Source organism: Mus musculus, chromosome 10, assembly GCF_000001635.26.
Source record: "Mus musculus strain C57BL/6J chromosome 10, GRCm38.p6 C57BL/6J".
Classification (NCBI taxonomy): Eukaryota; Metazoa; Chordata; class Mammalia; order Rodentia; family Muridae; genus Mus; species Mus musculus.
The window spans coordinates 129638985-129711073 of record NC_000076.6 but is presented as its reverse complement, the minus strand read 5'-3'; the positions used below and the strand labels follow the sequence as shown (position 1 = coordinate 129711073).

Here is a 72089-nt window from a genome sequence, read left to right as displayed (position 1 = left end):
ATGACCTTTTTCTAGTTTGCTTATTTCTAAAAATTCTACAAGTTAAACATACAATCTAAAGATCTAAGACTAGGATTCCTGTAGGAGAGAAGTTTTAGGCAGTTGTTTCTAGGCCTGAGTCATATGTTACAGAACAATAATTTTCCTGTTATCCTTTCCTCCTGATATTTAATAATCTAATTTACTTTAAGCTGAATAAAACAGATTCTATGCATATCCCATATTATTGTTATTTATTCATCTGTTGATGAACATTTATTCAGACTCAATTTCTTTGCTTCCTTTTTTATTAGATGTTTTCTTTATTACACTGCAAATTTTATCCCCTTTCCTCATTTCCTCTCTGAAACCTTCCTTACCCCATTCCCCCTCCCCCTGCTCACTAACCCACCCACTCCCACTTCTGTATCCTGATATTCCCCTACACTGGGACATCGAGTCTTCACAGGACCAAGGGCCTCTCCTCCTATTGATGTCCCACAAGGTCATCCTCTGCTACATATGTGGCTGGAGACATGGGTCCCTCCATGTGTACCCATTGGTTGGAGGTTTAGTCTCTGGGAGCTCTGGGGATACTGGTTAGTTCATATTGATGTTCCTCCTATAGGGCTGCAAACCCCTTCAGATCCTTGGGTACTTTCTCTAGCTCCTTTATTGGGGACCCTGTGCCCAGTCCAAAGGATGACTGTGAGGATCCACTTCAGTATTTGCCAGGCACTGGCAGAACCTCTCAGGAGACAGTTATATCAGGCTCCTGTCAGCAAGCTCTTGTTGGCATCTGCCATAGTGTCTGGATTTGGTGGTTGTTTATGGGATGGATCCCCAAGTGGGGCAGTCTATGGATGGTCATTCATTTAGTCTCTGCTCCAAACACACATACCTATGGTAACTTGATCTTTCACAAAGGAGCTAAAACCATTCAGTGGGGAAAAAAAACAGCATTTTCAACAAATAGTGCTGGTTCAACTTTTTAACTGGCAGTTAGCATGTAGAAGAATGCAAATCAATCCATTCTTTTTTTAAATATTTTTATTACATATTTTCCTCAATTACATTTCCAATGCTATCCCAAAAGCCCCCCCCCCACTTCCCTATCCACCCATTCCCATTTTTTGGCCCTGGCATTCCCCTGTACTGGGGCATATAAAGTTTGCGGGTCCAATGGGCCTCTCTTTCCAGTGATGCCCGACTAGGCCGTCTTTTGATACATATGCAGCTAGAGTCAAGAGCTCCGGGGTACTGGCTAGTTCATAACGTTGCACCTACAGGGTTGCGGATCTCTTTAGTTCCTTGGATACTTTCTCTAGCTCCTCCATTGGGGGTCCTGTGATCCATCCAATAGCTGATTGTGAGCATCCACTTCTGTGTTTGCTAGGCCCTGGCCTAGTCTCACAAGAGACAGCTATATCAGGGTCCTTGCAGCAAACGCTTGCTAGTGTATGCAATGGTGTCATCGTTTGGAGGCTAATTATGGGATGGATCCCTGGATATGCCAGTCTCTAGATGGTCTATCCTTTTGTCTCAGCTCCAGACTTTGTCTCTGTAACTCCTTCCATGGGTGGTTGTTTCCAATTCTAAGAAGGGGCAAAGTGTCCACACTTTGGTCTTTGTTCTTCTTCCGTTTCATGTGTTTTGCAAATTGTATCTTTTATCTCTCTATACTAAGTTTCTGGGCTAATATCCACTTACAGAGGAATGGATACAAAAAATCAATCCATTCTTATCTCCTTGTACAAAACTCAAGTCCAAATGAATAAAGATCCTCCACATAAAACCAGATACACTGAAACTAATAGAAAAGAAAGTGGGGAAGAGCTTCAAGCACATGGGCACAGGGGAAAATTTCCTGAACAGAACACAAATAGCCTATGTTCCCAATTACTTAGCTATTGAGCACAAAAGGCCAATGAACATGGTAGAGCAAGTGTCTTTGTACTATGATATGTAGTACTTTGCCTACATTCCCATAAATCTTATACTTGAGTACTATGGTACTTCTATTTCTAGCTTTTCTAGAAAACTCTATGGTAATTTTCACAGTGACTGCACTTGTTTTACCCACATACCAACTGTGAATTTACATTTATTTTTAAAATCCATGTCAGCATTGGTTATCATTTGATTTCTTGATAATGGCCATTTTTACTGAGGTAAGATGAAATGTCAAAGTAGTATTAATTTGTATTTTCATCAAATGAGTAGAATACTTTTTTATTTTTTAAGTTTTATTTAATCTTTTCTTTACACTCCAGATTTTATACCCCTCCTGCTCCACCCTCTGACTACACCCACATCCCATATTTCCTCCTTCCCCTTCCATTTCCACAAGTATGTTACCCCCCACCCCCACCCTACCAGACCTCCCCACTACCTGGGGCCTCCAATCTCTTGAGGGTTAGGTGCATCTTCTTTGAGAACCCAGGCCCAACAGTCCTATATATATATTTGGATATTTTCTTTATTTACATTTCAAAGGTTATCCCCCTTACCTGGTTTCCCTCCAAAAATACACTCCCCCTATCCCTTCCTCCCACCCTCTTCTCACCAACCCACCCACTTCTGCTTCCTGGTGCTGGCATTCCCCCACACTAGGGCATAGAGCCTTCACAGGACCAAGGGCCTCTCCTCCCATTGATGTCCAACTAGGCCATCCTCTGCTACATATGCAGCTGGAGTCATGGGTCCCTCCGTGTGTACTCTTTGGTTGCTGGTTTAGTCCCTGGGAGTTCTTGGGGTACTGGTGAATTCATATTGTTCTTCCTATGGGGCTGCAAACCCCTTTAGCTCCTTGGATACCTTTTCTAGCTACTTCATTGGCGACCCTGTGCTCTGTCCAGTGGATGGATGTATATGTATTGGGGGCCTCATATCAGGTGGTGTATGCTGCCTGGTTGGTGATCCAGTGTCTGAGAGATCTCAGGGGTCCAGGTTAATTGAGACTGCTGATCCTCCTACAGAGTCATCATCCTCTTCAGCTTCCTCCAAGTTTTCCTTAATTCAACCACAGGGGTCAGCAGCTTTTGTCCATTGGTTGGGTATAAATATCTGCAGCTAACTCTTTCAGCTCTTGTTGGGTCTTTCAGAGAACAGTCATGATAGGGCCCTTTTCGTGAGCATTCCATAGCCTCAGTAGTAGTGACAGGCCTTGAGGCCTCCCCTTGAGCTGATTCTACTTTGGGCCTGTCACTGGACCTTCTTTTCCACAGACTCATCTCTATTTTTGTCCCTGCAGTTCTTTCAGATGGGAACAATTATAGGTCAAAGGTTTTAACCATGGGATAGCAACCACATCCCTCACTTGCTACCCTGTCTTTCTGCTGGAGGTGGGCTCTACAGGTTCCTTCTTTGCCCTATAGGACATTTCATCTAATGTCCCTTCCTTTAAGTCCTGAGAGTCTCTCACCTCCCAGGTCTCTACTACATTCTGGAGGGTCCCCCACCACCTACCTCCCCAGGTTGCCTGTTTCCATTTTTTCTTTTGGCTGTCAGGGCTTCAGTACTTTTCCCCCACAAAACATCAGACCCAAAAGCACATGCATGGTACATACTCACTAATAAGTGGATATTAGCAAAAATAAATTAATAATAATAATTACTACTACTACTACTACTACTACTACTAATAATAATAATAATAATAATAATACAGAATACCCAGGATACAGTCCACAGAACTCAAAAAGGTTAATAGTTAATAAGCCAAAGGGCCCAAGTGAGAATACCTCAATCCCACTTGGGAGGGAGAAGAAAGCAATCACAGGAAGGAAAAGGGAGGGAGGATCCTGGGTGGGAAAGGGGGCAGGGAGGGGAAGAGAGGAACATGATAAGTTGAACATTCTTTTAAATGTGTATTTTTTACTTTTTTATTAGATATTTTCTTCATTTACATTTTAAATGCTATCCCCAAAGCCCCGTATACCCTCCCCCCATCCTGCTCCCCAACCCACCCACTCCTGCTTACTGGCCCTGGCATTCCCCTGTACTGGAGTATATGATATTCGCAATACCAAGGGCCTCTCCTCCCATTGCTGGTCTACTAGGCCATCCTCTGCTACATATGCAACTAGAGACACAGCTCTGGAGGGTACTGGTTAGTTCATATTGTTGTTCCTCCTATAGTGTTGCAGACCCCTTTAGCTCCTGGGGTACTTTCTCTAGCTCCTTCTTTGGGGATCCCGTGTTCCATCCAATAGATGACTGTAAGCATCCACTTTTGTATTTGCCAGGCATTGGTATAGACTCACACTAGAGAGCTATGTCAGGGTCCTGTCAACAAAATCTTTCTGGCATATGCAATAGTGTCTGGGTTTGGTGGTTGTATATGGGATGGATCCCCAGTTGGGTGGTCTCTGGATGGTCTTTCCTTCCATCTTAGATCCAGCAATTCCTCTCCTGGGCATATGCCCAGAAGATGTTCCAACTTATAATAAGGACACATGCTCCACTATGTTCATAGCAGCCTTATTTATAATAGCCAAAAGCTGGAAAGAACCCAAATGTCCCTCAACAAAGGAATGGATACAGAAAATGTGGTACATGACTGATGGCCACATAACTGTGGAATGAAGAGCTATGGCCTTGTATCAGGAGCCTGATATCTAGGAGCATGGCAGAACACCTACCATTCCTTGCAGAGTTATCTGAAGGATCTCCAGGGGTTTAAACCTAGCTCAACCAGAAATCAGGCTGCCGTTAACAGTCCCACAGGTGTCTGTGTGTCTTTACAAGTTCAGGTGTTATCTTTACTGAATGGTCCATAGTCCAAATAGAGAGTACTCACTGAACAACTCTGTGGGCTTCATTTAAACTATGTAAAACACAGAGAAGCTAGGCAGAATCACTTGTCTAATCTGTACTGAGTGTCTGGTAAGGTGAGGAGGGGTGGAGTGTGTGATATAGGGGATGTGAAGTGCATGTGCACCCATGAATGGAAGTCACTGGAAAACTCCTGGGGAAAGTACTTACCTTGGCTTCTGGAAGTCAAACTCAAGTGCAAGGATTTCTGGAAATGGGCATGTAACAGACAATAACATATACCCATAGAGATACCTTTAGAAATGAATTGGAGGAAGTTAGTTCTTGAAGAGTGCAAGCTTTCATGGGAAAGTAGAGTATAAGGTGGAACGGAGTTACAGGGTTCTTCAGAAGCATCATGTATATGAAATAACTGCTGACATAGGAAAACAATCATATAAGTATATAAACTAAAGTTTCATTTTTAACATACGGTTGCAGTTTAGAATACATTTTTAAACTTTGTTTTTTAAAAAGCCCAAAGTCTTTCGTAATATATCCCAGAAGACTTCTTTCACCTGCTGGTTTCTTAGTGTATAAATGAAAGGATTCAGGAGAGGGGCGATTGAAGTATACAGCAGAGCTACACCTTTAGACACAGACACTCTCTCCCTTGCAGATGGTTTAATATACATGAAGATACAACTTCCATATGTTATGGAGACAACAATCATGTGGGAAGTGCAGGTGGAGAAGGCTTTGGTTCTTTGCTGTGCAGAAGGGAAACTCATAATAGTCTTAATGATGAAAGAATAAGAGAGACTCACTAGTACCAGTGTGACTACAAGTGTCACCACTGCTAAGACAAAGGACATCATTTCTATGACATGAGTGTCTGTGCAGGAGATCTGTAAAATAGGAGAAGTTTCACACATAAAATGATCAATTATCCTGGAATCACAGAAATCCAGCTTCAGACCCATGGCCAATGGGGGAAAGATGATCAAGAATCCAGTCACCCAGGAGCTGAGGACGAGTTGGTGGCACACTTTGCTGTTCATGATGATAGGGTAGTGCAGTGGTCTGCAGATGGCAACATAGCGGTCATAGGACATGGCAGCCAGGAGATAAAATTCTGTGACTCCCAGCAAAAGATAGAAAAACAATTGAGTTGCACAATTATTATAAGAAACAGTTTTGTCTCCAGTCACAATGGCTGTCAAGAATTTGGGAATACACACTGTTGTGAACATGATTTCCAGATAGGAGAAATTACGGAGAAAGAAATACATTGGGGTTTTGAGGCGAGGGTCCAGCAGGGTGAGAAGCACAATGATTAAGTTCCCCACCAAGCTCATCATGTAATTGAGAAAGAGAAACAGAAAAACCACAATTTGCAACTGTGGGTCATCTGTCAATCCCAAAAGAATGAAGTCAAGTTCCATTGACTGATTTTTCATTCTCATGCATGAGCCTTAGCAAACAAATATAGGAAACTAAAAACAAATGAATATTTTAGGTGTGTTAGAATTTATATACCTACACTAAGGCAGAAGGGGGTATATGTCATAAAATCCATTTTCAAGTGTTCTCTAGCCTGAAATTTCAGGTGACACATGATTATATGCTATAGGTTAATTATAAACTTGCCCTAGTCTGTTTTTTTTTCTCAACATTCTTCATATAATTCCATTCTTCATATAACTCCCTCCTAAAAAAAACAGATAGTATTTTTCTTTAATTTGCAAAAGTGCTAATTAATACATTCACTTCCAAATGGCCTCTATAACCATGCAGGGCATAAGCTTCTGATCCCTTCACCCCTGCTTGAGCCTCTGAAGCAGCCTGGATTACAGACCTGTGTCACTGGTTCTTGCTTCCTTATGGACTTAATTTTTTTTCAAAATTGTAGCTTAATTACAATATTTCCTTTCCCCCTTTCCTCTCTCTAAATTTACCATGTACCCTGCACCCCTGCTCTCTTTCAAATTCATAGACTCTTTTTTTCATAGATACATTTATATACACTTATTCCTGAATACATGAGTGCCACCGGCTCAGTCTGTATGATGCTGTGTACGGTTTCAGGGCTGAGAGTTTGGTTTTGAATAACCAGTTGATGTTCTCTTTCCCTTTAAATGAGCTTACTAGAGCTCCTTCTTTCCTGTTCATTCCCTTTTATTTATCTTATTAATATTCTTTTCCTTTCCATATGCTATTTTATAAACCAATTTGGGGGAAAATCAATTCTGTACAAACATAACAAAATTTTACAAAAAAATCAGCATTAGTGAATAATTTTAAGATTGACTTCTTATGTTCAGGTTTTAGTTACTAAGTACTTGTAAGCTTTCATCAAATGAACATATTTATTATTTTCCTGTTACCCACAATGCTCATATTTGAAAAGATGGCTAGGCATTAGTCATTTATGTAGGATGTAGGTTTAGAAGACTTAAAATTATGGTATCACCCAATCACAAGTTGCTTATTATAGCATTTTTCATACCAGCTTATAAAACAGTCAAAGAAAAACAATTATAGATATAATAGTATAAAATAAAATGTACTAGTTAGTTTGTTAAACATAATCTCAAAACACCTACTACCTTGAACATTTTATAAAATATAGAAATTTAGTAATTCAAACACAATTGCCTTAATTGGACTTACTGTGCATTTGCTTTAGTTCCACATTGTAAAATTAATTTAAAATTAACATGGACATTTCACATTTTAAAGTTTCACATTATAAAATTAATGTAAAATTAGCATGGACTTACTTTTTGCACACATTAACCATTCTGCTTTGTTAAAGATAATTTCAATTTGCATGATCACTTTTATTCATTAGAAATACTGATTTCTAATGTTTTTGTCAGAAAAGGCACAATAAATAATATACTTCCATAAAGAATTTCCACATTCCTTCAAACTCACATTTACTACAGAATATTGACATTATGGTGATAATTTTAACTGTGCCATATGACAGGCTGAGTTTTGTAAAATTAGCTCTTTGTGTTGAGATCACTGTCACTACAATGCTCCAATTAGATGTCATTCTTAAAGATGAAGTAAAAAAATCAGGAGTAACAAAATATGAACTCATTGCTGAAATATACACAACTCTTAGATCAAAGAGATGCCTCATAGCCACCCATGCACTTATAAATGCTCTAGTTCCACTGCTTCCTACTTCCTATTAACTCAGGGGATCTACTGAATTTACAGCAAACTTCTCTAGGGATACCTGCAACAAAGTACTCATTAATGGTAATAAAAGATACCAAGGTCTATAGAACTTTAGGAAAAGCATCCCTGAGGAGTGTCATAAATGACTCAGAAAAGTCAAGAAAATGCTTCTCAGAAGCATCAACAGCTCACTGTAGTTGCTATGCATTTCCAAAATTAGCTCCCTGTTGGGTTTTATGTTTTATAAACTATGCTTTTATACACTATCTTTTAATTCTGTTGAGTTTTTTGTTTGTTTTATTTTTTACATTGGTGCATTCTTTTTTATTTTTTTTGTTTTTGTTATTGTGTCTTTGGTATCACATCTTTCAAATCATCATTAAGAACAATGTCATTAAGACTAGAAAGGTGTCTGTATGGTTAATAGTACTGGCTTTCTTCCACAGGACCTGGATTTGGATCCTAACACCCATATGACATCACAACAGCATGCAACTCCAGTCCCTGGAAATGCAACACCTTCTGGTCTCCACAAGCGCATCACATAAGTGGTAAACAGACACTCATGCAGACAAAATGCCCATACACAGAAAATGAAAGGATGTTTTTAAAATGAAAAAGAGCAATGTGAAGTTGAACCTCCAAGATTTTAAAATTATCAAGTATTATATTATTTATATAATTCTCTTTAAGTTGATTTTTGTTTGTGATATAAATCAAGTATATGTTATCTTATTTCTTTGTGGATATACACATTTTCTGCTCTAAGGTTAACAGAAGTAATAATATATGGGCAAAACCATAAATATTCAATAAAAAGTTTAACAGATGCATTACATTCATTTAACAAACCAATAGCAGTTACTTTCCCCTGGTGCCTGTGACTTCATCTGCCATTAGATTTTATCTGAGCTCTCAATACCAGTTTTACAGCATGCCCTCTGCCATCCTCATTGAGTGATTACTAAATCCAATAAAAGGTTGGTTGTACCCATAATAATACATGCCACTATTGCTATAGCTGTTATACCTTGATTGGCACTTCTACAATATAGCATACAGGGTCAATAGCTGAGTAGAAATGTGGGCTATCATTTTTCCTAACTTGCATAATTCCTTCCATCATTATGAAAGATGTCCAAAGGAAATGAATGTTTCTGAGCCAGTCCAGCTTGATTTCTCCATTAATTTCTCCAATTAAAGTTTAGTTATAACATGCAACTAACAGCAATGACACTAGTCTTTATCATATCAGGGACACTCAAAGGACCTTGTTGCCAACAACTCACAGGGGACAACCTACTACTTCTAGTACTGGGATGCTCTTTTAACTAGGATGTGGCTTCCTGGAGTGTCATTCTCCACCCTTATAGGATACTTTTGTTCATTCCTTAAATAATGTTTTAACACTTACAGATATAGGCTAACATAGCATCTCCTAAAACACCCTACTGTTTATCATATGTGTCTTACACAGCTGTCCTAGTGTGCATAATCTGTGCCTTACACAGATGTTCTACTGTGTATCATCTATGTCATACATGGTTGTCCTACTGTGTATCATCTGTACCTGACATGGCTGTTCTAGTGGGCATAATCTGTGCCTAACTCAGCTTACTACTGTGCATCATCTGTGCCATACACAGTTGTCCTACTGTGTATCATCTTGGCCTGACACAGCTGCCCTAGTATGCATCATCTGTATCATACGTAGGAGTCCTACTGTGTATCATCTGTGCCTGGCATGGCTGTTCTATGACAAATAGTGGGGCTGTGAAGGTAGATAGAATAAGCACTCTGAAAGTCCATGATCATCTGCTTCAAGCTAATATCAGTTTATTTGTGGATCAGAAGCTGAAGAAAGAGCCACACCACATGGTGTGGGCAGGCAGAGGACATCCAGAGGCCCACCAGCTGTGGGAGCCACTACAATGTACAAATGTGTAGGGGTCAGATGGGAGGGAAAAAAAAGAACAGTTTAAGCATTATGAAAATAGGTGGAACTGAAGAGAAATAGCCTGTGGTGAGTAGCCAGTCCTGACACCTGAGGACATGGTGAGGTCCCAGCCTGTGCTGCCTCTAAGGGTTGATGGCCATGAAGCAACAGGGGTCTGTGTCAATGTCCATGGCTCAGAGTATCACTAAAGACCACGTGGAAAACCCTGGTTGGGATAGCTGTCTAGGAACATGTAGATGTTCAAAGGCTAAGCAGAGCTGGGCCTGCCCCTCATTGGCTTCACACACTGTGGACAGCTGGTCCTTCCTGTCACCAGCTGTAGCACTCAGGAGAACAGGCTTTGTACCTCACCTACACAGCATAATATAGCTGACCCTTATAGGAAATTATGGGAGAACTGGATAGAGGGCATGTACATGGGAGAGGTGGCCCTGACACTTATCTGCCATAGGTGATATGGAGATTGGGTGGTGCTATTCCTTCCTTAGCCATCATTACCTGCAATAGTCAGGAGATCTGTCCCCAGGGTTATGAGAACACATGTTAGTCAGTCTCTCATCAGCTGCAGCACTTGAGAGAGTGGGTCCCACACCTCACCTGGGCAATTCAGTAGAGCTAGCCCTGGTGGCAAAGGCATGCATGAGCCACCCCAAGGATACGGGAGTGGGAGAGATGGCTCAGTTCTTCAGTAGCTAATACATTAACTCAGGATAATATTCTCAAGATCTATCCACTTCTCTGCAAAAATTCTACCAGATAACTGCTACAGCACATTATATTATATAATGATCCACGGAGTACTGGATGTGTTTGCTCCATATTGTCCATTGTCTTGTTCAATTGTAGTTGCCATGACACTAACTATGGTCTTCTGGACACTCTTTGGTTTGCTAGTCTTCCTTCCTACTCCAACAACTGGCACTTTGGTGTCTCTTCTCAACAACAATCTAACGATGTATGGTCAACAACTGCACATGCTTAGTTTGCCTGAAACTGTGCTTCTAAGAACCTCAGCCATCCCAGAGGCATCTCTCACTATGTTTCATTCATGGATGAACTAATCTGGAGATCTCAGATGGTGCACGAGAGAATGGAATGTGCTTTGGCTGAAGCTTTGCTTTCCTTGCTCCTTTCATTCTGAGGTTCATAGTAAAGCTTCTAGTTGAATGGATTAGGAATGACCACATAGGTCTTCTTTGATATTTATGTCTACAAAGACATAGTATCTAATATAATTTCCATTGTCTACAACACTATTTTTGACATTTTTGTTTTGTTTTATTGTTTCTTTCTTTCTTTTCTCTTTCTTTCTTTCTTTCTTTCTTTCTTTCTTTCTTTCTTTCTTTCTTTCTGTCTGTCTGTCTGTCTGTCTGTCTGTCTGTCTTTCTTTCTTTCTTTCTTTCATTTTGTTAGCTTTGCTCTCTCCCCCTCCCCCCTCTCGCTCTCCCCCTCCCCTCCCTCTCTCCCCCTCCCCCTCCCCCTTTCCCTCTCTCTCTCCTCTCTGTCTCTCTGTCTCTCTCTCTGTCTCTGTCTCTCTCTCTGTCTCTCTCTCTGTCTCTGTCTCTCTCTCTGTCTCTCTCTCTGTCTCTCTCTCTCTGTCTCTCTCTCTCTGTCTGTCTCTCTCTCTCTCTCTCTCTCTCTCTGTATGTGTATGTGTGTTTGTGTAAAGGTGCCTCCAAAGCACACATGTGGAGATCAGAGGACAACTCTTGGATGTCAATTTTTTTCTTGCTTCCTGTGAGATTCAGGGACTGAACTCAAGTCAACAGGCCTTCACACAATTAGCAATAGTTACTGAACAATGTTGCTGGCCCCACCACTATTTTACAATCAAAACAGTGTGACACCTTAGCCTTATTCTCTTCCAATCTCCTACTAGGATGGTCCTTTTATGGGGGAGAGGCAAAAGATTAACCATTGTAATTGTGTTTAAAGGAGCAAGAGAATTGGCTGTTAAAGACTGTTAGAAAAATACATGAAAGAAGAAACAAGGATATTCATCATGTAAATAAGATCAATGTAGTTATATTGCCAAAAGCAGTCTATTGATCAACAAAATCCCCCTCATAATCCCAATGAAATTCTTTGCAGAACTGAAAAAATAATCAAATAAATGGAATACGCAGAAATGAAACATAAAGGACACCAAAATAGGATAGAAGAAGCATTCTGGGGTATCTTGCCCTCATCAATTGTTCTATAAAGTATGTGTATGATTATTCTTTACATATATACATATGTTTTATATATATTATAATATATGTGCAATTGCATTTAGGATTATACTAAACATAGTTCATGCATCCAAGATTCTAGTAGTAGACATTTGCATGGTGTCCCATCTTTTGCTGAAAGAAGGATACGTAATTTGTGTACACTTATGGTCTTAAACATGTGCATATAATTAACAAAAACATCATATACACACAGAATTTCCAGTCTAGGACAATACACACTGTAAATGCTGATGTCCTTCTACTCATACAAATTATCTTTTTCTGTACCTGCTGCACTATTCTGGTTAAAATATACAGGTCTCCAAACCTGGATTGATTTTAAAAAGAATGATTTACTAGTCACGGGTAGTCTGCAATTCCCTTGCTGTAACTGAAACTGAGAGGACTTCTTGGCTTAAAGGCTACCCTCACATCTACTTTGCCACAGATTGTTCATATTTGAAAAGAAAAGTAAACTAGAACATAAGTGGAAGGACCATGGAACATGGGACATGCAGCTGAAGGAAGACTCTCTAGGGAAATGGTAGGGTAGCATGGGACCAGAGAATAATGGGGGAATGAAATGAGAATTGGACAGGTGCACATGAGAATCAAGAATAAACATACAGCCGGGTGTGGTGGCGCACGCCTTTAATCCCAGCACTTGGGAGGCAGAGGCAGGTGGATTTCTGAGTTCGAGGCCAGCGTAATAAGAGAAAAATTTAAAAGTTTCTTATTAATGTCCAGAAATAATACTTAATATTAAATAAGATAAAAGCAATTGCTGAACAAATAATAAATAATAAAATATATGAATATCTCTTTTGGAAAATATATTGCCTTTGAGGGGCTTTTGATATTCAAACCATGATTCTAAAGATATACTGCTTCTGAGTTTCTATGCCCAGGTAGTCATGTCACTTTTTAAAAACTTTTTATAAGTTCCTTGTGAATATAACATCATGCACCCCAATCACACTCATCGCCCCCTCCCCTTGCACCCACTATCAACCCCGCCAACCTTCTCCCAAACCAAAGAAAACAAAATCTCATGGAAGCTGTAGTGTGTCACTCTGTGTCTCATGGTATCCCTTTTGTCTATAAATTTTTGCTTGCAAATATTCATTGCAGTGACTAGTTGGTCTGGTATGAGGTCTCTGGCTTTTGCTATTCTACCAGAACTGAAATCTTACTGGGACTAATCTTAGACACTCTGTCGTGTGCCTTGTGTCATGGAGATCCTGCAGTTTTAGAACTATAAGATTGGCATCTCCATGCACTTCAGCAGTACACAGGTAGAGTAGATGTTGGGTTGGGCCAACTCAAAACCCTGATTCTGGGCCTGAGAGGTATCTGAGCTGGTCAGCTCATGGACTCTTCCACCCTCAAACCCTCAGGACTTTGCCATCAGTGCCAGCGCTACCATGCTGCCCAAACAAGGGGCAGTGCCCACTTTCCCAAGCATTACAGACAGTGAGGGACATGGCCCGTTCTCCCATTTTTATGCTCCTGGGACCAGCTCTCCTGCCTGCTATAAATGGCAAAGGATGGGGCAGAGGAATGCCACTATCCAGCATACAAAAGGCAGGACCGGCTCTCACACACTCACACTCTCTGGCCAGCTTACACAAAATGCAGCCATCAGGATCAGTTCTATTGTGTTGCCTAGATAAGTTCAGGGAATGCTCTCCTACTCTCATGACTCATTTAAGCCAACTCTTCGCCAGACTTTGGTGGTGATGACAAAAAGGGAGGGGAGGGGAATCTCTCACTCACTGATGCCACCACATAGCAGACAAGAGGCAGGGCCAGCTCTCTCATTCTCATGCACACAGGCTGGCTCACCCACAACCCCCACATCAAGGACCAAATGCACTGTGCTTCCCAGGTGAGGTGCAGGGGACCTTTCCCCAAGTGTTGCAGCAGGTGAGGGGCAGGGTTAGCTCTCCCACTCAGATAACCCATAGGTGGCAATGGGCAAGAGAGGCAGGAGGTATCTCTCCCTCATCTACATCACTGCCCAGATGAGTGGTAGGACCAGCTCTCCCACACTCATATCTTCAGGGGTTGGCTCATCTGCAACTCCTGCAGTGTGCTCCCAGGGGCTCTCCTGAGTACCGCAGCTGGCTAGGGGCAGGACCAGCTCTCCCATGCTGCCCAGGTGAGGGTTGTGGCCAGTTACACATAGCCCACAGACATCAACATGTCCCTAGATGGCAGCCCAGGTCAGGGACATCTGCCTGGCATTTGGTGGTAACAGATCCCTATTGCTTCAGGGCCAGGGACCCAGATGTGGCAGCACAGGCCAGGACCCCACCATGGTCCCAGGTGGCATAACTGGATACTCACATCAAGGTGCTCATCACTACCCTCAAGTCTCCAGTTCTGCCCACCTTCATAGTGCCCATACCCTTATGTTCCTCTTCCATTTCTCCATCACTTACTTGCTCCTCTTAGTAGTGTCTGGGGCCTCTGAGTGTCTGTGGCCATCTCAGGAGTGCTATGCACTACTCATATATTATGGAACTCAGGAGGGGTCATCTTGGGTGTTATCTGAACCCCACCACCCCTGGTTCTCATAGTCGCCAACTGGTGGTCCATATCAAGCTAGCTCCCTGTCCAGGCCCCCATGTTGCCAGTCTGATGGTCATCTCAGGTTCACTCCTCACCATGAAAGGGTCCTCTGTTTCAGACTCACAGCCACTGTGGTTCACAGTCTCAAATCTGGATCTTCTAGCCTCTAGCTTGCTCCTGGACCTGGGAGCTGCCCAGGTCTGCCTGGCACCAAACTGGTGGTCATCTCAGGCCAGCTCCCTGTTCAAGCCCCTGGTAATGGATTGGTAGTTGTCTCGGGCTTTCTTTTTTCAGGGAATGCTAGGCTATTAATCATTCAGATGTTCGTAGATCATAACACTGAGTGTAAAAGTAGAATTTCTCCTTTCTGCCATCTACAAGTGACACAGCAACTATACCTGCAACACTTCTAGGGCCAAGCAGAAAATGTCAAATTTTTTAAATGTATAATATACTAAACTCTTACTCTGTCCTCTGCCGTATCTACACTAATACACACACACACACACACACACACACACACACACACACACACACATACAAACACTTACATATATGTAGTGAAAGAGATGATAGAGATAGAATTGGATATAGTTAATAAAATTTGGTATGTAAGTACATATATATTTTTGAGTAAAAACATAGACAAACTATCACAAAGTCTACATTACAGAGCATTAAATTGGCTAATTTAAAATGTAAACAAAATAGGAGTCCAGTGGGAATTATAAAAACCATTCTATATGTCCCTTTATACTACTATAGCTATTATATGCTCACTTCTATAAATATGTGTTAGTTTAAACTTTAAGTTTTTAATTAAAATATTACATTTGATATTTCATTTTTAAATTAGACCACCAGGAATTCACTTCATTATGGTATTTTCATACATAATTTTCATTATTATCTTCCCTCCTACTTCTCTCCCAACTAACCCCAACCTGTACCCTTCCCTCCCAACTAGGCATCTTCCTTTTCTGTCTTTAAAGTCACTTTTCTAAATTCTAGTTATATGTCCTAAACTCACAATCATGGCCTCATATGAATATATATACCCTACACATCTGCACATATATAAAAATTAAGATAGAATGTACCTGAGAGCATTCAATTTTTGCTTATTTTCTGAGCATGTTACTTTAGTCAATATAATAATTTCAGCTCCTCGTTTGGTTGATTCTTTGAATAGCTCTTGTTTCCACTTGGTTGATTGTGCCCTTGAGTTTGATTATTTCCTGACGTCTATTCCTCTTGGGTGAATTTTCTTCCTTTTTTCTAGAGCTTTTAGGTGTGTTGTCAAGCTGCTAGCGTGTGCTCTCTCTAGTTTCTTTCTGGAGGTACTCAGAGCTATGAGTTTCCCTCTTAGAAATGCTTTCATTGTGTCCCATAGGTTTGGGTATGTTGTGGCTTCATTTTCATTAAACTCTAAGAAGTCTTTATAACTTTGTTATTTGAGATTCTCTTACTTTGTAATAAAGGTTTATTTGAAACTTCAAAAAATAATAATTTCAGCTCAATTCATTTTTTTCTACAAATTTTACTATTTAATTTTTTATTTAGTTAAGTAAAATTCCATTTTGTAAATGTATCATGTGTTGTTCAACAACTATACTGGTTCCATTTTCTGGTTAAGAAAAAGTAACAAGAATACTCAAGCACCTCTATGGTAGTATTTCGAGTCCTTTGGGTATATGCCCATGAATGGGTCATGTGCTAATTTTAATTTTGAGAAAGCTCCATATTGATTTCCATAATGGGTGCAACATGTTATACTCTGAAAGAAGCAAATAATGTTTGCTGATATTTAAAGATATTAAAATATTTTCATTTAATTGTTCATCTTTTCTGTGCCCTTGAGATATACAGATAAATAAAATTAAGATACTACTCTCATCAAAGCATGCTTTGCAGAATAGTTCCCTCAGTTTTAACCAATCCCTAGATAATTATGTCCCGAGTGTAGAGTCCATGTGTTTATTAGGAAAATTAAGTTTGACTGAAGGGAGAGTGGTTTTATTGCATCAGCTCATTGGCTTACAATGTTTTTATCGTCCTATATTGCTGTGACTTCCAGACAGGTATGTCATGACTGCATCACATCTCCTGAATTAACCTCTGCTTTCTTCTTCTCTTCAAGCTAGTCTCTCAGGGATTTATAGTGATCACAGAAGGTAAAGTTATCTTATCCTTATGTAATATTCATTCTTTACCTTCTGCATAAAACTTTAAAATGTATAGTCATACACATTTCCCTAGAAGTTAAATTATTGTAATTCAAGACATAACATTTTATAGTGCAGTTCCTAGTCATATTTCTGTTCACATGGAAGGATAAAGAATATTATAGAGAGAGGCAGGCATATCTCTATGAATTCAAGACTAGTCTGGTCTACATAGTGAGTTCCAGGCCAGCTAGAGTTACATAGTAAGACTATCCCAATATACATTATATACATGCATTTGGATAGATAGATTAGATAGATAGATAGATAGATAGATAGATAGATAGATAGATAGATAGATAGATAGATAGATGATAGAGATGATAGAGCAATTTATTTTACTTCTATGTGAGACTACCAGAAATCTTCCTTAAAGTTAAGCATGTGCTTAATCTATGTGAAAAGATTTTATGTAAATGTAAAACTGAAAGCCAAAAATTATTCTGAAGAATATCATAAAATAGATTTCAGATTTTGGGAAATTTTAAGGTTACATTTCTAATGTAGTTATACAATATAAGAAAAGAATGTTCTGTGATTTTAATAAATTCATGCTGTTATTTAAAATCCTATTAATTAAAAATAATTGAGAATGCCTTCAATTACCATTTTAACATTTATTCTTAGTAGAAGCACATGGAATATAGTTCAATAATTTTTCAAATAATAACAAGTAGGCCTTTGACTTACCTGTTTAATAATAAAATACTGACAAATATGTATACTGCAAAAAGTACAGCACTGATTATCGAAAACATTATGTAGAAGAGGGGAAATGTCCATTATAATTTTTAATAATTACCTCTTGCCAAGAAGAGCATGCCCAGTTATAGACAGACAGCTATATCACATAATAATGGAGAACTTGTGCCACAGCCATTATGTTGTTTACTGGGTATTAGTATTAAACAGGACAACTAGGAGTCATGTCGCTTATACCTTAAACATTCAATAAAGTAAATCTAACAATTTTTAAAATTTAATCAGAATAGATAGTCTTTAAGGCGATAAGCAATGCTATATTTGCACACCAAAGAATAAAACTTCCTTATGAGTTCCTTTTAGTTCTCAAAAAAAAACTAATGGTAAAAACACTAAGCAAATATCAAAAAGTTCATTTTTCATGAAACTATTTCATATGATAATCATCTAAATCTATCGTTTATTATATTATGTTTCTGTCTTCTAGATATCTGACTAATATTACTCTTATTTGTTCTTTTTTTAAAGATTTATTATTACATGTAGGTACACTGTAGCTGCCTTTAGACGCACCAGAAGAGGGCATCAGATCTCATTACGGATGGTTGTGAGCCACCATGAGGTTGCTGAGATTTGAACTCAGGACCTTCAGAAGAGCAGTCAGTGCTCTTACCCACTGAGCCATCTCACCAGCCCTATTACTCTTAATCATAACCAACATAATGATAATCCTACATATCTCTGTTTGCAAGACACAGATACTTGGAGTTATACATAAAAATGATTTTTATAAGAATTAAAAATTTTAAAATATTATGCATTGTACATTTGTTCATTGAATTCTATCAATAAATCCTTTAAGTTTCAAATGGCATCAGAATCGACTTTAAGTACTGGATATTTCAGTTCTAAAAACAGTCTCAGAAACTTGAAATTAATACATGTTCTTTCCAGGCAGCTATTTCCTGGCAGCATTCAAATTACAAGTAAAGTTAATAATTACTACGGAGCAATATGTCTTTCAATGTTGTATTACACATATGTTGTGTTACACATTTTATATGTTTCATATAAAAACATACTAAAGGAATTTTATGCTGACCCATAAGTATATATCCCTTTTCAATATAGTATGGTATATGGTCTCTATTTCAATAATAATGAACACAAGTATTGGCTTTGACCTGCATGCTTTGATGATATATTAATGACATCTATATGTATTTATAAAGGAAGACAATGCTGATTAACAAAAATGTTAGATGAAACCTGGAAAAATGCACATGCAGCAAGTCTTACAAGGAAGGGAAGTCATTGCAATGTTTTGTTGGAGATAGTAATATCAGCATATAAAAATTTCAATTCCATCCCATTAAATAAGCTCTTTGGTCTCTTTTTCATCAATATATTTTATTAGAAGAGAAATTAAGTATGAAAAACTACACTATAATTACAGAGTTTGTGCTCTTGGGAATATCAGGCAACAGAGAGCTTCAGGTAGTAATTTTCGTCTTTTTATTAATAACTTACATAGTAAGCATCACTGGAAACCTAACCATTATCCTCCTCACATTGTTGGACTCTCACTTAAAGACTCCTATGTATTATTTCCTTCGTAATTTCTCCTTCTTAGAAATTATGTTCACTAGTGTTTCCATTCCCAGATTCCTGGCATCAATAATTACCCAAGTCAAGACCATTTCCTATAATAATTGTTTTGCTCAGTTATTTTTCTTCATCTTCATGGGGGTGACAGAGTTTTTTCTTCTAACCGCTATGTCTTACGATCGTTATGTTGCCATCTGCAAGCCACTGCACTACACCCTCATCATGAATCAGAAAGTCTGCACCCTTCTTGTCCTCACCTCATGGCTGGCAGGATTCCTGACCATCTTCCCACCACTTATGCTGGTCCTAAAGTTAGATTTCTGTGCTTCCAATGTCATTGATCACTTCTGCTGTGACTATTTTCCCCTCTTACAACTGTCTTGCTCAGATACTTGGCTCCTAGAAGTGATTGGTTTCTATGTTGCTCTGGTTACTCTACTGTTCACATTGGCATTGGTGATTTTATCTTACATGTACATTTTCAGGACTATTTTAAGAATTCCATCAGCCAATCAGAGGAAAAAGGCTTTCTCCACCTGTTCCTCGCACATGATTGTCATCTCCATGTCTTATGGAAGCTGTATATTTATCTATGTGAAGCCTTCAGCAAATGAAAGAGCATCATTGACCAAAACAGTAGCTATTCTCAGCACTTCAGTTGCTCCCATGTTGAACCCTTTTATTTATACTTTGAGGAACCAGCAAGTAAAACAAGCTTTCAAAGACTTGATTCATAAGGTAGTTTTTTAGAGAAACAAATGAAAAAGAAAATGTGTTTATACGAACACATGCCATTGTAAATATTCAATAAAAATTAATGAAAATTTAAATCCTTATATTCTTTACTGATCTTATAGAGTCTATCTCAATGCTCTCTCACCAAATCACTCTTGTGCTTGTTCTTTGTAGCCCAGGTATGGCTGAGTCACTATTTCTTGCACCTCATTTTCCAAAGTAGTTTGAATCACAGACCTGACCACACCTTTCAGCCTGGTCAAAAAACCTGACAAATTGTTAGCCCTGAAAACATATATACAAGTAACATGCTATAGACTAAATAGGTTATATTTAGGAATACACACACACACACACACACACAAACACACACACACACACGCACGCACACACAGGCATGCACACACCACATACACTAACAATTAATAAAAAAAAGAGGCCATGAATTTGAAGGAGAGTGGAGAGGGTATACAGGATATTTTGGAGGCAAGAAAGAAGAGAGAGAAATGTGATTATGTTATAATACCAAATTTAAAAAAACTAAAAATTTAAAATATGAATAAAATTCTAAGTGGAAAACTAGTTACTATAGAATTTAAATTGCTTTGTTTTTTATTCTTGACAATAGTATTTTATATTCTTATTCTATAGAGATATTACTGCCATAATAAACATAAATATTCTCTTCTGTGTCACAAATGAAATAGTTTTTACATGGACTATATTAAATATGTGCAATAAACATTATTTTTCAAGCTGTGTACATTGCCCAACTAATTCTTTACTGATTGGATATAAAAATATTTTCTACTAACGAGCAATTTGAGTTTCATAATATTTTTATTTCCTAGATTTGCTGAAATCCTAGATTTTGTTTCTGTATCTTCCATGTTTATGTGTGTATGCCTGTGTTATTATTTTTATTGCCCATCATGTGCCATTGTACATACATGGAGGTCAGATTACAACTTCAGGAGTCAGATTTTGTCTTCAACAACTGTGGCAGTGTCTATCTTGTTTCTTTTCTGTGTTTCCTACTCTTCTCTTTGCCTTCAATATAGCAGTAGACATGCTGGAACCATTGCTTTGAACCACCAGATCCAGCATTTGATGTGTATCCCAGGGATAGAAGTGAGATTACCAGTGTGGCATCATTAATGCTTTTACACATTAGGCCAGCTACCTGATTCATTATTCTCCATTTTGATTTTTATTAGTTTTGTATACATATTTCATAATCATGTATATGTCATAATCTGATTACATGCTATGATACTCTCTTTTATATCTGTCCTATCCTTATCGATATCTATCATCTCTACCAGTCTGTTTTCAAGATTTAAAAAGTTTAGTTTTGATTGGTGACCCATTTAGTCTAACTATAATCATGTATGTAACCATTGTATTAAAACTATTACTAGTCAAATGACTAATCAAATGGTACCCACCATTACTATAAGTTTAGCTGGAAATCTGTTTAAAATATGCTAATTTTTAAAAAAGTATATATTATGTTATAACTCTGAAGTATGTATGGCAAGACTGCATAGTGGTTAGGAGCATTGGTTACTTTTGCAGGCAGCCTGAGTTCAATTTCTAGCACCCAAGGTAGCCAACACCCTTTTCTGACTTCTGTGGACACATGGTACACATACATACATTAGGCAGAAAATTCATGAGCATAAAATTAAAAAAAAATGTTAAGAAATATTTAAAGAATAAATATAATATACCAAATAATACTATTCTATAAAACATTTACAAAATGTCATTTTGAAATATATATATATGACCTAACTTCTGTCACATTTAATGTTTATAACTACATGAAAATCACCATTACCTCCTTTTTATATGTAATCAATGCTCAGGAAAGATGAGAAACTTGATTATAATCACTGACCAACTGTAGATAATATGATAACTCGATTTTAAAAGCAAGTGAAAGATGTCATGGAGTTGGATGAGTGAGGATATGGATAGGGTTTGAGAAGAGTTTGGAAAATGGGAACCATAATTAGAGTATATTGCATAAAATTTTATTTTAATTAAAACATGAAAAAGTAAAACAAACAAATTTTAAAAAGCAAGAAAGTTTGAGAAATAATCCTCCCCAGGGAAGAGCATACCAATTGTTATCCAATACTGAATAGTCATCTATGAAAACATATATACAAGTAATATTATACAGACTTAATAGATGCTTGTATTTATGTACATACATGTTCCTATACATATATGTCTATAACAATAATTAATGAAAGAAGAGGCCATAAAGTTTGAAAGAGAGTTAAGCAGGGGTATATGGTTGGGTTTGTAGGGAGGAAAGCAAAAAGATCAAGTCATGCAATTATTATCTCAAAAACTAAAATAAATAATTTTAAAATTAAATAAAAAGCAAGCAAAATACACAATCAAAATCCCTAGTCATGCTCTACTTTAATGTTTTGGACAGCATTTGCTAAAGTCTTGCACAATATTATTGGACCTTAATATCAGTCCAACATGACAGTATATTTATGGCCCCTTCAAGGAAGATGGTCCTAATATATTTGACACATAAATTATAACATTAACTCATTGTCACTTAGCAGTTCAGTGAACAGATAAAAGGAGAATAAAGTGTAAGGAATTTTAATGTAGTCAAAACTTTAAAGGTGGGGAGATTTTAAGCTGCATGAAAAATCAGCATGACTTTCTTCTTCCTCAGTGAGCTTACTCTGTTTCACTGGACAATGTCCCCCAAGCTTCTTCTTTTTTTTTTTTTTTTAGTTGTGATACTAATGCTATCATGATTGATATTCCCCTGTGTTTTGTGTACATTCCTCTGCTGGCAATTTTTACTCGTTGAATTGCTCCCTTGGGCCAATTGCAGAGTAAATGGATAAAACTTTATCCCTTGCAACATAAAATATATTAACAAACCATGATTATTTTAAATCCTTTTTTGAAACTAATTCTATGTCCACCTTCATTCTTTCTTATCTCTCAGAAATTAAAGGAATAAACTCACTTTGGGTAAAATGAGAGAACATAGATGAAAACATTTGCAATGAATCCTAATCTCATTTCCTGGGGGAAGAAGTTTTTAAAGAAATAGCAATGGACGATGCATCCACTCTTCTAGCTGTTCTGAGAATCTGTAGATAATCACAGGTAAGCTGATCATAAAGAGGGAAGTGGAAGTCGCTAAAAGTTAAACATCAATTCAGAGCTCAACGTTGCCAAATTTAAGATTTTGAAATGTGGCATGACCGCTTATGCCAATTTATACATTTTCTGTTGGTTGAAAGCAAATATTCATTATCTCATCAGTTCTCATTCTGTTTTTAACAGGCTATTTAGTGCTCTTTTGAAGAAATATTCTTTAATTGTAGGTAATCTGTTGATATCTGACATTCGACATTTGTATAAATTAATGAAAATTGCCAAATCGGATTTTCCATTTGAGAATCAGAATAAAAGTTTTACAAATGTGTTAGAATAGTTAAATGAAATAAAATATACAAGCCTTTGATTCCTGAACTAAATAATGCCCTTAATAAATTATTACTACTATGAATATACTGTTAAATTTGAGAATTCATTTATTTTAAATGAAGTATACATAAGGGAATTTATAGTTTGTTGGTATATAACTTAAACAAACTTCCATGAGGCATTACTTATTACTTTTCTAACATTTCTGTGAAACGTATTCTTGAAATTCATTTTTCTTCTGTACTAGCATTATTCTTAATAGATCAGATTTTCTTTTTTCATTTTCAAAGACACTATGATATGAGTTTTAGTATTAAATGTAACTCAATAGTTTCTTTTGGGAAAAAAAAAGTTTTCTTCTCTATATCAATGGCAATGTTGAAATTTGACCCTTTTCATTATTATTGAAAATAATTAATTTATTCTATTCATATGCTTCTAGAAATAAAAACACAACTAGCTGTGAAAGTAGTAAAAGATAATTTAGTAAAAATAAGTCTAGTCATTCAGCTCTTAGAAGTCTGCTAAATCCATTTTTTTTTAAATTAAGAAAATAAATAAATAAAGCTCTCAAAAGAATCTTTGTGGCACAATCCAGACCGTGCAGTGAAGTGAGAGTATCTGATATGAGAATATTTTTGTTTATTATTTACTTATTGTTATCATGTATCTAAATCTATTGCTCATAATATATTTTGATCATATTCTTTCCTATCTCTCAACTCACCCTAAATCCACTCCACCTCCTTATTATTTAACTTCATGTTTATAGAGTTTTTTTTTTTTACATTTTGAAATTTGAAGCTGAGCTAGATATTACTCACACATTGAATTAAATAACTATTCTTTCTATCCTCCAAAATTAAAAACAACTCTTTAATATTTGAAAGTGTAAAGAATTAAGGCAATGTGGTCAATGAAATATGTTTGAAGATGTGATTTGTATAATTTTTCTAATAACTTTAATCTAATGAGGGTTGACTGAAAAGAATAGATAAATGTAGAGAAAGTTGAGGAAAAAATGGCCTTTCAAAGTCAATATATCATGGCAGAAAATGATCATCATTGTATCATGTAATATTACTAACAATATTTAAATACATATACCAAAATTAAATTGCAATTAGTCAAACTTAATAACCTAACTCTCAAAAGAGCATGTTTAACCTTTCAGTCTAATATACCTTCCAATATGGTTTCTCTCCATGAATTTTATATAAATTGCCCATACTTTACCTAGTTTATTCTAAGAGGTTTTGTTATTTGTTTCATTGGAGAGACTTGGAAAAGGCATGATTTGAGGATATTTTCATAATGAAAACCCAGAAAATTAATTAGAATCATGATACTAAACAAATATTATCATTTTTCATTTTATTTTGAATTGTTCAGATTCGTTAGAAGATGAGTAAGAAGTAATTTTGATGAAATGAGTTGAAGAAAATGAGACGTTAATAATCTAACCCATGTCGTGGAGAGATGACTCTGTGGTTACGAGAACTGGCTGCTCTTCCAGAGTCCTAAATTTAATTCCCAGCAACCATATGGCAGCCCACAACTTTTTATAATGAGATCTGAAGACCACACTGACATGCAGGCATACATGCTGACAGAGCACTCATATACATAAAAATAAATAAGTAAGTAAATCAATATATATTTAAATAAATAACCTATGCCGTTTAACATTCTGTACCTAAACAGATGAGTTAAATGCTTGGAATAATCTTTATTCTCAAACAAAATACATCAGTGGTATAATTTTTGGGTCTAGGAATCTATGAAATTTTAGAATTTGCATTAAACCCATTTAATTGACAAAAGAATTCAATCCATTGAGTTCTTATAAATGTTATAACATAAAAATATATTACAACAGTCCTAGAGATGGGGATTAAATAACCTACAACAACTAGCTTTGCAGTTTCCTTAAGCCTGTTTTTCTGGTCTTTGAAGACTGGTACAGAGTGTTAATGGGGAGGGATGTTCTCATTTACCAACACCCACTAAGACATTTCTTTACAGTGCTTCCTGTGCTCCTTCCCAGCTCTTATCCATAGGGGGAAATTGAATAATTGCATTGTTACCTGTAAATGTTAAAATTAAAGTACATATAAGAAGAAAAGTACATGTAACTGAAAGTGAATAAAATATGATGCATTGATGGATTTTCAATCCAAAATAGCACTAATCTAAGATGTATTTACATCTTTTTAATTCTAAAAAGTATTTAATTTATCAACAATTATACAGTTTAGAACTATGGCATACAGTGGGGACAAGCAAGTTTCTTAGTCTTTTTAACTGTCAGCATGTTACTCTTACAGTTTTAGAAATAATAAATCATTCAATAAATCAGAAATTTCAGAATTATGATTATCTTAAACATACTTATAAAACTCTTCACTCTATGATATAAATAATTAAAATTTATATTAAGGGATAAAATACACTAATTTTAATTGGACTTTCAAAGAGCTACAGCAAATGGGAAATTCAAGAAATAAAAATCATTATTCAAAAGCCAGCTCTTCCATTTCCATAACAACCCTCATAGACTCACATATGGCCAATGCCCAATTATAAACTTGTTTTGCATTGAAAATATGCTATGCTATGAGAGATCATTCAAAAGGAACGCATGAAGTATACTATATATATGAAATTACTTGTAATTGTTTTAACTTTAGTGTCTATTTTTAAATATGAGTCTTAATATCCTTGTTTTGCTGCAAGAATGTCACCTAAATATAGGAAGCGAATCTTATCTATTTGATGATGAGGTACTTTCTGAGATAGAGATTTAAAAAGTAACATATAATTTTGATCACAGTCAAACTCAGACCCATTAAGAGTAATGCTACTAAAGAAACAGTAAAGTGAGTCAAAATAATATTTCACAATTTTTTAAAAAATTTTTATATGTGTGTATTGTAGATTCTCTTACATACATTTCATTTGAAAATTTTTTAAAACACAGATTTTGAAACAAGTGCTTAAGCATATTGAATCAAGTCAATAATTGAGAAAACTTACATTATAATACAAAGATGAAAATATAAATAATACACACGTACAGTATACCATAGAGAAGACAATTATGTCAACAAGTGAATAAATAAAAGGCAATATTAACTAGGCAAATTCTTCCTTTAAGCTAACATTACACTAAGCACAACACTTATTAAAATAGGTTTAATAATGAAATCTTGCCTTCTTATGAATTCACTATGTCACTTAGGAATTAGGACTTGAAAAAGGACAAAGTTGTGGAATCTATTGACAGGAATGAATGTAAGGGTTTTTTTTGTTGTTGTTGTTTTGGTTTTGGTTTTGGGGGTTTTGAGGGTTTTTTTTTTTAATGTCATAATGAAGTCCACTATTTTGTACAATTAATATACAATTTTTTAAAAAGGGAAGAGAGGCTTCCCAATTCTGAGTTCATCACAGAGGTAAAATGCTCAGGCCATCTGAAAAAAAATTTGATTGAAGATCAATTTTTGGACATGGGAAAAGCAAGATAGAGTTCGTGAAGCCACTGAAGGTTACATAAACAACTGAACAGCAAAGCCCATCAACAGGGACTTGGAGAAATTAGCAAAACAAATGTTAAATCCTGAGGAGCAGCAAAAAGAACCCATTTTAGCAGCCAGAAAGATTTCCTTTTCTCTGTATTCAAAAATGATTGTTTTATGGACAAGAGTGATTGTGGGTAATTTCTACTCAGTTTTTTTGTTTGTTTGTTTTTGTTTTTTATTTGTTTGTTGGTTTGTTTTCTTGGTTTTGGTTGTGTTCTATTTTGTTTATTGCTGTAGCATTTTTTTAATTAGATATTTTCTTTATTTATATTTCAAATGTTATCCCCTTTCTTGGTTTCCCCTCAGAAAAACCCCCTATCCCCTCCCAACTCCCCCTGCTCGCCAACCCACCCACTCACATAGAGTCTTCACAGGACCAAGGGTCTCTCCTCCCATTGATGACTAACAAGGCCATCCTCTGTTACACAAGCAGCTGGAGCCCTGAGTCCCTCCATGTGTACTCTTTGGTTTAGTCTCTGGGAGCTCTGGGGGTACTGGTTGGTTCATATTGTTGTCCCTCCTATGGAATGTAAGGTTTTATGTGTGGTAACAGCAGGTGGTACTGCTGATGTCATGGAAATAAAGGAGTGAGAAAATGTGGTTTGGTTGTCATTACACTGGGCTACAAATACAATCATGACCACCTATATGATTTTCAAATGTTTAATGTATGTTAACACCTATAACTTAAAATTGTCCTTCAATATTGATTTGTCTGAAAATGAAACTATTTATTTACATGGCAGAAAAATGAAGCAAAAGGGGTTAACTAACTTTCAGGCTAGTAAGTTATTCATATTCAACACAAGGTATCCTTAACATTTCCTGGGTGTATATAGTTGCAAGATCACCTCACTTTCTATGAAAAGTAAAACCCTCTTTCTAATAGCATCAATTGGATATATACCTTGGAACAGGGCAACAGGAATATATGCTAAGTTCTTATTCCTATTTGGGGTAACTCTATTCTGTTCTCATACTAGTTGTACCAAGACAACATCACTACTGAAATGTCTTAGAGTACTTTTCTCTTTACAGTCACCCAAGAAAATATTTTTCATAATTTCCTTGTTCATTGAGATGAAAGATATTGCATTACACTTTTAATTCCAAACTGTCTTTCAAACTGCCTTGAATGTGAAGTTGTTCTCTGTACAAAGAAAGGTAATTAAAGAATCACTAGTATTTAAGAGCTTTAAATTTCCCTTACAGGTAGAAACAGCATACTACTTGAACAGCCCCCTGTTTGGGTTTCCACAAATTCTCAATTCTACTTGATTCTTTCTAGTTTTGTATCTAGATTTGGCAGAAGGATTAAAAAGTAACTGCAGAATGAGCAACCATACAGAAACTACAGAGTTCATTCTTCTGGGATTGTCAGATGACCCAAAGCTCCAGGTTGTGATCTTCGTCTTTCTCTTCATCACCTACACACTCAGCATCACAGGGAACCTGACCATCATCACTCTCACCTTGCTGGATTCTCACCTCCAGACTCCCATGTATTTCTTCCTCAGGAACTTCTCTGTTTTAGAAGTATCCTTCACAACCGTCACTATACCCAAGTTCTTAGGCACCATTATCTCAGGGGATAAAACCATTTCCTTCAACAACTGTATAGCACAGTTATTTTTTTTCATCCTTTTGGGAGTCACTGAATTTTACCTTCTAGCTGCCATGTCCTATGACCGTTATGTTGCCATCTGCAAGCCCCTGCATTACCTGACTATCATGAGTCAGAAGGTCTGCACAATGCTGGTCTTCGCCTCCTGGCTGACTTCTTTCCTAATCATCTTCCCTGCACTGATGTTACTTCTACAGCTTGATTATTGTGGCTCCAATATCATTGATCACTATACCTGTGATTATTTCCCCTTGCTTCAACTTTCCTGTTCAGATACAAAGTTCCTGGAGAGGATGGGGTTTTCCTGTGCTGTTTTTACCCTAATGTTAACTTTGGTGTTAATATTTCTGTCCTATACATACATCATCAAGACGATTGTGAAGATTCCTTCTGCCAGTCAGAGGTCAAAGGCCTTTTCCACATGTTCTTCCCACATGATTGTCATCTCCATCTCTTATGGCAGCTGCATTTTTATGTACATTAAACCCTCAGCTACAGATAGAGCATCATTGACCAAGGGAGTTGCCATACTAAATACCTCAGTCGCCCCCATGCTAAACCCCTTCATTTATAGCCTGAGGAATCAGCAAGTCAAGCAAGCCTTTATGAACATGACAAGGAAGATAGTGTTTTCCACAAGTAAATGAAATGGACTGTGAATGAGAGGTACGTTGAAGGCCAAAATAGAAGATTTCAATGGCCTACTTATATCAATATGGCTCTCTATCCTTGATCATCCAATTAAAATTGCTTTCCTACATAGTACTAACACAATTTTACTCTCCAAAGATTACCGTTTTGTATTGGATAATCAATTGATGTGGGCTAAAACTTTTTTTTATAGAAATTCCAAACTCACCTTACCTTTAAAATAGATTTCAATGCCAAATCAAAGCCTACCCATGAATGAAATTTAAGGTATTTTTTATTAGCCAAGACATGTTAGCTGATGCTTACTTTCATAAGTTATGCTTCAGTAATTTGATTATTGATGAGTCGTCATAAACCATTACTCATTTAAATTTTAGGTAAAATGTTAAATAAACATTCATATTATTAAATTCCTAAGTGCTCCCAATACAGATAAATTAGCATCATTTCCCTAAATGTAGCTGATATATATAATACATAGATAAAATAGTTGACAATAGCCCACAACACACATGTAAAAAAATAGTGAAGAATTGGCCATTATATTCAGGATTCAAATTTGCTTTTTCTGAGTCTATCAATAGAAAGCAATATTATGAATATTAGCAGACAAATGTTTAATATTTATATTTATATTTGTATGTATGCCTTGCTCAAAACAGCTCTAGAATTTAATATAAAAATCATAAAAGATATTAAGTATTCATATACATATTATAAGTATGTATATGAATATATATGGTTGTATATTCATATATACTCTTCACATCATGCTTTCAAAACGTTTGAATTATGGTATGTATTTAACTTACAATATTCTTTAACAATACCATTTAAAGCCATGATTTATATAAATAAATATTCAGGAGCCAAAGTGTTTAAGAAAAGAGTGCTTCCAGAAGTCCTGAGTTTAGCTCTCAGTATCCATCTTAGCTGGCTCACAATCGCTTATAATCCTGGTTATAAAAGTACCAAACTACTCTGTCTTCTATGGCCCCCTGAACTCATGTGCACATAAGCACACAGAGACCCCACACACATGCACATAATTAGAATAATAAAACTGAATCTTAAAACATCTGTAAAACTTCCATATGTAAAAACGTGATTGCTAGTGTTCTGATATGACTAAAAGCTTCATGTACTGAAGGGTTGGTTTCCCTATGGAGTTGCTATCAAAGATTGATTAGATCTTGAGAAATAGCTTGGAAATGGATTAATCTACTGAAGATTTCAGAATCATATAAGTAATTTACCAAGGCTGAATATGTTACCAAGTATCATCTGGACCCTCATGCAAGTTCTTTATCTTCTTTACAGAAAAAAAAAATTTTGAAAGAAGTCGGAAACATAAAGATTTTTAAAAGAAAAGCAGAGGAGGCTGTAACTTGGTAGATGCCAGGAGGGCGGAGCTGGATCAAAGGGATGGAAAAGACCAAACCTTTTAGAAATGAGTGGAAGAGACAGGCTCTCAAATGAAAATCTGTAAGCTACTGCATTGGGAATGTGTGTGTGTGTGTGTGTGTGTGTGTGTGTGTGTGTGTGTGTGTGTGTGTGTGTGCGCGCGCGCGTGCGCGTGTGTATGTATGTATGACAGAGAGACAGAGAGACAGAGAGACACAGAGGAACACACACACACACACACACACAGAGAGAGAGAGAGAGAGAGAGAGAGAGAGAGAGAGAGAGAGAGAGAGAGAGAGAGAGGGAGAGGGAGAGGGAGGGAGAGAGAGAGAATGCCCAGAGTAAAGCTCAGACCAAGTAGAAATTGAGCAGGTACAGAAATTTTTTAATTATAGAGAAAAGAAAAATTTTTAATTTCCAAGTTAGAACACAGAAAAATGAGCACACTAAGCCATGAGAATCTGTGAGCAACTGCAGGAAGAGGGGCTTCTGAGGTGTGTAAACATGTCTCATTAAGGGGACAGTGATTGATACTTGTTATCTTTTTTGTTTTTAAAAACGGTCAAAGAAATGGCTTTTTAAATTTTATTATTATTGCTGGGCAGTGGTGGCACATGCCTTTAATCCCAGCACTTGGGAGGCAGAGGCAGGCAGATTTCTGAGTTCAAGGCCAGCCTGGTCTACAGAGTGAGTTCCAGGACAGCCAGGGCTATACAAAGATACCCTGTCTCGAAAAAAAAATATTATTAATTTATTTACAATACAGCAATTGCCCCCTCCTGCTCTCCCTTCCCACAGTCCCTCATCCTTTTCTTCTTCTCACCACTGTCTCTGAGAGGATATTACCCCACCACCAAACTTCTCCCCTCCCTGGGACCTCAAGTCTCTCCAGGGTTAGGTGCACCTTCTCCCACTGAGGTCAGCCCAGCCAGTCCTCTGATTATACATATACATATACATCATATACATATTTATAATATATACATAGACATGCATATACACAGACAGACAGACAGACAGATAATGCTGGGGGCCTTGGACCAGTTCATGTATGCTGCCTGGTTGTTGGTTCAGTCTCTGGGTACTCCCTGGGGTCCAGGTTAGTTGAGACTGCTGGTCTTTCTATGGGATTGCCCTCTTTTTCCACTTTTTCCATCCTTCCCCTAATTCAACCATAAGGGTCCCAACTTAAGTCCTATGGTTGAGCATAAGTATCTGCATCTGTCTTAGTCAGATGCTTGTTAGGCCTCTCAGAAGACAGCTATGCTAGGCTCTTGTCTCTCAGATCATAGCATTAGTAATATTGTCAGACCTGATGTCTCCCCATGAGGTAGATCCCCAGTTGGGCCAGTCATTGGACCGCCTTTCCCTCGGTCTCTTCTCCATTTTTGTCCCTGCAGTACTTTTAGATAGGAACACTTCTTGTCAGAAATTTTGACTGAGGCTTGACAACAGCATCCTTCCTCTTGAGGCCCATTCAATCTACTGGAGGTGGACTCTTCGAGTTCCCTTTCCCCGCTGTTGGGCATTTCATCTAAGGTCACTCCTATTGAGTTCTGAGAGTCTCTGACCTTCCAGGTCTCTTGTACTTTATAAAAGGTCTCCCCATCCCCCACTTTCTGAGGCTGACCCTCTGGGCTTCTTTCCTGTCACCATCCCCATACCTGATCCTGTTCCCCTTTCCCCTCTCCCATCTAATTCCCTCCCTTTCTCTATCTCTCGGGATTATTTTCTTCCACCTAATTGAAATTAAGTTAAATTAAACTAAGTGGAATTGAAGCATCCTTCCTTGGCCTTTCTGCTTGTTAAACTTCTTAAATTCTGTGGATTGTATCCTAGGTATTCTGTAGTTTTTGGCTAATATCCACTTAATAGTGAGTACAAATCGTGTATATCCTTCTGAGTTACCTTACTCAGGATGATATTTTCTAGTTCCACGCATTTGCCTGAAAAACTCATGATGTGTTCGTTCTTAATTGCTGAATAGTATTCCACTGTGTAAATGAACCACATTTTCTGTATCCATTCATTGTTTGAGCGACATCTGGGTTGTTTACAGTTTCTGGCTATTACAAATAAGGCTACTATGAACATTGTGTCCTTGTAGTATGGTGGGAAATCACTTGGGTATATGCCTAAGATCAGTTTATGTGGGTCATCAGGTACATCTATTTGCAATTTTCTGGGGAACCTCTAGATTGATTTCCAGAGTGGTTGTACTAATTTGTAATCCCACCAGCAATGGAAAAGTGGTCCTCTTTCTCCAGTCCTCACCAGCATGTGCTGTCACCTAAGTTTTTGATCTTAGCCATTCTGATTGGTGTAAGGTGGAATTTCAGGGTTGTTTTAATTTGCATTTCTCTGATCCCTAAGAACTGAGAGGCCCTGCCATAGCCTTACAAATAGAGGCGGATGTTCGCAACCAACCACTGGACTGAGCTCAGGGTCCCCAAGAGTGGAGTTAGAGAAAGGATTGAAGGAGTTGAAGGGGTTTTCAACTCTTTAAGAAGAACAAGACTATCAACCAACAGACCCCTCCCCCCCAGAACTCCCAGGAACTAAGCCATCAACAAAGGAGTACACATGGCTCCAACTGCATATGTAGCAGAGGATGGCCTTGTCATGCATCAATGGGAGGAGAGGTCCTTGGTCCTAAGAAAGCTCGATAGATGCCTCAGTGTAGGGGAATCGAGGGCAGGAAGGTGGGCATATATGGGTGGGTGGGTGGGTGGGTGTATAAACACCCTCATATAAGAAGGGGAGGGAGGATGTGATAGGGTGTTTCCAGGAGGGAGGGAAACAAGGAAATGGGATAACATTTGAAATGTAAATGAAGAAAATATCCAACATAAAAAAAACCTTGTACAGAAATAATATCTCCGTAAAAAAGTAAAATAAAAAATGGACTTTGAACATTTCTTTAAGAGCTTCTCAATTCTTTGAGATTCCTCTATTGTGAATTCTCTGTTTAGTTTTATACCCCATTTTTTGATTGTATTATTTCATTTCTTTGTGGTTATCTTCTCGAGTTCTTTATATATTCTAGATATTAGCCCTCTATTGGTTGTAAGGTTAGTGAAGATTATTTTTTCCAATCTTTAGGTTGCCGATTTGGTTTGTCCTATTGACTATGTCCTTTGCCTTACAGAAGATTTCCAGTTTCATGAAGTCCTATTTATCAGTTCTTAATCTTAGAGCCTGAACCACTAGAGTTCTATGAAGGAAATTTCCCCCGGTGCCAATGAGTCTGAAGCTCTTTCCCACTTTTTCTTCTGTTAGATTCAGTGTATCTGGTTTTATATTGAGGTCCTTGATCCACTTGGACTTGAGCTTTGTGCAAGGTGACAAATATGTATCTATTTTCATTTATCTACATATAGACTACCAGTTAAACCAGCACTATTTATTGAAGATACTTTCTTTTTTCCATTGTATAATTTTGGCTTCTCTGTCAAAGATCAAGTGTCTATAAATGTGTGGATTTATTTGTGGGTCTTCAATTCTATCTATCAACCTATCTATCTTTGTACAAATATCATGCTGTTTTTATCACTATTAATCTGTAGTATAGTTTGAGCCCAAGGATGGTGATTCCCCCAGAAGTTCTTTGATTGTTAAGAATTGTTTTCGCTATTCTGGGTTTTTTGTTTTTCCAGATGAATTTGAGAATTGTTTTTTTTCCAGAATTGTATCGTAATTTTGATGGGGATTGCATTGAATCTGTAGATTGTTTTTGGTAGGATGGCCATTTTACTGGCTTTTGTTTTGACTTTTTTGTTTGTTTGCTTGTTTTGTTTTTGTTTTTGTTACAGAGTTCGTCTACATAGCCCTGCCTGCCCTAGAAGTTGCTATATAGACCAGACTGGCCTCAAAAGCATAGACTTCTGCCTGAGTCTGCCTCCTAAGTGTTGGGATTAAAGGCCTGAGCCACCATACCTGACTGTCTTTTTTTTTCTCCTGCGACAACATCTCATTTAGCTTAAGTTTACAGTGAACTTGCTGTATAACTGAGATCACAGGTATATTCCATCACTCCAAACAATATATTTAAAGATTTCAATAGTAGTCTTGTAAGTATTAAAATGCCTTTTAACAGTATTTTTTCTGAGATTGCAGGTATATTTCATCATTCCAAACAATATATTTAAATATTTTAATAGTAGTTTTGTAAGTATTAAAAATGCCTTTTAACACTATTTTCATAAATATTTACTGTAAGAACTGTGATAGCACTTTCATAACAATTGAGGAAAAGGATATACTCTTCATAATAGATAATAGTTTTCCCATCTTCCATAAAATATTTGTTTATTTTTTTTAGTTATTTTATTTATTTACATTTCAAATGTTTTCCCCTTCCAAGATTCCCTCCACAAGCCCTCTTTCTCCTCCTCCCATCTCCTGCCTCTATGAGGGTGCTTCCCTACCTACCCACTCCTGCCTCAGTAGCCTAGCATTCCCCTATCCTAGGTTATGTACTACATAAAATATTTATTAATCATCACATACTATGGCTATTATAGGCTGCATGAAACATGCAAATTAATACATACAACACTGAAGAAATTTTGCTAAGCTAGTGGAATTTATAGAATGGATTAGGAGAATTAAAAACATCCTTTTAGGATGCCAGGTTTTCACTGAGGATCCCTTTAGTTTCCTACAATTGCAAAGGAATTTAAGACCCAGATCTTCCAGAACTACCAACCAGGTCAGAGAGGGTCTCAGGGGTCATTGAAAGTAACCTGGGCTCAGATGCATAGCAGTGGGAATGTGGAACCTGCGGATGATTCCTGTGGTAGGGAGGGGTCCACAGTAGAGAGATGGGGGCACCAACCCACCCACAAATTTTTGACCCAAAATTTGTCCTGTCTACAAGCAATGCAGGGAGAAAGATGAAGCAGAGACTGAAGGAATGGGCAACCAATGACTGGCCCAACTTAAGACTCATCCCATGAACAAACACCAATCCCTGATACTATTGATGATGCTCTATTGTGCCAGAGACAGGAGCCTAGTATGAGAGGCTCCACACAGCATCTGACTGAAAAGATACAGAGACCCACTGCCAGACATTGTATGGAGCTTGAGGACTCTTGTGAAGGAGTTGGGGGAAGGACTGAAGGTCCTCGTAGGTATCAGACCTCCACAGGAGGACCAACAGAGTCAGCTAACCTGGGTGTTTGGGAACTCTCAGAGACTAGGCCACCAAACAAGGAGCATACATGGGCTGAAACAAAGCCCCCAGCACTGGTGTAGCAGATGTGCAGCTCTGTCTTCATACGGTCCCCCAACAACTGGAGCAGGGCTATCCTGAAGCTATTGCCTGTCTGTAGAGTTCCCTCCCCAAGCTAGACTGCCCTGGGAAGGGTGTGCCAATATGGAAATTAGAACAACAACTACTTAGAAAGCTGAGAATTAATCTACCTAAAATACAACTATACCACTCTTGGGCATATACCTAAAGGTTACATCATCCTGCCACAAAGACACTAGCTCAACCATGTTCATTGCTGTTGTAATTATAATAGCCAGACATTGTATGGAGCTTGAGGACTCTTGTGAAGGAGTTGGGGGAAGGACTGAAGGTCCTCGTAGGTATCAGACCTCCACAGGAGGACCAACAGAGTCAGCTAACCTTGGAAACAACCTAGATGTACTTCAACTGAAGTATGGATAAAAAAAAATGAGGTACATTTTCACAATGGAGTATTGTTCTGCTGTTAGAAAAGATGACATTATTAAAGACAAATGGATAAAACTAGAAAAAGTCATCCTAAGTTATGTAACCAATATCAAGACAGATAAATATTTGATTATATGTAGATATTGATCATTAATAAATGAAAATCAAGTTATAATCAGTAGACCCTAAATGTCAAGGCACAGAAGAATGAACTGTGGATCCTCTGGACTCATGGATCTCCCAGATGGGGGGAAATAGAAAGAAATCAATAGGAGCATTTGTACACTCATGTGGGGAATTGATTGGATCCAGATAGATCATTTATTTAGTTTTATTTAAAGTACTGTTTACTTTTGAGTCAGCAATTCCACTATGAGGAGTTCATCACAGTGGTAATAACAAAAGTTAAACATTGAGCAGTTTATGGTTTTTGAAAATATATCACAAAATATTCACACACCATTTAGATATTAATAGTGTTCTGAATATTATAACTGAAAACTGTTGCCTGACCTCTGAGAGAATGATAAAATAAGTTTAACCTTACAAAGAACTATGCAGCTGAAGTTACATTTGAAGAGCCTCCATGTATTGACATGGTCCCGTTATTGACAGTAAATGCCTTTAAGCATACAAGCCAAGGTCAGGGCCTTTTGTAGAATAACACATTTGTCTTAGAGTTAATTGGTATACAATGGGTTTATAGGTTCATGTTTATTTTTATAGACAGTACTTCTGCATCATACAATTTGTCATCCCTTAGGAAATGATGCTGTTAGGTCTAGTTACCCTGAGAATTGTTTGTTCCTATTTAATGTTTTCCTATAGGAAACTGGAGCATAAATTCTTCATTATTTCAGAGATGGTGAGTTTCCATATTGTGGTATGTTTTACATTTAACAGGATTTTATATTCTTTAAATAAATGAACTGTAGTACTGTAGAAATACAAATTTCAAAAACCTATCATTAATTAGATTAGTCCAAAATAATATCTCTAATACAACATACAGATAAGCAAATCTGTCATATATTTTAGGATAAAATGAGGAAGAAGGAATGGTCATCCACTGTTCACCGAGGTAATAGCTGGGGTAAGAAAGCACAAATTTGACAGAATTTACATTTTCAACTGAATAAAGCTGTGAAACAAATAAGGGGTTAGTGTTTTAATATCTTCTTATATTGACTAATAAAGAGATAATTGTAAGTGATTACAAAAATGTTTTAATATTAGAAAACCTTTTAAATGTATGCGATATTCATAAGATCCCATCAAACTAAATGCAATTTTATTTCTTAGCCTGTGAGTCATATAATCTATAATGTGATTTGTGTAGTTTCCCCTTATAATGCATACATATTATGAAGATATATTGTATGTGTAATTGTTATAGCAGAAAAAATCAATAATTTCATGCAATGAAAATCTATTGTAAGTGCAATATAATCAAACATTTATATCAGTGTTACCAATGGAAAGAGTTTATAAATGATAATATTTTCTGATATATTGTTTTATAACATCTGTATATCCTAAAGAACTTTGATAACCATAATTTATGGATTAATGAGACATTAATACATATGAGAATAGTGAGTATTTTTTTTTCAAGCAAACACTATGATATATTAACTTTTCTTTATCCCAGGCTGCTTTATCTGCCTGGAATATCCTATCTCAAACTTCAGTTCCTTTACAAACCATCTAAATATCCAAATACCCATATACATCCTTTTGTATATTTCTGTAAACACCAAAGAAAAGAACATTGATTTTCAATTATCCTTTGGTTCTTTTATGGGTGGTTTTATTGCATTTTTAATGTTTTAAAGAATAATTTGTACTTCATAGTTTGGAAATAATTCTATTAGCATCCACAATACAGAACACATGATCTTATCTATTTTCTATTTTAAATGGTTTAAATAATTATGATTTTTTAAACTCTAGTAAAATGTTTTTTTCTAGAATGTCACTAATTATTTAATAAATGGTCTCTAAGTTGGCTTTTGAATAGAATTTGAATAAAATCTTCCAGAAAGGCTTTTATAAAATAGAATAATTTTAAAATCATGACTTCTGAATACAGTCCCAATTAGTGAATGCAAGTCACAATACATTTTATATTATTCATATCACATCACTCCATCTTTTCTTAGAATATCTTAAAATATTTATATGTTTCTCTTTTATGCAGTAGATTACCAGGCATTTCATATCAATATACCTGCACTATCAACACTGCAGAAATGAGAAAAAGTTATGTTGCTCTCTGTAAAAGTATTACCAATGTGCTCATAATGAAAGAACGTCATACCTGAGATTTGAAACCAGAGACAAGCCAGAAGCTTAAAATAAAAATTAAATGGATCCAGCATCCTTTGTAAAGTGGAAATATCTGAGCACCAGTGTTAGCAGCCATAAAACAAGATCACTTGTGATTCAGGTATGTTAATCTTTTATTAACTGGATAAAATAGTACCAGTGAACTAACTCTAGTTAACTGTCACGGGCTAGGTTTATTACTGTGGGTGTGTATATTCATTTCCAGATGCAGACTGTTGCTCACAGGTCACTTTGTTCTATGATACAGTTCCTAAAACTAACCAGGAAATTAACACTTCACAGTGTACAGGACCTGTATTTTTAAAGCTTTAAGTGTATTATAATTATTCAAAATAAATATCACATTCTTTTCAAAATTTTCTATGCTTATATGGCTATAAAATGAGTAGAATATATCAAGATTTAATATTGAATCAAAATATTCCATAAATATAAGGTGTATATGTCTTACACAATTATTTTTTCATTAGATATTTTTTCATTTATATTTCAAATGCTATCCCCAAAGCCCCCTATAACCTCCCCCTGCCCTGCCCCCCAACCCACCCACTCCCACTTCCTGGCCCTGGCATTACCCTGTACTGGGGCGTATGATTTTCACATTAAAATGAAAATTACTCTCATATTTTTACTTGAAACATTGGCTTTATATTTACAGCTTAAACAATAGTTATTCCTTTTTTCACACAGATATTTTTCTCTATTCAAAACTATTACGAGTCAGAAGATAGTTATGGGAAATCCTACCAGAAAGAGAGTTTATGGTAGCAAGTTCAACTGGTGACTCAGCTTGAAATTGATGTGATGTTCATGTTTCCCAGTTATTTTCTAGGAACTGACCTCTGATTATCAGCATATCCACCTTGCTAGAATCTCTTTCTACAGCCTCATATATTTTCTTTTTTGGAGATTTTCTTTCTTAGAAATGCCCTATGTATATATATCTAAATTGGGAGTTACTATGGCTACCGGAAACACCACCATTTACTATAAATATTGTATCAATAAAATGGCAACTTACTCAACAGATTTATTTGAGAAATTTTTAAATACCACAAACTTGAATATTTTATTTAAACAAACTACTGGAAAGATAGGTATGGGTGAACAGTAACGCAATTAAGGGACCATTTCATAGAACTGGCATGCCTCCCATAAATCAGCTAAAAGGACCCAGTCAACTTTCAGTTAGGTAAGAGTCTGAGTCTGTCTAGCCTTATGTGATACTGACACAAGCCATAGTCATCTGGTGAGAGGGAACTTCAATTGAGAAAATATCCCCCAACAGACAGGAAGCTTGTTGCGTTTCCTTGACTGATGTTTGATGAGGAAGGGTGGTCCTGGGAGCAGTCTGAGAAAGCCAAATGAACAAGTTAGCTACTGAACAGCACTCCTCCATGGCCTCTGCATCAGTCTCTGCTGCCCAGTTCCTTCCCTAAGTTCTCACCCTGGAGTCCCACCCTGACAGACTTATAAGCTCTAATATGAAGCAAACCCTTTAGAGCATTTCCTTCCCATGTAACTTTTGGCCTTGGTGTTTTTTCACAACAATAGAAATATAGAAACTATGATACGATACATACCAATGAAGCACAAGATGAGTTCGTGAGATGAAATTTAAACTCATTAAATATTTTCATTTTAAAAATAAAGTACTGAAAATGGTCATGCTTAAAATGGACCTTGCTATGAGTATAAAGCAATGAAAAACTTTCATGTGTAAATATGTGATATTAGTTGTTTGGGGTTTCCTTCACTTTTTTTTTTTTACTTTTTATTTTATATTTTATAATTTATTTTATTTTATTTTCTGTAGACTTATTAGGAAAAAAAGAGTAATGAAGAACCAATCTGTAGAGATTATATTCATTTTACTTGGACTGACAGATGACCCTCAGCTACAAATTCTGATTTTCCTGTTTCTGTTTTTCAATTACATCTTGAGCCTGATGGGAAACTTAGTGATCATCCTTCTCACCCTGCTGGATCCTCGCCTCAAGACTCCAATGTACTTCTTCCTCCGGAATTTCTCCTTCTTAGAAATTGCATTCACAACTGCCTGTATTCCACGGTTCTTGATGAGCATTCTCACTGGAGACAGAACAATTTCCTACAATGCTTGTGCAGCTCAGTTCTTCTTCTTTTCTCTATTACTAGTCACAGAGTTCTACCTCCTGGCTGCCATGTCCTATGACCGATATGTAGCCATCTGCAGACCACTGCACTACCCCATCATCATGAACAACAGAATGTGTCACCTACTGGTCCTCAGCTGCTGGGTGACTGGGTTCTTAATCATCTTACCCCCTTTAGTGTTGGGACTCAAACTGGATTTCTGTGCCTCTAAAACAATAGACCACTTCCTGTGTGACACTTCTCCTCTCCTGCAACTGTCTTGTACAGACACACATTTCATGGAATTGATGGCTTTTGTCATAGCTCTCATGACACTTGTCATCACCTTGATCTTAGTTATTCTTTCCTACACACTCATTATCAAAACCATCCTAAAGTTCCCTTCAGCTCAACAAAGGAAAAAGGCCTTTTCCACCTGCTCCTCACACATGGTTGTTGTCTCCATTACTTATGGGAGTTGTATCTTCATGTACATGAAAACATCAGCCAAGGAGAGGGTAGCTTTAAATAAAGGTGTCTCTGTACTCAACACCTCTGTGGCACCTTTGCTAAACCCTTTCATTTACACCCTAAGGAACCAGCAGGTAAAGGATGCTTTTAAGCAGGTGCTTCACCGACTGTATTCTCACAACAGTGAATTAAGATTTAGACCTAAATAGTATGCTACTGGAACATGAATGAGAGGGGTAATATAATTTCCAATGATGTCAGCTATTATCTATGCTTTAAGTCTCGTGTTCTCTATTAACTTTCTCTTCCTCAACTCCTCCACAGTCCCTCCTTCCTCCCTCTAGTCATTTCTCTGATACCTCCTACATCAATTACTATGAAATTAAATCCAATATCTACAGATAGTTTTTCAGTCACATTGAGAGGATTATCTCTTCTGGAATTTCATATTTAAAAAAAAACCCTTACTTTGTACTTCATTTTTGGATTTTCTTACTCCACCTAAAATTTCTAGGTCTCTCATGCTATAGTTGGTTCAGGGTGTTGATTTGACATAGAATCCTGTCTGTTGTACTTTTCTGAGGAAAGAAAAACACTGGGAAAAAACTTAGCTTAGTAGTTAAGAAAATGTATTGCTTTTGCAGAGGACATATTTCTGCCTCCCAGGACCTACATGATGGCTCACCATCATCTGATGCCTTCTTTTGTCTTTGAATGCATTACACGCACATGGAATACAGGCATAGGTGCAGGCAAAACATTCAGATACGTATAATAAAGACAAATATTTTTTTTCAAAAACCCCCATGGATGTCATATAAGCTCTCACTCTCTGTGCAAAGAACAACGGTTATATTACAGTCCCACTTCCAACCTCTTCATAAAAATCCTCTCGCTGAGCAATAGTAAATTAGAAACAAAAGAAAAAAATGTCTTTCTGATTTCTCCTCTCTTGAGTCAGGAGCATCATATGTTATGTTGATGTGCCAGCATACAGCTCTCCGTGAAAACCACTTAGAAATTATATCCTATACATTGTCACTCTCTTAACTCAGTGAATGATGCCAGTATTGGAAATAGGTTTAGAGAAAGGAATATCATCTTCATCTTCCTGTCCTGTTAGCTTCCATTATGTATGAGTATTTGAAATAACTTGACAATCATGAATGTTGAATCTATAAGATCCATTCATATTCTTTTAAACATCTCTAATGCATTTGTTATAAAACATGACTGTAGTCTGATAAAAAGGCAAAATTAAGAAAGAGTAATAAACTTTAGAAAATATATGGCATTATTTTTAATATTTATTTATTTATTTTTATTTATTTATTTATTTACATTTCCAAGTACTGCTCCCTCCTAGTCACCCTCTCAGAGAGATTTTCGCTCATCTCTCCCCTTCTCTTTTGAGAAGGTGGGGCCCATTGTGTATTCCCCTACCCTGGTGCATCAAGTCTCTACCATATTAGGCATATACTCTCCCACTGAAACCAGACAAGGAAGCCCTATTGAGGAACAGGTACCACAGTCAGGCTGCAGCTTTAGGGATAGCCTCCACTCCAGTTGTTGGGATCCACATGGATAATGAGTTTAATGTCTGCTACATATGTATTGGGGCTTCATTCCAGATCATGTGTTCTTTGACTGGTGGCTCAGTCTCTGAGAGCTCTAAGAGGTCCAGGTTAGTTGACTCTGTTGGTCCTCCTGTGGGGTTCCCATCCCCTTTAGGACCTTCAATCCTTCCTCCAACTCTTCCATAAGAATCCCTGACTTCTATCCAATTTTTGGTTGTGGGTAACTGTCTGTTTCAGTCAGCAACTGGACAGACCCTCTCAGAGGACAATTATGCTAGGCTTCTATCTGTAAGAATAACAGAATATCATTAATAATGTCAGGTTTAGGTGCTTGCCTATGGAATAAGTTTCAAGTTGGGCTGGTTATTGGTTAGCCATTTCTTCAGTCTGTGCTCCATCTTTGTCCCTGCAATTCTTTAAGATAGGAAAAATTTAGGGTCAAAAGTTTTCTTGGTATGTTGGTGTCCTTATCCCTCCACTGGGCATCTTGCCTGGCTACAGAAGGTTGTGTCTTCAAGTTCCATATTCCTACTGTTAGGCATCTCCACTAAAATGATCCCCATTGACTCCGGAAGCCATCCCCATCTCATGTCTCTGAGACTTCCAAAGGATTTCTCCCACCTCACCCCAACCCACCCCTGACAGCTACAGATTATCACTTATTTTTCAGACCACTGGGTCTCTCCAGTCTCTCCACATACCTGCCTCCCCAATTCCCCTCATGTCCCCCTCTCTTACTCACTCCCCTCCCTCTCTCTGCCTTTTCTGATTATTTTATTTCCACATGTAAGTATGATCCAATCATCCTTCTTTGGGCTTTCCTTTTTCTTTACCTTTGTGTGTGTGTGTCTACAGGGTATATCATGGGTATTCTGTGCTTTATGGCTAACATCTACTTATCAATGAGTACATACCATGCATGTCTTGGGTCATGGGTTATCTCACACAGAATGATATTTTCCAGTTCCATCCATTTGCCTGCAAAATTCATGAAGTCCTTGTTTTTAATACCTGGGTAGCATGCCATTGTGTAGATATACCACATTTTCTTTATCTGTTCTTCAGGGATATCTAGGTTGTTTCCAATTTCTGGCTATTATGAATAAAGCTGCTATGGATATAGTTGACCAAGTGTCTTTGCCCTGTCTACAAGAAATGGAGGTATGGGTGATGGAGCAGAGACTAGGAGAATGACCAATTAATGGCCAGCCCAACTTGAGACCCATTCCATGGGTAGGCACCAATCCCTGACACTATTAATAATACTTTGTTATGCTTACAGACAGGAGCATATTGTCCTCTGAGAGGCTCTGCCAAGCAGCTGATGCAGACAGATACAAACACCCACTCCTATTCTTGTGGAAGAATAGGAGGCAGAATTGCAGGCCCCAAAGGGGATAGGAACTCCACAGGAAGACCAGCAGAGTCGGCTAACCTGGACCCTTAGGGGTCTCAGAGTCCGAACCACAAACCAAAGAACATAAACAGGCTGGACCTAGGCTTCCCCACACATATGTAGAAGAGGTGCAACTTGGCCTTCATTTGGATCTTGAACAACTGGAACAGGGACTGTCCTAAAAGTTGTTGCCTATATGTGTGATATGTTCTAGCTGTCTTGTCTAGCCTCAGAAGAAGAGGAGGCACCTGCTTTTGCCCAGACATGAAGTTCCAGGGTTGGGGAGAATGCCAAGGGGAGGGGAGTTGGAGGAGGAATTGAGGGAGAAGGGTGACCTGGAGTGGGGCAGTGAGATGGATGCAAAGTGAATATGTAAAAAAATAAATTAAATTTTAAAAAAAGAAAAGAAAAGAGAGACTGAGAAGGAAGGGGGAAGAAGGAAGGCATCTCATTTGGGAAGAAGGAACTAAAAATCAGAAAAGGACTCTAATGTGGAATAGAGATGCCCCACTCTATGGGAGCATGTACTGCTCTTGCAGAGTGCTAGATTTTAGTTGCCAGCACCCATATCTCATGGAAAGACTGCCTATAACTCTAGCTTTAAGAAAAGCTTATTTTTTTCATTTTTTTCTAGGCTCTGTGGACACTTGCACACACAAAGATATATAATAAAAGATAAATTTAAAAAATATCTGCTCCTCCTGGCAGACTCATTGCTATGAACTACATATTATCAGTGCTGGATTAAGTGTAGGCATTCTCTCTTCTACCTACATGATCTTCAAGGATTAATGAAAATTTCCCTTTTTTGTTTTTTACAAGTCATACACTAACCACATGCTGAAGATTCCATGAAAGAAAGCTTGATTCAAACCCTAAGTCACATGTACTCCATTTTACAGTTTTGTTTTGTTTTGTTTTGTTTTTTCATTTTAAACAAGAAGTTTATTTAAACAACAAGACGCTTGACTTGAAGGGAAAACTATCTAGGATCATTTTGTTCAAGAGTAATTTATCCCTACTTAAAGACAGATTGCCCTACATGTAACAGCTACGTACAAAAAAGTTATAAAATTGTCCTTGGTTTTACAATGATAAATGAAAAACATTAAAATTCTCCAATCGAACAAGGTATGCAAGGATTTGGTGTTGTTGGGTTCTTTTGTTAAAACAATGAGAGCAAAATAACTTACTGGAATATAAAGATAAGAGCTGAATGAGCATGCCACTAATGGAGAAGGGGGTATTTTCACAAACCCAGTATTTTCCCCCAGACCATCTCCATCTGATGTCAACCAGAACAGAACATCGGTCATTTAGTTTAAAAAAGGAAAAGAAAGAGAGAGCACAATGCGTGTGCACATACACCAGTTACTTTATGTACAATAAAGAAATGGGGACAGGGAAATGAAAGGAGAAAACTATACTGTAGTAGTCAGGATGTGGTGGGACCAAATTGTGGCTTTCTAATTGAGAATGTATTCTTGGTCTATAACAAAATTCTGGAGTAAAGTAGCAGGCTCCCTTTTTAGTAGACACCTCCAGTCTGCTGCTGGAACACATCAATCGTATCTTCATCCTCCATTTCCAACTGTGCAGGTGTGTCTGTTTCCTTGATTGGCTGCCCATCAAACCGGAATCTGATCTGCCTCATTGACAAACCCTGCCGTTCACAATAGGCTTTCATTAGTTTACTAAGTGGTGTATGCCTCTTAATCTTAAACTGCACCACAGAACCATCCTGTCCCGCCACCTTCAAATTAATATGATCATTGTTCTCAGTCTTGACTCCTTCCTTGGGTTTCTCGAGCGCCGGAGTCTCCTCAGCTGCTCCTTCACAAAAGAGGCACCGGGTCCCCACTGAGGGAGCACACAAGCAGCACCAGGAGCCAGGAGCGGCAGGAGGAGGCGGCAGCGGTGGAGGAGGCCCATTTTACAGTTTTAATATTGTTGTTTTGCAATACTTAATATTGATCCCAGGGTCATAAAACATGCTAATGCTCTGCCACAGAGCTGGAGTTACAAGCCACTGTAAGCCTCTCAGTATGGGTACAGGGACGCCAACTAGGGTGCTCTGCAAGAGAGTATGCCCTCTTAACCACTGAGCCATCCCTCCAGCTCATTCTTAAGCCTTTGGAGTATTTTACACTTTGTTTTGAGTTTTACAACAATATTTTAAAATTCTATTATTATTCATGTGTATGTGTGCAAGGATTTGTGCACAGGTGTACAGTTGCTTGAAGAGGAATGAAGACAGCATTGGTTTCTCTGGACTGGAATTACAAGCATTTGTGATCCACCGAATGTGGATACTGGAAATAGAACATTTTCATACTCTTAACTACTAAAGATGAAATACTCTTAACATCTCTCCAGTCGAAATCTTTGTTTCTTATCTAGCCTAAGGTTTTGTATTTTGTGAAAACAATATTTCATTATGTAATTTTTTATCAGAATGAAAATGATTTACATGGCTTGGATAATAAAATGTATCTGCCATAGTCATAGAAAAGTCACCTGCACTTTGTCATAGAAAAAAACTCATGATATCTTGATTTTAATAGCTGTGTAGTATTCCATTGTGCAAATGGACTGCATTTTCTCTTTATCCATTCTTCAGTTGAGGGACATCTGAGTTGTTTCCAGTGTCTAGCCATTATGAATAAAGCTAATATGAACATAATTGAGCAAGTATCACTGTGGTATAGTGGAGCATTTGGGGGGTATATGCTCAGGAGTGGTATAGGGAGGTCTTAAGGTAGAACTATTTCCAGTTTTTTAAGAAGCTGGCAAATTGAATTCCAGAGTGGTTATACAAGTTTCCTCTCCTTCCAGCAATGAAGGAGTGTTCCCTTTGCTCCACATTCTTCCCAGAATATGCTGGCCCTTGAGTTTTGATCTTGGTCTTAGATATTTTTCTTTTTTATTTCCTTGCCTTTCTTTCTTTTGTTAAATATTATTTAAAAATTCTATTGATTTGCCTAGCAGCTTTTAATAAAATTATTCCTTGACAATCTTATGTGTATAAAGTCTACTCTGATTACTGTAAGCCCCATCATCTCTAGTACCCCTCCCATTCCTATTACACTCCATTTTCCTTCTAAAAAATTCCTCACTGCATCTCTACATCTGAAAGTCTCTCTCTGCCTCTCTGTCTCTGCCTCTCTGTCTCCCTGTGTCTCTCTGTCTCTGTCTGTCTGTCTGTCTCTGTCTCTCTGTCTCTCTGTCTCTCTTCTCTCTCTCCCTCCCTCCCTCCCTCCCTCCCTCCCTCTTTTCCATCCTCCTCTCAGATCCTCTGAGTTTATCCAAAATGACCTGTTTGACCATAGTTTTGGAACTAAACACTGGATTCTGGAGTGTTCCTCATTAAGTACATAACTAAAAAAAAAAAAAAAAAAAAAAAAAATGGTGTTTCCTTTCCCAGAATCGATCAGTAGCAATAGATTGTGAATAAGAGTAAATATGCTTGAGCCTTTCATTGATCTATGATTGACTGTTGATGGTCAGAGTCTTGTGTCAGCCCATTACAAGTGGCCATACAAGCTGTTATGAAGTTATGTTTGTACTAGCTGTGCATGCTAGGCAAAACAAAAACAAAACAACACAGTAAAGTGAAAACAACAACAAAATAGCATTGTCCAGCCTGTCTCCCTATATTTGGGCTCTTAATTCTTCCTACTACCTATTTTCAAATGATTCCTGAGCCTAGGAGATAGACATACAAATGTACAGATTTGAGCTGAGCAGTCAACCATTATTATCAGTAGCACAATCAGTCATGTGTCTCTGTAATCACTATCATTTATTGAGCACACACGCACACACACACACAAAAGTATTTTCTGATTAAGTCTGTAAGTCACATTTGTCTATTGATTTAAATGTAAATTTGAGAAGGCAGCTATGTACTATAATGACTTAGCTAAATAACAACATTAGGTTAATCCAAGGGTCTAAGCCCTCTTCTGCCATGTTATTAGTTTTTTTTTGGACTAGATTTATAGTATCAGATAAGAATCAATCTAGTAGAAGACTAAAAGTATCTTCAGGTACTTTACCTAGTTCCTGCACATCATAATAATCTTGAAGTCTTTCTCCAACTTTTTTCCAGGTTGCTAAGTTTATTGTATCTTCCTCCGGAAACCAAGGACAAACCTGCTCTACAAAACCTAAGAAACTATGAAGTTGCTTTAGCCCTACTTTAGTAACACATATTATGCATTTGTACAAAAAGCATATGTCCATTTCCATTTCCCGCTTTTCCTTTCTTTTCTTTCTCTCTCGTTTTTTCTTTTTGACTTTTACTTTGTTTTAAGCTCCCTTACCTTTTTGAGCTCCCTTGCATTTTCTGAGCTCCCTGAACAATGTTTTCCTATGTCTTTTACTCCCAAAAGTTACTCACCTCTGCCAACACTTTAACTTTCCTTGAGTACTCCACTTCCAGTGGTATTCTTCACTGTGTCCCCCATAGTTGAGCCTCAACTGGACACCATTCTGCTGGAGCCTTCCAGTCAGTCAGTGTGGGAACCATGACTGGGGAAGTGCAGATGACTATAGGAAAGACAGATAGAAGATGCAAGAGACAGGTTTGGGAGGGTTGCTGGTTAATACCATGCCAGAGAGCAAGTGTGTTTTCTCTGTGTCTTTTAAAGGCAAGCAACACAAAACATGACAATTCCCGAAAGATGAACAATAAGCACAAATCCTTACCTGGCAAGTTTGTGGTACACAGTGTCTATGTTTGACTAAGCCCATTTCCTTCAGGCTAGGTCAGTCTCTCAAGGACATATGTGTAAGCAGAGGAACTTGTCAGGGTATAACAAATACACATCTTAACTAAAAACAGAGACAGGTGTCAACAGACTCATTTAAGTCAAAGTTAACTCTGGAAGTGCTCCCCACATTAACTTTATTTTATGAAATAAATGTACATTTATGAAATATATGTACTTTCCCCTATACTCATAGGTAAGTGTAGCTTTTACTACTTATCAAGTAAACTTCTTTTTGCAACAGAAGAACTTTATAGAAAACCTACAACTGATCAAAATGTAGAGATCAACTTATTTTTAGAGCCTGGGACTTCTGGAAAAGTAGCCAGTACTCTTACATGTAGATCCACCTCTCCAGCCCCATTTTCTTCCCAACCTTTTCATTTTCAATAATGAAACAATATTACTATTAGCTATGTACAGTTTTCTTAAGTTATACATTAGGATAGCTTTATGGTAGAGATAGTTTAGTTAGGTATCAAATTCTATATTAAACACAAGATAAAGCATAATTTGTATTTATTACTGCAAATCATAAAGGTAATATGATCATATAACACCATTGTCATTATAGTGTAAAGATGAAAGCATAATAATATTATTAAATCAAGATTTAAATTGTATTTGTAATATCAAATATTTTATTTTAAATGTGTTTTCTTACTTTATTGTTTGGAGTAAACCATAAAGTACCAGAGTTACCTCCTTAGCTACAGTTCATGCAGGAGTCAACTAAAAGATGGGAAACATTTTAACAAAAATTTGCATATATTGTGAATATGCTCAATCTGTGATATAATTCCTTAAACATGATAGCTATTTACATATAATTTACCACATGTTCTGCACTTTCAGTAATCTGGAGATGATTTAAAATATACAAGAGAATGTACATAGGCATACGGGGAATACTGAGCCATTTAATGTAAGGAACCTGTGCATGCGAACATGTTAGCACCCTCGAGGGGATTCCTGAACAAATTCCCTGAGGACACCAAGAAATAGAACTTTATTATGGTGCCTGGTGCCAAGGTCCTCATGAAAGCTGACGTTAGAATAGACAATAGACACAATTATTCATCGATACTGCTCCATCATTGCTTGTTTGTTTTAATATTTTTTGATGTGAAGGCATATTTTTATTTACTGAAAATGTTTCATACATAATTATTGAGACATTTAAATGTGATAAATTTTCCCAGTTAGAAATCTAAGGATAAAAATGTTAACAATATGGATGATATATTTTTAATAAAAAGTTGGCTTTCTATAGGAATTTCCCTACTTCTGGAAGAACAGCACAATTCTTTTAACTGAGTCATTGAAGGCCTGCTTGACTTGTTTGTTCCTCAATGTATAAATGAATGGGTTCAACATAGGAGCAATGGAAGTGGTGAGAATCGTCACACCCTTGTTGATAGTCACTGAGTCCTTTGCTGATGGTTTGATGTAGATGAAGATGCAGCTGCCATAGGTGATGGAAACCACAATCATGTGGGAAGAGCAGGTAGAAAAGGCCTTTTTCCTCTGCTGTGCAGAAGGAAATCTTAGAATGGTCCTGATTATGTATATATAGGAAAGGCTTACACACACAAGGGTCATGATAAATGTAAACACTGCACAAACTATCACTATCTGCTCTATGAGCCATGTTTCTGTACATGAGATCTTTAGGAGGGGGTTTGCATCACAGACAAAATGGTCAATAACATTAGAGTCACAGAATTCCAGCTTGAGGCCCAGGCTAAGTGGTGGCAGGATTACAAACAAGCCAGCTGCCCAGCAACAGAGGATAAGTCTTGTACAGATCCTGCTGCTCATGATGGTGCTATAATGCAGGGGTTTGCAGATGGCTACATATCGGTCATAGGACATGATGGCCAGCAGAAAAAATTCTGTCACACCAAAAAGATCAACACAAAATATTTGAATGGCACAGTTGTTATATGTAATTGTCTTGTCACCTGTTGAGATGTTGTATAAGTATCTGGGAATGCAAGCAGTTGTAAATGAGATTTCTAGGAAGGAGAAATTTTGTAGGAAAAAGTACATAGCAGTCTTTAGGTGTGGATCTATAAAGGTAAGGGATATGATCGTGAGGTTCCCAGTCATACTCAGCACGTAGCTGAGAAACAGAAAGATGAAGATCAGAGTTTTCAGTTGTGGGTCATCCGTCAGTCCCAGTAGGATGAATGTTGTTATGGTGTGGTTTCTCATAATTAAATTGTTACCCCTACCCAATCTGCATTTAAAATTCAGAGATATTTGTCCAGGAGTAGTGATTAACTGGGGAAATATTATTATAATATCCCACTTATATGCACATTCTGTTTACAAACAAACACACTGGTTGCTTAGGTCTTACAATGTTTGATCTTTTCTGGATAGAGTTAGAAAATCAAACTACCTTGTCTGCACATTTGAAAATGTGTGGGTGCTTCCATTTCTTTGCATTTGATTCTTAATTTATTATTGTTTTTTATTCAATTGCTCTTTGATTTTGTGTTTTTCCAAGCAGTTTGAATTGGCTGCTAATGCTTTATGGTACTGATTTCCTCCTTAGAGCCTGAATCCTGAAGTGAAATCTTGCCCTCTCTTTGGCCTGTTCATATGTTTCTTGAGGTTTTGTTATTTATAAAAATCACAAATAATTTCAGGTTCAGGTTGTTATAAGCTTTCTATCTGTGATCTAATATTCTGGAATATAGTATCATAATTACAAAATTTATATTGTCTTTTTAAAACTCCTTCCTCACATCACATCCTATTAATTTTCAACATAAAATTATTATCCTATCATGGGATAAGAGAAAGGAAATGTCTTGAGGGAAGGTTTATTGTACCGTATGATAATGTTATAAATAAGATATATTTGACAAAATTGTCACAATTGCTTTTAGCGTTCAATTTTAGAATACACTGAAAATACCTCTATCAATATCATTAAGTTAAAACTGCCATATTAACTGTTAAGCCTGTCTTCAAAAATATCTCAACTTCACTGTCTTAGTTTTATCTTAATGTGGAACTGAACTGATGTTATTGTTCATACACATTCCACACTGAAACACTAAATATGTATTATCTGTGATTAGCAGACACATTTGAATTACTTCGGCTTGCTGACCCACAATGATTTCCTTTTCCTGTTAATATGTTCAGTTGCCAGTATACCAAAGTCACATTTTCTCCATTTTTTATGTTCAAAATTTTAGCAAAATTGTTCAAACAGTATGAAATTTCTGTTTAAATTTGGGGAATTTTTAAGTAGAATGTGTGTTTCTAACCACACAACAGTCATAGCATTCTTCCACAGCTTACCTTAAGGACCCATGTGTGTTTTATCTGTCACCTTTCTTTGTAATTTTGAGACACTTGCTGATGCCTTTATGTAGTTAGTCCTTTGTATTATTATTTGTCAACAAAACTCTATTAATCTTGATCTTTTAATCTCTAGAAATGATTACTCCTGTATCAGTCATGTAACTGAGTATACCTGAAAGAAAAGTACAAAATGAAACACTTGATGCATATACCTAATTCTATTTTATTTTGTATCTTTTAATCAAACCAGTATGTTATAACTGGTAAACTTCACTACAGGTTTCATACTGAGACAAGCAATTGGCTTAACTATCAGGAATAGTCTTCCTCCAAAGCTCTTTGTTTCCAGTTCTATTCCTGATCCTCAGTCCACCATTTCACAAATTTCTAGAGAACTACATGTAGATACTTTTTCACAGTTCTCAAATTATCCAGTTTTTAGATGATGACCTCTTACTCCTTGTTGCATTTTTCTTCTGGTAACCAGGGTCTGCATAAGTTATGCAAGGACCACTGAAATACAGCCTCAGTTTTTATTGATGCTTAATATAACTTTATTAATACCTATGCTATATCCAGTAACATAACACTCTAAAGTGATATATTCTAGTTTCCACCCATAATCTTAATACAGTCTGTGAAGACTTTTTAACTAGAGGAATGTGGGACCTGAGTGTCAAAAAAGAACCTATAATTGAAAGGTCAGAATTCATTATACTCACATTTCTTACAGTTGTTCACAGCCCTTCCTCTTAGATGTTTAACCAATGATTCTTGTAAATATAATGTAAAATAATTATGCCTGGTGGCCATTGATTAAATATAATCATGCGATATATGCATAGTAGTCTGAATGCATTACATTTTCTGTTTTTAATCATTTGGCTCAACTTTCTCATTGAGGATACAGAACCATCATAAGAAAATAACTTTCTTTACTTTTTCCAGCCCTGAAAAATAAGTTTGAAGGAATGATTGGTAGTTTAGGAAGAGGAGATATTCTGAACTCTTTGCTCAGAAGATCTAATATCAAGATTGATAATTATTATTAGTTTGCCACATTTATAACACATAAACATAAGAGCCCTTGGTGACCCAGGCTCAGAAATAATTAATAAATCTTTTGTGGGAATAGAGCCTTTGGAGACTTAGAGCATCAAAATCATTTACACAAAACTGCAAGGAAAGCATAGAATCTAATTAAAAGAAAAATCTAGTCCAGTTTCTTATAATTAATCCTTGTTATATCAGCTGTAAAAGATTTGGGACTCATTTTCTGTATTGTCAATTTGTTATGTGGTAAATAAATTACATAGGTTTAAAATAGTACTTAGTTTTATTCTATGAAAATAATGCTTTAATTTTATTTTAAAATGTTAATTAATTAATCAATGCATATATATGTACATGATATGTATGTGTTTAAACACAGATTTGTGTGCCACAGTGACATGTGGATGTCAGAGGACAAGTTTGTGGAGATGTTTATCTCCTTCTACCTTCATGTGGATTCTAGAGATAAAATTTCTGGTTTCCAGGCTTATATAACAAGTGCCTTTACTTGTGGATGGCTCCAGAATATTATTTTTTGCAAGCTAAACTAAGGAGCTGAGGATAAGTCTCAGTTCCAAGAGTAAATTGCTTGATTTGAAAATGTGAGGGCCTGAGTTCTAATCCCCAACACACATGTGAAGCTGGTTATGGCAGTGTGACTCTCTAATCACAGAGCTCCTGTGGAAAGCAGGAAGTAGAGACAGGAGAATCCATGGAAGCTTATGGACCTGCCATCTTGGTTTTGTACCTCAATGTACTGATGTATCTTACAAGCAAATAAGCATCATATGTCCAAGGATTAATAGGGGATATGTGTTTACTTCTTTGGTAGCAAGCAGAATACCATCTAATACCATAAACTCTAGTCACTATGGGTAATGGCTCTAGGTAGGCAAGACTCTACCTTCTTTGTGTTCAATAAATTATTCAGGTATTGTTTTCAATAATAGGGCATAACTTTCAGTTTGTGGCAATCAATAACCTTGTCAATAACCTAGGTTGTTTTGGAGTTCCTATAGCACCCCTTTGGCCAATAACTTGACTAGATATAATGCAGTCCCAGAATTGGAAACTTCACTTGATGACAAAAGATATTCAGTTGGGAGCCCATCCCTCCACCCCATTATTTGACAATTTAATTTGGATCATGATCAAATATGTATATATTTTAGGGGGCTTCTACTACATTAGGTTTCTATACACCCCTTCAAATGATCCTTCATTTTAGTTGTCTCCATCTGTATTCCCACCTTAAGCCCACCTCATCCCTTCCCCTCCATTTGATTCTTTAGCTCTAAGACCCCCCACTACATCCATAATGTTCTATTCAGTTTCCTCTTTCCAGGGAGATCTTCCCCCAGCTCCTTTTTCTATATCTAACCTCTGAGCTCGTACAGACTGTAGCTTACTTTGGAATGTCTTAGCAGCTAATATCTACATTATACGTAAATACACACCACATTTGTCTTTATGGATCTGGGTTACCTCACTCAGAATCGGTTTTTGTTGTTGTTTTGTTTTGTTTTTGCTTTTTTTTCTAGCATTTACCTGAACCTCTCTCTGTGTATCTCTGTCTCTTTCTATCTCTCTCCTCTTCTCTTTCTCCTTTCTCTCTTAGTTATGTTCATTTCTTTCATTTATTTTTTTTTACTTTATGTCCTGATCAAAGCTTGTTATCTCTCCTCTCCTCCAAGTCCCTCCCTCTCACCTTCTCTCCACTTCTTCTCCCTCCCCTTATCATCAGAGGAGAGACCTCTCACAGATATCAACCCTCCTTGTCATATCAAGTCTCCTTAAAAATAGGTGCACCTGCTTCTATTGAGGTTAGACAAGGCAGCCAGTTAGGCAAAAGAGATCCAAAGGCAGGCAACATAGTCAAAGACAGCTCCTGCTCCTGCTGTTAAGGGTCAAAAGTGATGATCAAGCTGCACATCTCTTACATATGCATAGAGGCTTAAGTTCACCCCATGCATGCTCTCTGGTTGGTGGTTCAGTCTCTCTGAGCACCTATGGACCCAGGCTAGTTGATTCTGTAAGTTTTCTTGTGGTATCCTTAACTTTTCTGACTCCTTCAATCTTCCCCCTTTTCCATACGCTTTCCCAAGCTCTGCCTAATGTTTGGCTATGGGTCTCTGAATCTGTTTCCATTAGTTTCTAGGTGAAGTCTCTCAGATGTTTGTTATGCTAGGCTTCTGTCTGAAGGTATAACATAATATTATTAATAGTGTCATGGGTAGGCTGTCTTTCATGGCATGGGTCTCAAATTATGCCAGTCATTGGCTGACCATTCCTTCAGTTTCTGCTTCCTCTTTTTCCCTGTATATCTTGCAGATGGAAAAACTTGTGGTTGAAGGTTTTGTGGCTTGTTTGGTGTTTCCTATCCTCAATTTAAAGTCTTTTATAATTACATGATGCAGATATCTCAGGCTCTTTATCCCTATTGATAGGAGTTCTAGCTAGAGTCACCTTCATAGATTCCTGGAAGTTTCCATTGTCCTAGGTTTCTAACTCATTCCAGAGATGCTGAGGAGTAAATTCCAAAGTTACTCAAGACTTTCATGATTTCATGTTTTAATCACGTAACGCAGTAATCATGCAGAGCAGCATTCCATTGTGTAAATGTACTACATGGTCTATATTCATTTATCCATTGATAGAAGGATAGGTTCTCAATGTTTGGCTATTATCAATAGAGCAGTAATGAATTTTATTAAGCAAGTATCTCTGTAGTCGAATAAAGTGTCTAATAGTCATATGCCCAAGAGTGAGAAAGCTCAATCTTGAGATAGATGTACTTTCATCTTCCCAAGAAACTGTCAGATTGATTTCCATAGTGGTAGTAAGTTTGTACTCCTGCCAGCAACATGTAAGTGTTCTCCTTTCTCCATACCCTTGCACCAGGTTTAAGAAGAAATCACAAAGTAGTTTTGATTTGCACTTCCCTGATGGCTAAAGACATTAAAGAATACTTTTAGTGTTTCTCGGCCATTTGAGTTTCCTCTTGTAAAAATTCAGTTTAGACCTGTGCTCCATTTTTAATCAAGTTTTTTTTTTTTTTTTTTTTTTTTGTGTTCCTGTTGTCTGGCTTTTAGAGATCTTCTTATATTTTAAATATTAGCCTTCATTTGGATGAGCAGTTGGAAAGAAAACAGTTCCCATTTTGTAGCTTGGAGCTTTGTCTGAATGATAGTGTCCTTTGCCTTATAGAAGCCATTCAGCCTCATGATGGCCCATTTATTAACTGTGTTTAGTTACTGTGCTAATGGTATTGTGTTCAGAAAGTTTTTTCCAGTGTCAATGAGTTCAACACTATTTCCTACTTAATCTTCTATCAGATATAGTGTGTTTGCTTTTATGTTAATATAAACAATACTTTGTTGTATTTGTAGTTGAATTTTATGCAGGGTGGTAAGTATGGATCTGTTTGCTTTATTTTTTTTTCACTTGTAGCCATCTTGTTTAACCCACACCATTTGTTAAAGAACTGTATTTTTCTTTTTTTATTAGATATTTTCTTTATTTACATTTCAAATGTTATCCCCTTTCCTCATTTCCCCTCCACACCCCATCCCATCCTCCCTTCCCCTGCTCACTAACCAACACACTTCTGCTTCCCTGACCAAGAATTCCTCAACACTGGGGCATTAAGTCTTCACAGGACCAAGGGCCTCTTCTCTCATTGATGTCCCACAAGTCCATTCTCTGCTACATATGTGGCTGGAGACATGGGTCCCTCCAGTGTACTCTTTGGTTGATGGTTTAGTCCCTGGGAGCTCTTGGGGGGGGGGTGGTACTGGCTGGTCCATATTGCTGTTCCTCCTATGGGGCTTCAAAACCCTTCATCTCCTTGGGTCCTTTCTCTAGCTCCTCCTTTGGAGACCCTGTGCTCAGTCTAATGGATGGCTGTGAGCATCCACTCTCTCCGGTGAGTATATTTGGTTTGGTTTGGTTTGGTTTGGTTTGGTTTTGGTTTTGGTTTGGTTTGGTTTGGTTTGGTTTGGTTTGGTTTGGTTTTAAAACGGTATCCATAAACATATGGAATTATTTTTGTGTTTTGTTACTTAAAAATTATGTCTCAATAAAATTTACTAAGTCTTGCGCTTCTTGTGGCCAAGATTTACTTTACACTATATTCCAAAATAATAAACCCTGTGCTACCTATTAAATTGAAAAAAATCAAGTTTTTAAAGTTGAGATGGCAAGACACATATCCTACGTAGTCATTTTGTCCATAGCAATGCAACCTGCATTTTAAAGTTTAGAAAATTTTAAGGTGGACTTAGGAACAGGCACTGGGGATAAATACTGTAGTTATTGAAAGAAACTGACATAGTGTCTTAACATTTCAATAGGAAAGGTCAGGCAGTGTGATGGTTAACACTGTTGACTTGACAGATTCTAGAATCACCTGGGAGATGGGCTTTTAGGCATGCCCATGCCAGTGATTAATATTTGGACTTTTTAAATTGATTTGAGAAGACTTAGCTTAGATGTGAGGGGGCCATGTCCTGTGTAGAGAATAGTGGGCCTTATATAAGATGTATAAAGAGATTTGAGTACATACAACTGTTGTCCTGAGGAGGGGGAAGAGAAGGAGAGGGAGGGGGAGGGGGAGGAGGATGGGGAGAAGAAGAAGAAGGAGAAGAAGAAGAAGAAGAAGAAGAAGAAGAAGAAGAAGAAGAAGAAGAAGAAGAAGAAGAAGGAGAGAAAGAGAGAGAGAGAGAAAGAAAGAAAGAAAGAAAGAAAGAAAGAAAGAAAGAAAGAAAGAAAGAAAGAAAGAAAGAAAGAAAAAGAAAAAAGAAAGAAAGCAGGCAATAAATGAAGTCCGGTGATCACTCCCATGATCACTATTTCTAAGGACTTTTCAGGATGACCAAGATGTTCTGAACCTACTTTCCTGTCCTAGCTCAAAATCAGATTTTTGTCTGAAACCTACTCCTTTGTTCTGCCTGAGCTTATTTCCTTGTCATGGCCCAATGTCAAATTCCTGCCAAGTGGCCCCAAAAGGCTCTCCATGTCTCCCTCTTTTTTATTTAATAAACAAGATTATATCTGTCTTAGGTCCTTCTGACAAGAATGCCTTCCTTACCTGTGAAACATGCATTATCAAAACCAATGAACTTCTCTCTTGGGTTGGTACAGCTCTGTGCAGAACTTACTCATTGTTGGCTGCCAGCCTATAAATTAATAACTCTGTTTGGGGATTTATTCTTAGTTTCAAGCCATGTATTTTGGCCAGCTACATGTTGCTGTTGTTAAAGGCAAGTTTTATTACATTGGCAGGAATAAAAATATTCCCAAGACAAGAAGGGCTAGCATTACCAAGCTATATATGCCATTCTTGAAGCTTGACAAAGATAGAAATACTGACCCTAGGCCATGAATAATTTTATCAATATCAAGTTATATTTGTAGTGGATAAACTGGACAGGATCCAGACTTCTGAACAAGTGTTAGTGCTTGTGTTAAGGTTCTTAATCTTTTATTAATTGATCATGTTAAGATTACTTTTGTTTCTTCCACAGTATTTAGTGTAAGTCATATTTATTATATACTTTCTAATTGTGTTAATGTGTTGAAGTCCAGCATGTCTGTTATGGTGGTCTATCCACCAGTTTTTGTTTCACTTTCTGTGACTATTACAGGACTTTGGTATTCTGAAAAAATACTGCAAGTGCTGGAAAGAATGAGTCAGGCTTTAAACAGAAGCAAGAGGGTAGTGGACTTGATTATCGCTGATATAGCAGCTTTGATTATATTCATAGCTAGCACCACTGCTTCAGCAATTGCTTTGACACAAGAAGACAGCTAGCTACTTTTGTTAATCATTTAGCAAAGCATGTTACTAATGTTCTGAGTATTCAAGAGGATTTAGATAGGCATTTGGAACAACAGATTGATGCTCTTTATGATACTATTTAAATTAGAGAGGAGGTTCAGAGTTTAAGAGTAAGAAGCTATTTCAAGTGTCATGCTAAATACCAATGGATTTGTGTTACTTCTAAAATTTACAATGATAATCACTATTATTGAGAAAAAGTTCAAAGATACATTCAGGGTATTTGGCATAATTCTAACATCTTTCTGGATGTTTTAACTTTGCATAGTGAGATTATGAATTTAAAGAATACTGCTCTGCTGAGCTTTGATGCTGGTTAGAAGACTTTTAATGACTGCTTCTATTTCCTTAGGGGTTATGGGACTCTTTGGATGGTTTATCTGATCCTGATTTAACTTTGGTTCATTGTATCTAAATAGAAAATCGTATATTTCATTTAGATTTTCCAGTTTTGTTGAGTATAGACTTTGGTAGTAGTATTTGATGATTTTTTAAAATTTCTTCAGTTTCTGTTGTTATGTCTCATTCTTCATTTCTGAATTGTTAATTTGGATGCTGTCTTGTGCTCTCTAGTTAGTTTGGCTAAGGGTTTATCTATCTTGTTGATTCTTTCAAAGAACCAGATTCTATTGTTATTATTATCATCATCATCATCATCATCATCATCATCATCATTCTTTGTATAGTTGTCTTTGTTTCTACTTCTTTGATTTCAGTCCTGAGATTGATTATTTCCTGCCATCGACTCCTCGGGTGTATTTGCTGCCTTTTTCTAGTGATTTCAGATGTGCTGTTAAGGTGCTAGTGTAGGATCTTTCCAGTTTCTTTATGAAGGCACTCAGAGCTATGAGTTTTCCTCTTAGCACTGTTTTCATTGTGCCTCATATGTTTCGGTATGTTCTGCCTTAATTTCTTTATTTCTTCCCTAGCCAAGAAATCACTGAGTATAAAGTTGTTCTATTAATTTCTTGTGTGTGGTTATCCCCTTAGTTTTGGAGTTTTCCTTCTAGCATCCTCTAGAGCTAGATTAATAGAAAAATATTGTTTCCATTTTGTTTTGTCATGGAATATCCTGGTTTCTCAATCTATGGTGATTGAGAGTATTGCTGGATATGGTATCCTGGAATGGTATTTGTGTTCTATTAGGGACTGTATGATGTCTGTCTAGGATCTTCTGGCTTTTAGTGTCTTAGTAGAGAAGTCTACTATAATTCTGATAGGTCTGTCTTTATATGTTACTTGGTCTTTTCCCCTTACAACTTTTAATATTCTTTCTTAGTTCTGTGAATTTAATGTTTTGATTATTATGTGACAGGAGCATTTTTAATGGTCCAATCTATGTGATGTTCTGTAGGCTTCTTGTACATTAATGGCCATCTTTTTCTTTGGGGTAGGGAAGTTTTGTTCTATGTTTTATTGAAGACATTTTCTGGTCCTTTGAACTGGGAAGATTCACCTTCTTCTATTTCTATTGTTCTTAGGGTTGGTCTCTTCATTGTGTCCTGGGTTTCTTAGATGTTTTGGGTTGGGAGCTTTTTACACATTTATTTTCTTTGACCTAAGTGTCAATATCTTCTATGCTATCTTCAATACCTGAGATTTTCTCCTCTATCTCTTGGGGTTTTTTTTGTTTGTTTGTTTGTTTTGTTTTGTTTTGTTTTGTTTTGTTTTGTTTTTGATACTTGCATCTGTAGCTCATGATCTCTTTACTAGGTTGTCCATCTCCAGGGTTGCCTCCATTTATGATTTCATTGTTTCTATTTCCATTTTTAGGTCTTGAACTGTTTATTCAATTCCTTCACCTGCTTGATTATATTTTCCTGTATTTCTCTAAGGGATTCATTTGTTTCCTCTTTAAGGGATTCTACATGTTTGCCTGTTTCCTTGTATTTCTTTAAGGGGGCTACTTATATCTTCCTTAAAGACCTCTATCATCTTCATGAAATTGAATTTTAGGTCAGAATCTTGCTTTTCAGGCATGTTAAGGTATCCAAGGCTGGCTGTGGTAGGAGAACTGGGTTCGGTTGGTGCTGAATTGTATTGGCTTCTGTTGTTATGTTCTTGAGCTTGCCTCTTACCATCTAGTTATCTCTGGTGTTAACTGGCCTGGGTGTCTCCAACTGGAACTAGCCTCCTTGGATGCAGGGGGGGCTCTGTGACCTTGGTTAGAGCAGGCCTCCTGGGAGGTAGGCAGTGCTGTCTCATTTTGGAGGAGTCTCTTGTGTGCCTGGTTAGAGCCTGTTTTTGTTGTTGTTGTTTTGGGTTTTTTGTTTTTGTTTTTGTTTTTGTTTTGTTTTGTTTTGTTTTGTTTGTCCCTGGTTACAGCAGACCATTTGTGTTCTTGGTTAGGGAAAAACTCCTGGAGACAGTCAGGCTTTGGCTCCAGGGGCAATATCTGCCCCAGTTGCAGAGGAAGGTGCAGACTAGAAGGATAGTGGGACTCAGACAGAGTAGAATAGAATTCACATATGCTAGTCTCTGTGGGGGTTCCATCTGTCCTAGGTATTGGGGCTGGTGTCTCAACTATGTCCCTGGTTATGGCAGACCTCCTGGGAGACAGGTGCTGTGGAGTGTGGGAGGGATGCAGGTGTGGTGATCAACCACAGGTGGAGGTGCAGATTTGAAGGAGATGGGATAGTGCCCATGTCTCTGGTTTGGAATTTTTGTCCCTTGTGTTTACATGAGAATGGTTAACCTCTTGAAGTTGAAGTGCCTTCTCTAGGACTGGACACATACTGCTTGAGTTTGGCTTTATCAAATACAATGCATTTCTCTCTTCATCTATTGTGATTGAAAGTTTTGTCTGGTGTAGTAATCTTGGCTGGTATCTGTTATATTTTAGGGTTTCTAGAATATCTATTTAGCCCTTCTGGCTTTTAGAGTATCCATTAATATTCAGATTTATTCTAATAGGTCTGCTTTCATGTTATTTGGTCTTTTTTATCCCTTGCAGCTTTTAATATTCTCTTGTTGTTCTTGATGCTTTAGGTTTTCATTATTTGGTGCTGTGAGGAATTACTTTTCTTGTCCGGGGTATTTGGTATTCTGTATGTTCCTTGTACCCTGAGAGGTCAGTAAGTTTATTCTATTATTTTGTTGAAAATATTTTCTGTGTCTTTGATTGTTTTTTTTCTACTTCTTCTATTCCTATTATTGTGAGATTTGGTCTCTTCAGAGATTCCCAGATTTCTTGGAAGTTTAGGCCTGGATTTTTCGTTTTACATGATTTCACATTTTCTCCAACCAAGGTATCCGATCATTCTGTCTATTCCTAAGATTCTCTTTTCCATCTCCTGTATTCTGAGGTCAGATTTGCTTCTGAGTATCTTGCTTGAGTTTCTAATTTTTTCCCTTCCAGTTTTACCTTGCCATCTGTTTTCTTGGTGGCAAATGGATAATGAATATTTTTATATGTACATATAACTTCTGTGCTCATTTGATTAGTTACAATGTAAAATAAAAAGACACACATGAAAGTGTGGGAAACATGGTATAAAACCACAATCTACTTTATTCTCAGGAATAACAGTCAGACAACAATTTCAGGTTGACTGCAAGACTAAACATATTCAAAAAGTTTGGTTTTAATAGAGATAGACAAAGTCATGCTCATAGTATACAAGTTAAAGGAGAAAGTGTAAGCATAAGAAGATTAAAAAACAAAGATATTGAATAATACTATAACAAAGCTTCAGATTTTCCAATCATTCACCCTACTTTGTTTAGAATTCTTCATTTGTTTTTTACATCTTTGAGAGAAATGCAACTTTTTTAATTGAGTAATTGAAAGCTTGCTTTACTTGCTTGTTTCTCAGTGCATAAATAAAGGGATTCAACATTGGTGAAATTGATACAATAATAAGTGAAATCCCTTTATTGATAGCTACATTATCCTTGGATGAAGGTTTGACATAAATGAAGATGCAGCTACCATAAGTAATGGAAACAACAATCATGTGGGAAGAACAGGTGGAAAAGGCCTTTTTCCTTTGCTTGGCAGAGGGAAATCTCAGAATGGTCTTGATGATATAACCATAAGAAAGGACAACACACACAAAGGTGATGATGAATGTCAACACCGCACCAGCTATCACCATCTGTTCTATCAACCATGTGTCTGAACAAGAGATTTTCAGGAGAGGAGCTGCATCACAACAAAAATGGTCAACAATATCTGAGTCACAGAATTCCAGGCCCAAACCTAGGCTAATTGGTGGGAGAACGATGATCAGTGCTGCTACCCAACAGAAGAAGATGAAGTTCTTGCAGACTCTGCTATTCATGATGGTCATGTAATGCAGAGGTTTACAGATGGCCACATAGCGATCATAGGACATGATAGCCAAGAGAAAAAATTCTGTAACTGCAAAGATGTCTATAAACAACAGTTGACTGATACAAGCAGCATAGGCAATGGACTTATCCCCAGATGATAGGCTGTATAGAAATCTGGGAATACAAGCAGTTGTAAGTGAAATTTCTAAGAAGGAGAAATTTTTGAGGAAAATATACATAGGTGTTTTAAGATGGGGGTCAATCAGAGTGAGGGTGATGATGGTTAGGTTACCAGATAAACTCAACATGTAAGAAAAAAGCAGAAAGATAAAAAGTAGAGTTTGCAGCCTAATGTCATCTGTCAGACCCAGCAAAATGAAAGTTGTTACTGTTCGGTTTTTCATTCTTGGTTATTGTCTCTTGTCCAATCTGGTTGAAAAATAAGAAAGGTTTTATAAAATCTCAGAGTTGAGTCAGGTGCCAATCTCAAGACAAGCTAACTTGAGTGTCATTCCTGTATTACTGTAGGTTAGTGAAGAAGCTGATGTCTGAACATATCTTTGTATCACATAATAGCTCATATTTGATGCACATATTTTATAATGCTATTATTATGTGCCTACAGTCTAGCTGTAATTGATACCAGTTTAATACACAGTTTTATAAACATCATTCCACAAAAATGTCCCTTTAAATTAATTTGCTTTTGGTCCAACACTCTGTCTTCCCCTAACTTCTTTTCCCAGAAAAGATTTTAGGAGACAACTGTTAAAATAAATGAAGTCTCCTCTGTTTAGATAATCTTAACAATATGTTCATATTTAATATTAGTTATTGACTGGTAAATATTTATCATGCAGTTGCAGTATAGTTTATATGTTTAAAACTAATTTTTGCTGTGGTTTATTAAAGATTCATTTAGGTCACAGGGTATGCTGACACACACCATCCTTACAGTTGGGGGCAAAGATATGTATATCTCTGTGAGTTAGATACCATCCTAGGCTATATAGTGAGTTCCAGGACAACCGTGGCTATGTTCACAGACCCTAACTCAACACCTCTCACAAAATGATTCATTTAGTTATGCTGTAGTTCATATGTTTTTGCCAGATTCATTTATATTTCCATAGATATTAACATATATTTTCAATATAGGATAATTTCTGTTGAATATATTTTCCTCTGAATATCACAATAGGATGTTTATGTAGTACCATTTTGATTCCTAAGGCAGGATCTTACAAAGAATTAGTTTCCCAGCTTGTAAGTGGAAGTGTGAAACCAAATCACCTGATTACTTGATTTTCATGAAAAACTCTAGTGTCTTAGAGTTGCAAGGTTAGTATTCTATAGACATTAAAGATTTTTTTCCTTTATTTCTACCAGAAAGGGTTTCAATAAAAATATAGTTTGGGATATTAAAATTCTAAAATGAAGTTCCTTGTGTTTATTTTTAAACACATTCAATGATAGCATATTTCCTTTCTGTATGCATTCTGTTATAATAATTTTGATTCAGGGAATGAGAAGTATGCTGACACAAACAAAACTCATGTTCTCATGCTGTTTTGGGTCAATCTTGTTTAAGTTTGAGTTTAAGTTTAAGTTTAGTTTAATCTTTTATTATAAGTGAACGTTTCACATAGTAATTAGTATTATGTCTTTTATATTCTCATACACACATATAGAGGGTAAGCCCTTTCTTAAGTTTATATTTACTTGCCCCTCCCTCCATTTAACATTCTGTTTAACATTGTCTCAGCTTTTCAACTTTCCACTTATATATAAACTCATTTGATTTTAGTATGATTTCAATGATTTTGGACAAAGTCATCACTCTTTGCTTCACTAATAAAGCACAACTTATTCTTTTTGGCAATTCAGATTTTCTGCTTTGATCTCTTTACATTTAAAGCTTTTATCTGTTTAACCTCATGAAAGGCTTTATAGCTCAGTTCCATAATCTCACATTTTTTTCTGAATTTCATACCACTTTCCCATTCTCCTTCAAGGCTCTGTTTATTCATATAATCTCTATGATATTGATTGGTGTGAAGTAATTTGTTTTCAAGAAGTTGTTTCAGATTCTTACTTAGGAGGGTTTTTTAATGAAGTGACTTAAAGTAAGGAAATGATCCTCTGTTTCTTACCTGTAAGGAAAGCACATGGTGCCACTTTCCAGCTTTAAAATTGAGCTTATTTAAGGAACTCTAAATCATGTTTAGAGGGTCTGAACTCACAATTTACTTTTTCTATCTGAATGTTCTTGAACAATTTGCTTAATTCATTCATCTCATGTTATATCCAAGTGCAAAATTCAAATAAAATGTTTTGTATACTTCTTATTTATTTTTTCTTAATAGTCATCATGACAAAATATTTGTTTAAAACATTTATTTTAAATATATTTTTAATTTTTGAAATTATAAAAGTATGTTTCTACTTTTATTTTCCCACTCCAAATCCTGTTATGAATCCTTCTGTTCTTTCTCAAATTCAAGGCCTTTTCTTTTAAAATTATTGTTAAATATATGTGTACATATTTCTAAAGACTATACACAACATGACTAGTCAGTATAAAGTTACATATATGTATAGGATTTCAGGGCTGAAAACTTGGTATAGGACAACCAAATTCAGGGTCTGTTTCCTGGGGAACACTATCTTTTGAAGTTTCTCATTATTTAGTTATATTTTTAATGAGGAAAAGCAAGCAATCATCCTACCCAGCTACAGCACCTAGGAATAATAACAATGACAAGCACAACATGATAAAATCTAATGGTGCAATAGTGAAATTCATCACTTTGTGGCAACCAACAGCTCTCTCAATTGCACTTAAGTACTACTCAGCCAAAGGAAAATTATGCCTGATTCTGGAAACATAGCCAGTTACCTAGGGCTAGTCATGGATCTTGGAGGAGAACATACCACCCCCAATTTACTAAACTAATACAATCACTAACTACACTGTAAATATTTATCCTTATGCCCACAGATAAATGTAGTTCTTATCGTTCATCAAGGAAACTTTTGATGGAATAGAAAAAAGTATTTCAGGAAACCATAGCCCATCAAAATGCAGAATTGTGGAACCCAGATCTCTTGGATACAACTATAACACTCCTATACTAAAGCTCAGAAGCTATTGTGGAAGAGGGAGTAGAGAGATTATGAAAGCCAGAGATGCAGTGTGTTAGTTGTGAGACAGCTTCTTCTAGAAATTTCAGAGGATTTACAACGATGAAATCTCATCAATGTGGGTTTCTAAGCAAGACCCCAACAACATTCACACCAACAAACATGCTAACATGGGAGGGGAAAGTTCTTGAGGCCTCAACCCTAGATAATGTGGTTTTAGGGGCTTTTATGTTTTTTGTTTTTTTTTTGTTTTTTTGTGAGTGTTTGTTTGTTTGTATGTTCATGGCATATTCCATGACAAAACTAAATTTAAACAATACCTATCCACAAATCCAACTCTATAGAAAATAGTGGAAGGAAAATTCCAACCCAAGGAGGCTAATGACATCCAAGAAAACACAGGAAATAAATAATTCTGCATAGGCAAGACGGAAGGAAGGGAAATACACACATACGTAAACACACATGCTACCAGTACCAACATCAAAATAACAGAATTAATAATCATTGATCATAAATACCTCTCAAGATCAATGGACTCAGTTCCCCAATAAAAAGACACAGGCTAACATAATGGATGTGAAAACAAGATTCATCATCCTGCTGCATCTAAGAAATACCTCCCAACAACAAATATATAGACATTACTTCATAGTACCTCGCTGGATAGGATTTTTCAAAGCAAATGGGGACAAAAAGAAGTCGGAGTAACCATTCTAATAGCAAATAGAATAGACTTTCCACCAAAATTAATCAAAAGATATGGAGAAGGACATTTCATACTCCTCAAAGGGAACACATAAAGATGATGTCTCAATTCTGAATATTTATGCCACAAATGTAAGGGTACCCACATTTGAAAATGAAACATTGCTAAATTTTAAATCATACATTGAAGCCTACACATTTATAGTGGGATAATTTAATACCCCACTCTTGCCAATGGAGAGGTGATCCAGTCAGAAATTAAATAGAAAAATAGTAATACTAACAGAGGCAATGAATCAAATGAACCTAACAGATACCCATAGAATATTTCACCCAAACACAAAAGAATATATCCTCTTCTCAGCATCTCACATAATATTTTTCAAAATTAATCTTATACTTGTTCACAAAGCAAGCCTTAATAAATTTAAGAAAATTGAAATAAACTTCTGTACATTATCAGACCATCATGGATTAAAGGTAAGCTACAAACTCATGAAAATGAACAACTGTCTACTCAATGATCAATGGGTCAAGGAAGAAATAAAGAAATTAAAGGCTTTCTAGAATTCAATGAAAATGAGGCACAACATACCCAAACTTATGGGGCACAATGAAAGCAGTGCAAAGAGAAAAGATTATAGTACTAAGTGCCTTCATAAAGAAATTACTGAGATTCCATACTAGTGACTGACCAGCACATCTGAAAGCTCTAGAACAAATATAAGCAAACATATCAAAGGATAGTACACTGCAGAAAATAACCAAACTCGGGGCTAAAACCAAGCTATTAGAAACAAAGAACAATACAAAAAAAAAAAAAAAAAATGAACAAAGCCAAGAGTTGGCTCTTTGAAAAAAATCAACAAAATAAAGCCTTGTCCAATCTAACTAAAAGGCAAAGAGAATGTCCTCAGTAACAAAATTAGAAATGAAAAGAGGGACATAACAGCAGACTTTGAGGAAATCTAAAGAATCATTAGGTCTTACTTTAAAAATCTGTATTCTAAAAAAAAAAAAAAAAAAATCTGTATTCTACAAAATTCAAAAACCTAAAAGAAATAGATGAAATTCTTAATAGATACCACATACCAAAGGTAGGTCAAAATCAGGTAAACAATTTAAATAAATATATAAACCTTAGCAAAGTAAACCAGTCATTAAAAGTCTTACAACTATAAAAATCACCCAGGACAAGATGGTTTTAGTGCAGAATTCTACCAGACTTTCACAGAAGAACCAATCTCAACAGTTCCCAAATTATTCAACAAAATAGATACGGAAGGAACACGACTACATTAATTATATGAGGCCACACTCACACTGATGCCTAAACTACACAAAGATTCAAACTTAAAAGAGACTTTCAGACCAATCTCCCTTATGAACATTGATGCAAAAATACTCAATAAAATACAAATTTGATAAAAATACTCACTGAATTTAAGGATACACGAAAAACAGCATCTGCCATTATCAAGTAGGCTTTATACCAAAGATGCAGGGATTCAACTTATAAAAATTCAACAATGTAATCCAGAATATAGACAAACTGGAAAAAAAAAAGAAACATGGCATGATCATCTCATTAGATGATGAAAAGGCTTTGACAAAATCCAAAACCCCTTCATGTTAAAAGTCTTTGAGGAATCTTATCTAAACACACACACACAAAGGCAATATACAGCAAGTCAATAGCCAACATCAAATTAAATGGAGAGAAATTTAAAACAATTCCATTAAAATCAGGGACACAGCAAGATTTGTGTGCCTATTGATTATAGTATTTGAAGTTCTAGCTATAGCAATCAGACTATAAAGAATTCAAGCAGGCACATATTGTAAAGGAAGAAGTTAAAGAAACATTATTTGCAGATGATGTAATATACATAGTTGGCCTCAAAATTTCTACGAGACAGTTCCTACAACTGATAAACACCTACAGTAAAGTGGCTGGATACACAATTAAGCTCAAGAAATCAGTAGTCCTCCTTTATACAAATGATATCCAAACTGAGAAAGAATTTAGGGAAACAACACCCATCACAATAGTCATGAATAATATAAAATATATTGGTGTAACTCTAACCAAGCAATTGCAAGTCCTGTGTGACAAAAACCTTAAGCCTTTGAAGAAGGAAATTGAAGAAGATAGCAGATGGAAAGATCTTCCATGATCATGTATAGGTGGGATTAACATAGTGAAAATGACCATCTTACCAAGAACAATCTATAGATTCAATGCAAGACCTATAAGTAAACCCACACACTTATGGACACTTGATTTTTAACAAAGAAACCAAAAGTCTACAATGGGAAAAAGAAGAATCCTCAAGAAAGCTACTGTGATGTGGTTCAAGTTGAACATTATTCTATTACTGGTGGGAATGCAAACTTGTACTACTTGTACAAGTACTTTGGAAATCAATTTGGAAGTTTATCATAAAATTGGAAATAGTTCTACCTCAAGACTCAGCCACTGCATTCTTGGACATATACCCAAAAGAGGTTCTACCATAACAAAGATATGTGCTATGTTCATGGTAGCTTTATTCATAATAGCCATAAACTGGAAATAACCTAGATGTCCTTCAATGGAAGAATGGACAAAGAAAATGTGGTACATTTATAAAATGGGACCCTACTCAGCTACTAAAAATAAGGACATCATTAAACTTGCAGGCAAATGGATGGTGCTAGAAAAGATCATCCTGAGTGAGGTAACACAGAACCAGAAGTGCATACATGGTATTTACACACTTATAAGTGATATTAGCCATAAACTACAGAATAACTATGCTACCATCCATAGATCAATAGAAGCTAAATAAACAAGGAGATCCCAATGGGTGATGCTTAGATATCACTAAAAAGGGAAAAGAGAGGGAGGGTAGTGAGGGATCATGTGAGAGGGGAGGAGGAAGGATCAAGTCTAGGAAGGAGAGAATACATGAACAAAAACATGAGTTGGTGGAGGTGCATCTCTGGGATAAGCTAGGAAATGGAAACTACCAGGAATCTATGAGGGTCACTCTAGCTACAATTCCTAGCAATGGGGAATGTGGAGTCTGAAACGGCCATCTCCTAGAACCAGAAAAGACTTCCAGAGAGCAATGGGTAAACCAACCCAGCCACAAAGCCTTAGACAATTTATCTTGCCAACAAGCTATTCAAGAGTAAAGATGGAGCAAAAGCTGGAGGGATGGCTAATCAATGACTGGGCTGTCTTGAGACCCATGCCATGAGAGAACACCTACCCCTGACACTATTAAAGATATTCTGCTATACTTCCAGAAAGGTACATATCATAGCTGTCACCTGAGACGCTCCACTCAGAAACTGATGAAAACAAATTCAGAGACCCACAGCTAAACATTAGGCAGACCTCAGGGAATCTTGTGGAAGAGGAGGATGAAGGATTGAAGGAGTCGAAGAGGTCAAGGACACTGCTATAAATCATATAGAATCAACTAACCTACCCTGATAAGGGCCCACAAAGACTGAACCACCAACCAGAGAGCATGCATGGGACAAATATAGACCCTTGGCACATGTTTATCAGTTGTGAAGCTGCATCTTCATATGGAACGACTAACAGCAGGACCCGTATCTGACTGTTGCCCAAATTTGGATCCCTTTCTTCTAACTGGGCTGTCATGTCTAGCCACAATAGGAGATGAGCCTAATCCTATTGCAACCTTATATGCCAAGGTGGCCTGATATCCATGGAAGGCCTCCCTTTTTCTGATCCTTTTCTGAGTAAAATGGGAGGACAGGAGGATTGCAAGGATATGAAGTGAGAGGGAGAGACTGGAAGGAGAGAAGGGGGAGGGAGAGGAAGCTACAATTGAGACATAAAGAAAATACTAAAAAAAAACCCAAAAAAACAAAAAACAAAAAAACCTAGTGATAGTCATATTAGAATTATCTTTATAAGGCAATTAAAAGTTTGATGCTTCATCAAGAAACAAGCAAACAAACAAACATTCCTATGTGGTCTTGACATCCCACACCTGGTTATATATAATTTTTCCATCATAATGATATTGGAAATTGCACGTTGTTTATTCTTGAGCTTTGTTCCTTTCAATTAGAATAATATCCTGTTGTTCCACATATACTATTACAAATGGCAGCATTTCCTCATTATTTAATCTGTATAAAATTTTATTTAGCATAGATGCCTCATTTTTATTTATCCATTGTTGGGCACTTAGTTTTATATCTTGGATATTATTAATGATGACAAAAATTACATAGGCATGCCGAAATGTCCTAAATGTCAATATAATTCTTTGAATATGTATTTCCAGTGATCTAAAATGTGTTATATAAAAGTTTGTGGAATTAATACATAAATGAACATAAATGATTTACATACAGAAATCAAATCATTAGAATGACTTCTAAGAATTTACTTTCTACATGAACCAAATAGCAAAACCATCATTAATGTTTTGATACTATCTTTAATATAGTAATTGGTTCGACTACAGTTTTTTCCTATTAACTGATACCTAATTAGAGAGTATATTTCCTGTGATTTTATAATCTCTACAAAACTTCTATGAGCTTTAAATTCCTATTTATTTGTTTTACCTCAGCTTCCTCAACAGTGTCTAGTTTATGGAATTATCATGATCATTGATTGGATTTATTTTCAGGAATTCTTAGTGGATAATAAGTTAGTCCAATTC

At 36.7% G+C, this 72089-nt stretch overlaps 6 protein-coding genes and 2 pseudogenes across 6 annotated transcripts; 3 read left to right on the top strand and 5 right to left on the bottom strand.

Moving 5' to 3' along the window:
- Positions 1 to 5249: 5249 nt before the first annotated feature.
- Positions 5250 to 6194, bottom strand: Olfr804 (olfactory receptor 804). Its single transcript, NM_001011821.1, has one exon. The coding sequence runs from the start codon at positions 6192 to 6194 to the stop codon at positions 5250 to 5252; it is 945 nt and encodes a 314-aa protein (NP_001011821.1).
- An 8778-nt stretch (positions 6195 to 14972) lies between these two features.
- Positions 14973 to 15096, bottom strand: Gm24717 (annotated as a pseudogene).
- A 3938-nt stretch (positions 15097 to 19034) lies between these two features.
- On the top strand, positions 19035 to 19961 carry Olfr803 (olfactory receptor 803). Its single transcript, NM_146554.1, has one exon. The coding sequence runs from the start codon at positions 19035 to 19037 to the stop codon at positions 19959 to 19961; it is 927 nt and encodes a 308-aa protein (NP_666765.1).
- An 8375-nt stretch (positions 19962 to 28336) lies between these two features.
- Olfr802 (olfactory receptor 802) lies at positions 28337 to 29275 on the top strand. The gene has a single exon (NM_146932.1). The coding sequence runs from the start codon at positions 28337 to 28339 to the stop codon at positions 29273 to 29275; it is 939 nt and encodes a 312-aa protein (NP_667143.1).
- Positions 29276 to 40556: 11281 nt separating this feature from the next.
- On the top strand, positions 40557 to 41513 carry Olfr801 (olfactory receptor 801). The gene has a single exon (NM_146285.1). It carries the CDS (start codon positions 40557 to 40559, stop codon positions 41511 to 41513), a length of 957 nt encoding a protein of 318 aa, NP_666397.1.
- Positions 45212 to 46199, bottom strand: Smt3h2-ps3 (SMT3 suppressor of mif two 3 homolog 2, pseudogene 3 (S. cerevisiae); annotated as a pseudogene).
- Olfr800 (olfactory receptor 800) lies at positions 50331 to 51266 on the bottom strand. The gene has a single exon (NM_146548.1). The coding sequence runs from the start codon at positions 51264 to 51266 to the stop codon at positions 50331 to 50333; it is 936 nt and encodes a 311-aa protein (NP_666759.1).
- An 11742-nt stretch (positions 51267 to 63008) lies between these two features.
- Olfr799 (olfactory receptor 799) lies at positions 63009 to 63944 on the bottom strand. Its single transcript, NM_146927.1, has one exon. It carries the CDS (start codon positions 63942 to 63944, stop codon positions 63009 to 63011), a length of 936 nt encoding a protein of 311 aa, NP_667138.1.
- Positions 63945 to 72089: the final 8145 nt, after the last annotated feature.

Bases quoted from the DNA above. Each gene is read 5' to 3' on its own strand.
- Olfr804 (NM_001011821.1), bottom strand. From the start codon at position 6,194: ATGAAAAATCAGTCAATGGAACTTGACTTCATTCTTTTGGGATTGACA.
- Olfr803 (NM_146554.1), top strand. From the start codon at position 19,035: ATGAAAAACTACACTATAATTACAGAGTTTGTGCTCTTGGGAATATCA.
- Olfr802 (NM_146932.1), top strand. From the start codon at position 28,337: ATGAGCAACCATACAGAAACTACAGAGTTCATTCTTCTGGGATTGTCA.
- Olfr801 (NM_146285.1), top strand. From the start codon at position 40,557: ATGAAGAACCAATCTGTAGAGATTATATTCATTTTACTTGGACTGACA.
- Olfr800 (NM_146548.1), bottom strand. From the start codon at position 51,266: ATGAGAAACCACACCATAACAACATTCATCCTACTGGGACTGACGGAT.
- Olfr799 (NM_146927.1), bottom strand. From the start codon at position 63,944: ATGAAAAACCGAACAGTAACAACTTTCATTTTGCTGGGTCTGACAGAT.